Source organism: Mustela nivalis (genome assembly GCF_964662115.1).
Source record: "Mustela nivalis genome assembly, chromosome: 2".
Lineage (NCBI taxonomy): Eukaryota > Metazoa > Chordata > Mammalia > Carnivora > Mustelidae > Mustela > Mustela nivalis.
This window is the reverse complement of record NC_139021.1, coordinates 12624940-12697028: the sequence shown is the minus strand read 5'-3', so window position 1 is coordinate 12697028 and position 72089 is coordinate 12624940. Positions and strand designations below refer to the sequence as shown.

General features: G+C 41.4%; 2 long non-coding RNA genes and 1 pseudogene across 3 annotated transcripts; 2 read left to right on the top strand and 1 right to left on the bottom strand.

Moving 5' to 3' along the window:
- Positions 1-22852: 22852 nt before the first annotated feature.
- On the top strand, positions 22853-24270 carry LOC309859110. Its single transcript, XR_014308549.1, has 2 exons — positions 22853-23125; positions 23603-24270. It is a non-coding gene; the product is annotated as an uncharacterized lncRNA (long non-coding RNA).
- Positions 24271-33059: 8789 nt separating this feature from the next.
- Positions 33060-45717, top strand: LOC309859108. The gene is made up of 4 exons (XR_014308547.1): positions 33060-33228; positions 33702-33778; positions 35908-35982; positions 45679-45717. It is a non-coding gene; the product is annotated as an uncharacterized lncRNA (long non-coding RNA).
- A 7278-nt stretch (positions 45718-52995) lies between these two features.
- LOC309858780 (general transcription factor 3C polypeptide 6 pseudogene) lies at positions 52996-54954 on the bottom strand (annotated as a pseudogene). The gene is made up of 2 exons: positions 54934-54954; positions 52996-53624 (listed from the first exon to the last, which is right to left on the bottom strand). The product of its transcript is annotated as a general transcription factor 3C polypeptide 6 pseudogene (transcript).
- Positions 54955-72089: the final 17135 nt, after the last annotated feature.

Here is a 72089-nt window from a genome sequence, read left to right as displayed (position 1 = left end):
CTACTGCTACTACTGTTATTACTATCACTACCACTACTATTCCTTCTAGTGCTACTATTACTACACCTTTACTACTTTTGCTATTACTCTTGCTGCTAGTGCTACTACTGCTATTACTAACACCAGTCAACAATGGATACTTTCTGGGAAAGGCAATACTGTCTGCAATTTACATTTGTTACCTCACTTAATAAGCATAGTAGCCAATGAAGGAGGAAGTGCCCAGAGTAGTCAGAAACACAGGATGGAAGTCTTTGAATGTGAGCTCCAATAAAATTGCTAGTTATATGATTCTGGAGAAGTTACTTAACCACTCATGTCTCAATTATCTCAAAATAGAGATATATTATAAACATATATTTTTATCCCCAGGGGTACAGGTCTGTGAATCACCAGGTTTACACACTTCACAGCACTCACCAAAGCACATACCCTCCCCAATGTCCATAATCCCACCCCCTTCTCCCAAACCCCCTTCCCCCAGCAACCCTCAGTTTGTTTTGTGAGATTAAGAGTCACTTATGGTTTGTCTCCCTCCCAATCCCATCTTGTTTCATTTATTCTTCTCCTACCCACTTAAGCCTCCATGTTGCATCACCACTTCCTCATATCAGGGAGATCATATGATAGTTGTCTTTCTCTGCTTGACTTATTTCGCTAAGCATGATACGCTCTAGTTCCATCCATGTTGTCGCAAATGGCAAGATTTCATTTCTTTTGATGGCTGCATAGTATTCCATTGTGTATATATACCACATCTTCTTGATCCATTCATCTGTGGATGGACATCTAGGTTCTTTCCATAGTTTGGCTATTATCACCACTGCTATTCAACATAGTACTAGAGGTCCTAGCCTCAGCAATCAGACAACAAAAGGAAATTAAAGGCATCCAAATCGGCAAAGAAGAAGTCAAATTATCACTCTTCGCAGATGATATGATACTATATGTGGAAAACCCAAAAGACTCCACTCCAAAACTGCTAGAACTTATACAGGAATTCAGTAACATGTCAGGATATAAAATCAATGCACAGAAATCAGTTGCATTTCTCTACACCAACAGCAAGACAGAAGAAAGAGATATTAAGGAGTCAATCCCATTTACAATTGCATCCAAAACCATAAGATACCTAGGAATAAACCTAACCAAAGAGACACAGAATCTATACTCAGAAAACTATAAAGTACTCATGAAAGAAATTGAGGAAGACACAAATAAATGGAAAAATGTTCCATGCTCCTGGATTGGAAGAATAAATATTGTGAAAATGTCCATGCTACCTAAAGCAATCTACACATTTAATGCAATTCCTATCAAAGTACCATCCATCTTTTTCAAAGAAATGGAACAAATAATGCTAAAATTTATATGGAACCAGAAAAGACCTCGAATAGCCAAAGGGATATTGAAAAAGAAAGCCAACGTTGGTGGCATCACAATTCCGGACTTCAAGCTCTATTACAAAGCTGTCATCAACAAGACAGCATGGTACTGGCACAAAAACAGACACATAGATCAATGGAACAGAATAGAGAGCCCAGAAATAGACCCTCAAATCTATGGTCAACTCATCTTCGACAAAGCAGGAAAGAATGTCCAATGGAAAAAAGACAGCCTCTTCAATAAATGGTGCTGGGAAAATTGGACAGCCACATGCAGAAAAATGAAATTGGACCATTTCCTTACACCACACACAAAAATAGACTCAAAATGGATGAAGGACCTCAATGTGCAAAAGGAATCCATCAAAATCCTTGAGGAGAACACAGGCAGCAACCTCTTCGACCTCTGCCGCAGCAACATCTTCCTAGGAACAACGCAAAAGGCAAGGGAAGCAAGGGAAAAAATGAACTATTGGGATCTCATCAAGATCAAAAGCTTTTGCACAGCAAAGGAAACAGTTAACAAAATCAAAAGACAACTGACAGAATGGGAGAAGATATTTGCAAACGACATATCAGATAAAGGACTAGTGTCCAGAATCTATAAAGAACTTAGCAAACTCAACACCCAAAGAACAAATAATCCAATCAAGAAATGGGCAGAGGACATGAACAGACATTTCTGCAAAGAAGACATCCAGATGGCCAACAGACACATGAAAAAGTGCTCCATATCACTCGGCATCAGGGAAATACAAATCAAAACCACAATGAGATATCACCTCACACCAGTCAGAATGGCTAAAATCAACAAGTCAGGAAATGACAGATGCTGGCGAGGATGTGGAGAAAGGGGAACCCTCCTACACTGTTGGTGGGAATGCAAGCTGGTGCAGCCACTCTGGAAAACAGCATGGAGGTTCCTCAGAATGTTGAAAATAGAACTGCCCTATGACCCAGCAATTGCACTATTGGGTATTTACCCTAAAGATACAAACGTAGTGATCCAAAGGGGCACATGCACCCGAATGTTTATAGCAGCAATGTCCACAATAGTCAAAATAGAGATATATTAATAATACTATGGAATCAGTGAGATAATGGAGATGGAAAGTTTTTATAATAATCTGAGTAGTGTCTGGCATTTAACAAGCACTCAAGTTATTGTTGATATTAAAAACACTTTTTGGTGTATTTAGGGATATTTGTCCCCCTAATGTCCAGTCCTCTCTGAGCCCCCAAAGCATCATGCTTTCTGCACATCTAGTTGCATATCCTTTAGGACTGAAATAATCTTTTACTTCTTTGAGTCTCCTACTAGTTTAGACACTACTTTAGAGGACAGGAATGAGCCTTGTTCAGTGTTGTGTCCATATTACCTAGCATAGACCTGTTACATGGCTAAGTTTTCAATAGACACTTGTGGAACAGAGAAAGGACTGAATTTTTGAGCCAAATCTTATGACAACTTGCTATAATACTTAACACACATTAACAACCTTGTAAGACATTCCTTCCATGGTTCCTTTCTTGCTTCCCTTCTTCCACAGCAGCCAGCTTCTTGTTTTCCCCATTTTATGGAAGAGAAGATAGAGACCTATGATGGCATGTAAACTGGTTAATCAGACAGCTTTTTATTTTCATCATTTAAACAATGACCTTATTTTATTTAAATTCAATTAATTGAAGTCTATTATTAGTTTCAGAGGAAGAATTCAATGATTCATCAGTTGCTTATAACACCCGGCGCTCATCACATCACATGGCCTCCTTTACGTTCATTGTCCAGTTATCCCATGCCCCACCCACCACCCCTCCAGCAACACAATGGAATATTATTCAGTCATCAAAAAATTCCAATAATGTGGAAGGAACTAGAGAGTATTATGCTAAGCAAAATAACTTAATCAGAGAAAGGCAATTATCATATGATTTCAGCCATAAGTGGAGTTTAAGAATCAAACAAATTTTTATGGAACACTCTGGATCCGTAACTTATCTACATACATAGATCCGTAATATAGACTTAATAAATACTGGGCAGATTGAATTGCAATTTGGCAAACTCAATGAATATTCTTGAATGATCAGGCTTATTCTATCCCTTGACTTGAGAATAGCATTTTGGCATTATCAGGAAGAGAAAAAAATATAGAACCTCTCCAAGTGCCACTGGAAAATCCAGCCATTTGAATCAATGAGTACACCACTAACCATGTCTGTGTGATAAGAAAATACCTGAGTGCCTGTGTTCGGGCTCTTGGCTGCTAACTGTGTTGACCGCATGACTGATTCACATCAATGTAGGGAAATTGCCTGTTAATCTTTTATTACCATGTTCTTGTTCAAAGAACTACTGTTCCTAATTTGCCTGTAGTGTACGGATCCAATAATTGAAAGAACATAAAGTATTATTTCTAGCTAGAAAGCAATCTCCTGGTTTAAAATTTTAAAATATTACACACACACACACACACACACACACACACACACACACACTCATGTCTTCATTATAAAGATAGCAAAATAAGACATACACTAGAAAATTCAAAAAAGAAAGAAAAGGGGAAAAATAACCCTTAATTCTGTGACTTTTACACCATTCCTCTTGGGATGTTGATGATTTTTCTTCCACAAATATTTCTGTTTATTTTTATGTTTTTATTTGTACTATAATAGTATTCATACAAACCTATCTTTCTATTCTCCCTTAACATTTTCTTAAAAGATTTTATGTATTTATTCGACAGACAGAGAGATCACAAGTAGGCAGAGATGCAGGCAGAGAGAGAGGGGAAAGCAGGCTCCCTGCTCAGCAGAGAGCCTGATGCAGGGCTCGATCCCAGGACCCTAGGATCATGACCTGAGCTGATGGAAGAGGCTTTAATCCATTGAGCGACCCAGTTACCCCTACCTTAACATTTAACAGAATAATTTTCCTTATAATACAGTCCCTATGGGCATAACATTTAAATGGTTAAATATCCACAGACCATCATTAATTTTCTGGTTCTCACTACAGTGGCTTATTACAACTAGTTCTGATTTTCAGACAAGTAGCAAAAGATATGGAAATGCAGGTTTTTCTTTGCCATTGATCAGAGCTCATAATATTGTGTCATTGTTGAGCTTGGATTGTATGATCATCACTGCAGGTGAAAATAGTTACAAAATCATAACATCTTTGTGGAGGAACCCGAGAGGTCATTTGATCCAATTACTTCATTTTGCAGAAGAGATTGAGACCCATTCATCTATGGGATGATGGACCTAGGTGAGAAGATGTGTGTTATTTTTAAGAATAGCAAGGAGAGCAGTATCACCAGATTGTACCTGACAAGGAAGAGACAGCAAAGATGTAAGGACAGAGGGAAAGTAGTTGTGTGGGGGTAGGCTGCGGGGCAGCTCATGTAGGGCTTCATGGTTTCTAGTATGGACTTAGGCAGTTACTCTGATAAGGTGGAGAGCCAATGGCACCCCTCTGGCTACTGTGTTAAGGTAGAGGGAAAGAATGGAAACAAGAAGATCACTGGAGGCAAGGCAGAAACACAGTCAAGAGATGATGGTGGGCTCAGGCCAGGTGGGTAGCATGGAAGTGACCCAAAGTGGTCAGTTTCTACCTACATTTTATTTTATTTTGACTTTTTTCCTACATGCATTTTAAAGGTTGAGGTAAGAGTAGTTCGTTGATAGTAGATGGGATGATAGTGTAGGGGGATGGGTTTCAGGTGGAGTATGGGAGATAGAGAGGAATTGAGGGTTGACTCCAGGTTCCTTTGACTGCAACAACTGAACACACGGTGTTCCTATCGCTTGAGACTGGGGAAACTTCAGAAGGAGCAGATCAGGGGTTCTAAGGGGAAGCAGGGGGAGGGCAAAAGCAGTAATTCAATAATAAATCAAGTGAGAATGTGTGGAGTTTGAGGCATTTATCAGACATTGAAGTGGAGATGTCAAGCCAGCTGTCCATCTGGCCGGCTAGATAGTCCAGTCTAGGATGCAGGAGAGAGGTATAGAGATATGAATTTGGAAGTTTCCTGTGTTGGATGATGTTAAAAGCCACGAGAGGAGGTGAAATCACCTCGTGGTTGAGAGAAGATTAGTCAGAGGGAGGACCAAAGACTTTTTTTCAGAGAGATGAAAAGGAGCCCGTGCAAAAGACCAAGGAGCAGCATCGGTGAGGTGCGTGCTGCCCTGCTACATGGAGGCACTGTAATATACTGAGCCATTCTACTGGGGAACAACATTAAGCAGTCTAAGTTTTCTACTCCCTACAGTCTCACCATGCTCCCTTGTGTTTCTCTGGCCTTTCATATAGAAATTAGCTACGTGTTAGTACTTGGTGGGTTGGTGCTCTAATACCGAGCCTTGAGAATACCTCATGAGATTTCTGGCTAATCAGTATTTTATATAATTTATTGCAATTAGGCTTGAGCGGCCAAAGTTAACCTTTACGCTGTCTCTGATGAGAGAGAAATCCATTCAATTCAATCCAATAATCCTTATTAATTGTGTAAATTAGCTATAAGTTAGCTGCAAATTAGTTATCTATACAGGGTAATGAATAGTATAAGCAGTATTGGCAGTGAGCATAATCTACTTACAGGAATGAACTGCTTACAAAGGCTTTCGTGTCTTCATTGTTCAGTTACAATGATGGACACTCGAGTGCGATGGTTTTAACCTCATCTCCCAGATAGCTGACCTCATACATGCTTTAAAGGAGCTCCTGGACAGAAGAGGAGGTGAAATCACAGCCTCTGGGATCATTCAGGCCCATATTAGCATCCAAGCTCCTTCTCTTTGGTGGTGTGCCCTTAGGAAAAGTGCCTTTCTAGCTTGACAATAAGCATATAGTACTAATACTCTGGAGAGTTTTAAAGAATTAAATAAAATATAGCATGTAAAATATATGTCACAGAATATGTTTTCAACAAGGATGAATTCCTCAACTTATCCTGTGAGATTAGTCTTCAAAACTCAGCCACAATAGTCCCTGCTCTAGAAAAGGAAAGTAGTCAACCCCAATGGCAAGGATTGCCCCTTTCTGGAATCTCATACAGCTTGCAAAGTTTGCCTCCATTTTGTGCTGCTTCACTCTGTCTTAAAATGAAGTTAGGTATTGGCATATTTCTCTCACCCAGAAAGGAACATCAGTCTCACTCGTGTGTGCATTCATCCCAGGTCCCCTGGAGTGGTGTATGGTATATGCTATGTGCTCAATATTCTAATCTATTATATTCACTCTATCCAGAGAATTCCAATGTGGATCTGTTTAATTAGTAATGAGGTAGCTGAGGTTCCCATGTGCATTTGAAGGTAATACAATGGCATTTTTTTGTAAATCCTTCAAATTCATGATCTGCCTCTTTCTATTTGCCTGAATTAAGAGGTTGACTTGAGACTATTTAATGGGATTTCCTTTATTAGATGGGTGTTCCTCTATCTTGGGTAATTAAAAACCACCACCATCTAAACTGAGTACCAACCACAAAAGCTGCTTAGAAGGAATGATATGATTTTAACTTTTCATGAAGTTTGGATTATTTTCACTTTCTTTGACTGAAAGTTTCTCCCACCACCTCGTACACACACACAAACACACACACACACACATGTGCACACATGCAGGACAACAATGAATCACTTCCTAAGCTCATTTGTATAGAAACTGACAAACTCTGGAAAAAGGGCAATATGATTAAGCACTAGTTTTTCAACCTCAGTTTCCACCTCTTTATGAACTTTGGACAAGAGAAAAAATCTGCCTTGCCAAAAGAATATCTGTGATACGGTCTTAATATGATCATGTTTATGTGCACATATCCTGGCTAGAATAAGATACTTCAAGTTAGTGAGTATTCACATGGGATCATTTTTGTGTGCTGTGCTAAGAGGTATGTAAAATAAAAAATAAATCTTGGACTGTGCATCAGAAATACAAAGCTACCACTTACTGATTTTTTACTGTATAGCAGGTACAATGCTAAACATTATATAAACATTTTTGTAATTATTTGGTGTTCTCCTAACAACTCTGTAAGATAGAATTTTTCTCTTGCTTAGTTGGCATGTGAAAATGGGGTCTTAAAACAGTAATTTAGTCCAATCAAGGTCACATGGCTTGTAAATGGTACAGCTGGATCTCAAATCCACATTTGCCCATTCCAAAGTCTGTCTGTGTTCATATCTACCACTGAATACTTATTTTATAAAAAAGACAAAAAACCAAACCAAACCAAACAAAACAAAAAGACAAAGATGAAATGGTCACAAATAATGTTCTTCAAGAGCTCTCAGTTTAGTAGGGATGAAAAAAGTAACCATAATATAAAGGAGAAAGTGGGATCTTGGGAAAGATGGAAAGAATGCTGACTGTGGATGTTCAGAGTGAGAAGAGATTGTTTTCCTCTTACTAACTCCTTCAATTTCAACCAAGCCATCACCTCCCTCAGAAAGGCCCTCTTGATTGGCTAGTGCTGCTCCTCTGTGCCCCTCCCCTATGCCTATCTTGTGGCACAGTCACACCCATAGGTGCTGAGCGCACAGGAGGTCAAACTGCTTGACATGCAGTAGACACCAGATGCATCACTGAAGGTGAGAACAGGGTGCATGCTTCAGGGAGAGTGCAGTGTGTAACATGAGCCCTGGGGAACAGAGAGGATGTGTTTGAAGGTTTGACATTGAGAGTGGCAGCCTCAAGAGCATTCTCAATAGAGTCTCGTTTAAACACGCAAAGACTGGCTAAAGCTGAGCTTTCATGAAGAATAGTGGAGAATGGTTTTGTTTGCCAGCCCAAGGTCATGAAGCAATACAGTGGGATAAAACTTGGGCTGTAGGCTGAGGTCAGATATAGAGAATCTTCCATATTAGGCCAAGAGATACCCGTTTTTTCTTCATAAATAAGAAGGAGGCCTGGAATGTTTTTGAGCAGTTCTGTGACTTAATAAGACTCATTGGCTAGAGGCCTTAAAATACGTAGGGAGGGAGCAAGGCACGCTGGAGAGCACTTTGGAGCAGACATAGATTTGGGTTTGAGCCCCATTTACTGAGTAGACTCAGGCACGTAATAGCTGTTCTCAAACTTACTCAATTGCTTAATCTGCAAAATGGAATATTAAGAAACACCTCTGGAGTCCTAGCAGAGATTAGGAAAGGGGCGTGTCTTGTGCTTCTCTTTGTTCCTGGTAGGTAGCAGGAGCTCAAGAACGCATAACTGTTAACAATATAACAGGTTAGAAAAGAAGGAGATGGAACAGGAGGGCTCTCTGGTGGGGAGATTTGTGCCAAGAGTCTGGAGGAGTTTCTAGGAGGTCCTTGACAGAGAAGTGGCAGTGGACATGGAGGAAAGAGAGAAACCTGCATATGACCAGAAGTCAGAGTTGGCAGGAGGTGACTGAGATAACCATGAACACAAGTTGGACTCCTTCTGTCAAAGATCTCAGGGTCTTATTTCAGAGACAAATTTCATGCATGGGGAGAATGGGGCACAGGGCCCAAAATGGGACAGCATGGAGTAGAGTGCTGGATACACAGAAAAATTCAATAATGAATCACAGCTTAAACAGCTGCTTCATGCCAGGAAGTGTGCTGGAAGCCAGCATATATTTTCCTATTTAATACTCATATTGGAGATAGGAAACTAAGATACGAGGGAATCAGTAATTCAGAGGTCAGAAATCTGATAGGTGGCTGAGGTAGATTCCAATGTGTGTGTTTGCAGTCACTCAACTAGTGTATCAACATGACTGTGAATTCTCTAAAAAGGAATTAAATTAGGTCTTAATGTGTGGGGAGGGTTGCCATTGAGAGGAGGGATCCTCTGAAGTAGAAGAAAGAATGTGAATGATACACTGGGAATCAGCTCTTTCTATCTTTGGGGCAAAAAGGAAACTTGTATAAGAGACAGGATTATATTTCATATTTTTGTTTACCCTGGAGAAGAAGAAAAGTAATGCAATTCTTGGTTTTCCAAAATGAAGTTAACTACAAGGCAAATGTATTTCCTGAACAACTTCCAGAAAATAGTATATGTTTATATAAAACAAAATGAGCAATTAACTGAATTCAAAATTTTGCAGAAGTGGTCATGTTTGTAGCAAGATTTAGGAGTGTTGTATTGCTCCGAGATTTAGCATTAGTCTCTATTCTCTGCCATCTTCTCTATGTTATTACCATTTCTTTGCCACTCCCTGGTTCATAGGAATTTATTCCAGTCTTGAAATTCCTTAGAAACTTTTCTTATGGGTTCTCCTTGCCTTGCTAGTGCTTCCCATCACTGATCTTGTATACACACCATTACCACCAACCCAGGTACAGTTGAGTCTCATTATTCTCATTTTCAGTAGTTATGTTCTCTAAAGACGTCATGAACACTGAATTAGTGAATAGTGAACAATTGTTCTTAGAGGAAATATGCAGTTAGGTTCCTATAAGCTTCTGGTCACATTTTCATCAATGGATCAGTACATAAATTTGCTTTATGTGTGTTTCTACTTAAAAACACCTTATTTAATGTATATTATTCATTTACTGACATTGATCTCATGGCCAGCAGGATGACAACTCATGCTTGAACAAAGCTTATCTAACAGTAGTGTTTTCTCTGTAAGGTACACCAGTCTTCTTATGATTAGGAATGCTAGATAGCACTTCAGCACCACCATTGGGGGCCACTTTAAACAGTAAACCAACAAAAAAGCATAAAAATGAGAAAGATGTGGTGCTCAATAGGTCATGAAAAGGATAAGTAAATAGATCGTGAAAATGATACTTGTTTGCAGTAAGAAAGCTGAAACCAGAAGACAGAGCACCTCCTTGTCACAGCTAGGAATATGCACAGTGGGTGATGCAAATTTTTCATCACTCTGTACCTGTCAATGAGTGACCTTGAAAGTGCTATATTGATTTTGGGGTTACAAATAAATATTAGCAGGTAAGAAAATTCAAAAATATGGAGTTCACAAATAATGATGATTGACTTTATTTACTAGGTTTCATAGGGCTGAGTTATCACATCACACTTGGCTATAAGGGGCTACCATGTAACAAATAACTACTTCAATGTTCATTTAGCTTCAAGTGCTTTCAAATGAACCAGGGCTCCATTTGATCAAACCTTTGTGTTCTTTGTGTTCTTAGGTTTGCAAGACAAGCTTCCTAAATAAGTGAACTTTTTTTTTTTTTTTTTTTTTTCCAAGCAGGGTGAGTATACTAAGAAGATATTGGGCAGAAAAACACTTTATTTTATTTACTACTGAAGATAGAGGTATCATAAGTATGGTTGTCTTCATGGTAAATGCTTACCTCACTGTCAACAGTCTGCCAAGTATGCATGTAAATTCAATTTGGAGAAGCAGTGAAAATGGAAAGTTTAAGTGTAGGGGAGAAAAGTTTAAGAAATTTGCCTTCCAGAAGACTTAATTTATCAAGAGTTTTAAAAAGAAAAAAAAAAATCAAAGATTAAATGGTCACAAATACTGTTCTTGAGCACCAGGAATGACTTTGTCATTTGGCTGCAAGGGACATGCAGCAGAGGGCCTGTGGGTTGTATGTGAAGACAGCCCCCAAGGGTTTGGAAAGTCCAGATTCATCCTGAAAGAGGACTTATTTGTTCAGTTATTTGCTTGCTGAGTAAAAGTGACCTCCACAGAACTGTTTTTAACTGTTTCTCACGGAGGGTCAGTTAAGCTGTTTGATGGTTCCAGTGTGTTGGGTTAGTAGTAGAACTGACGTCTCCACACGCCCGGTCTGATCTTCTTGCTCCACAGTTCAGTAGTCTTCCGTGGGTCACTGAGGTTCACAGTCAAATTCCTTGGAGAGACCAATGCAATAAGACTTTGGCATATTTTTCACGTTATCCATGCCCATTTCCACTGTAGCTATAGCTCACCTTTCCTATATATCCACTAAACAAAATGTCATGTGCCTGCCTCTGCATTTCTGTATCCCACAATCAACATTTACGCACTTGCTTCCATTTTCTTACCATCTGACTGGGAAAACCCATCCTCAAAGCCACAGAATAGCCTTTTTTGGACTCTGACTCTCTCCTTCCCTATATGACTAGATGTACTCAGCCTCCTTCCAGCTTTGAAATCCTAAGCTTGTGGAGTGTTATCTGTATCACTCCTCTGCCATTCATTTTTATCCTTGTAGGCAGTCATCTTACAGATATTTATGTAGCATCAATTTTGGTTGTAGTTCATCCATATAACTAGATTACAGTTTCCTTTGCAGGGCAGACTAATTTCTGATTTCTCTGACCCTTAGCCTTCTTAGCAGTAACATGGGGATAATAGCAGAACTACATTGCCGAGTTGTGAAATTAAATGTAGAAGTGTGAGGCAATACTTAGAAGAGAGCCCTGATTAGAGAATATGCTTAATTCACTATTGCCAGTCATTTTATGCTTCTTTGCATCTTCTGCTTCCAGGACAGTAACATCATAAATGTTCAGCTTCTATTTAGAGTGGGGTTTTCTCATATGTCTATTTAATTCATGCAAATTCAACTATATACTCTTGTTTAGAATTGGAATACTATAAAATTTATTTCTGCATATATACTATTATTTATATTGTTTATTTATATGTATATATTACTAAGGCAGATTTTATATTTTATATATAATATATTTTAAAATATGATATTATATATTATATTTTGTAATATATTTAATATGTATCAAATATTATGTATCATATAAAATCTGACATATATGCCAAAGAACACATATATTATCTTTTTTGGACAATTTAAGGGATTCCCAGGGGTAATTTTAGTTATATGTCACTTTTACATGTCATATGAAATTCAACTCCATTACTATGTGTTAAGTGCTTTCCATACATCGTCTCTTTTAAACTTGGTGTCCATTCATTTTACAGAAGAGCAATTTAAGACTCAAGGAGTTTCATCAATCTATCCAAGGTCACAGAGCTAGAAAAATCAAGATTTTAAAATTTTAAAGCCTGAAACCCAATCCTTTGTCCATTCGTTCCCATCCTTATTGACTGCTTTGGGCTATGAGTTATGAGCATGCTCCCATGTGAACAGTGGTCAGTGGTAACAAGGGAGATGGGAAACTGGTCATCTCTGAAAATGTGGCATGTCATTCACCCTCATGGGAGCTTTGTTCAGCCTCCAAGACCAAGGGCATCTACTGGAGATTGGGGACACTAATCTGACCCTCTGGTTCTCTTAGGGACATCTAGTGTGTCCTGCATGTAAATGCAAGCTGTGGCTGGAAGCCAGTGCTTGACTTGGTATCCAGTGGCTGATCTCAGCCACGCTCTGATTTCATCAGCCTGATATCACCCAGTGCTCCTTTTATTGCTCTCAAGGAGACATATCCTGAAAGTACCAGATGACATTGTTCTAGATGAAAGTTTACAAGGACCCAGTTCAGGAATATTTTCAGCCCAAATCTGAGCTCTTGATTTGATTTGACTTGAGAGAGCAACTAATTGGAAGAGAGTTGGCTCATGATTTAGGACTTGCCCCAAACTTTGTTATCCAAATAGAACAGTAACTGCTAGTTGATGAATTCAACAAACGTTCTCTCTGTGCTGAGTCCCAGGCATAACAAGGTTAACAGGACATTATCTTTGCACTCAATGGATTATACACCATCCATATCCCATAATAAATTCCACATTTCCTTTGTACAAAAGAAAACTACTGTATGGTTTGCTTATTGTATATAAGTTCTGTTTGTCCATGTTGGCAATGCCTGTGTTGACTAGAAAGGAAGAGAAACCAAAGCCGTGAGGCAGGACAGGTGACAGAATGCTCACTGCATGAGGGGTTAGAAGTCTCAGCTCAAATTTTAGTCTGTTCCTTATTTGACGTGTGACCTGGAACACATAATTAAATCTCTCCAAGCCCTTCTATTTTTAATGCAGATAGGCCTATTATTTTCCTCATGGAGTTCTTGTGTCATATTTGGAAATATTCTTCAGAGTGCTCTATGAACTGTAAGACATTTTTTATTTCACATGAGGTTAAATGTACTGTATTCTATTATAGCTTATATTTTGGAAATCTAGAAATCCATCTTTTATTAGCTATGGTCTTTTCTAATTCACCAGACTGTTAAATTAATGAGACCATTCCATCCCTGACTCTTGGGTAAATGATAGCTAAGGGTCATATTTTCTGTCTTTTAAAAGCTGGCAATTAGTTAAGCCCATAGTGATTAATTTCCCTGGAATAGATCAGGCACCCAATATAATTATTCTTGCCAAAGCAAGACTTTGAGAACATTTGAGAAAGGATTTCAGTTCTACCTTTGGATAAAGAGGGTTAACATGCAGAACTGATGGGATCTATATATGATAATCCAGTGGTTCACAAGAAGTATGATATGCACTATTGGAAATTTGGATTCATTCCAGCACATCTGAACTCACCTTCTATCTTCTGAAATCAGCTTCTAGATGTTATGTAATAGTCTTTCATTTTAGAATATGCAGTTGAGTTAATATGGATAGTAGTGTTTTGGTCTATTGAGTTAGTGTAGATTGTCATGAATGCTTTGACTTACTTTCAGGGAACTAAGTTTGGTATGAAGTTTATTTTTCTTGGCAATGACTCTGACTCTGTTATTCAGGATACAGGGCCTATTAGCATGAAGATGTCAATATCCCAAGTAAGAAAATATTAATCCATAAGAGAAACTGGATAACAGAATAGCCATGCTTAGCTGCATGTGTTTTGGAACCAGACTCAGGTTTAAGTCCTGGCTCTGCTGTATGAGCTGTGTGATCCTCAGTAAATTCTTTAACCTTTCAGAGTTTTATTTTCTTCATTTATAGAATAACATGAAAATAGATAATAATATCCTCCTTGTAGAGCTGCTGTAAGGAGTAAATATGATAATAATGTAGAATGCTCAAAATGTTCACAATTTTCACTGTCATCACCACCAGCACTATCATCATCATCATCATCATCAGCATCATCACTAATTTCCCCATCATCACCACTATCTGCCTTGACTTCCCTACTATTATGTACTTGGTTCAGTGGAGACCATCCCAGTACTTTCATTTCATGCCAGCCCAGATCTTGCCATTTCACAGCAGAGAATGAATCATTCCTTTTGTGTCTTCTAGAACTTATCCTGGCTCCACCATCTGAAGCTAACTGTTGAAGATAGGAGTAGATTATGCTTTTTGTATCTATATAGAAAAATGGCCCCAAACTCACCTGGATCTTCAAGATTCTAGCAGTGGGAAGTAAAATATGGTCTCAGTGACAGTTGTAATGCAGTACTTCTCTCGCTGGGACTTCCTTGTTCCTCCTTCACACTCATACATAATGGTGCCTGGAATGCCAGAGAGAGTGTCATTCAAGCTCTGTGACATTAGCCTCCTGGACTACTCTGTGGCAATTGCCATTTGCTCACTATCTTCCATCTTGCATTCTCTCTTTTACTCATTCATCTGTTCACTTATTCATATTCATCAGTTACTTTTCCCATGTTATGTAACAGGCTGCAGCTATAAAGGAGAGAGATGATGGCTGTCCTAATGAGACATTATGAAGGATGTCATCAAGGAAATAGATGATTACAATTCAATATGATAAAGGAAACCATGAAACAGTGGATCATAGAAGATCTGTCTGATCTGACATGGTGGATAAGGGAAGGAATGTGGAAATAGTTCATATTGGAGTTAAAGAGAGACACTGCAAGTGGTCCCGTCTAAAAGAACAGAATGAGGCTCAGGGGAATTCCAACTTCAGGCTCTCCGCAAGCACCAGCAATCAGTTGCTCTCAGCTGTCTAGTCCTTTCTATTTTTACTTCCTCTTTTCTTGAGAACTTGACCAGATACCTGAGACATGCGACAATGTGAATGACAGCCACTGGCTAATCTTGTAATCCTTTCTCTGAAGGCTTTGAGTTAAACCTGTGTTTTCATGCAAAGATGAAAAAAGAACAGCAGGACCCTCTGTGACATGAAATAGTGAATCCCATCTTACTGAAACTGAGGCAGGTCTCTGTCTCTGGCTCTGTCGTTCTCCCTCTGCTTCTATAGCCTAGATGAGTTGAACTTGAGACTTCAAATCAAAGATAAAGTGAGATGCCTAGAATTATATAGAAAGTTGATAGCAGGCACAAGAATTAGAGACAGATTCCAACCAAATGAGCAACACCCTTGTATGCATAATGAATATCAGAGCTTCCAAAAATTTGATCATGTTCTTCTTGTACCTGGAATGTCCTCCTCCATGTCTTACGAGATTCATCTCAAAGGATACCTCATCTGCATCACACCAATCCTAGGAAGGATTAACTCCTTGCCCTTCTGTGCTCTTCAACTTTTGTTCAGACCTCTCTTTCAGTGTTATACTTGTGTTATGTTGAAATGGTAAAGATTATAGAGACCGGAACCATGTGTTAGTCATCTTGGTATCTTCAACATGTACCAGGTCCTCATGAATCTTGCTGAATGATTCAACAAACAAATCCCAGAGAACAAAGCCCTCATCTTATTTAAGTCAAGTTGCCTTTTAGTTTAAAGCCATCTGCAAGGTTCTTTTTGGAAACTCCAGAGAAGGTCATATTCCTTCCAAACAAGATTTTTATCTTGACAGTATTCATGGAGCTTGGGAATGGAGTGGGCCTGGCTATTGGGTCACGTGCAAAGATGGTCATCAAGCACATAGAACTTGATAAACCAGTATTTTTACAGAAGAATTCACAAACCATGATTACCCTAGTAGATAAATCAATCCTAGGAATCCTCTTTCTGTATTCAACAAGATCTCCTTGTTTAATCCTTCTATCTTCTTGCAACTACCACAGTGATTTCTGTTGCTTTCAATTATAGTTTCAAACAGACCAGGGGGCTGAGTCTGGATCCACATAGCTGGGTCTATGATGAATTATTTCAGAGTCTGTGAAGGAGTCTTTCCCTAGTTTGATGTAGCCTAAAATCAGTGTAGCAGAGATCTTGGAGTCAGAAGAACTGGGTTCTAATCCTGACACCATAGAAACTTTGGGCAAATTACATTGCTCCTCTGACTTTAGTGGGGTGTTTTCCTAGAAGGGTTTGGAGAAAATTCAATGTGCTAAAAAAACAGAAATATTGAAATGACAGATGCTGGTGAGGATGCGGAGAAAGGGGAACCCTCCTACACTGTTGGTGGGAATGTAAGCTGGCTGGTGCAGCCACTCTGGAAAACAGCATGGAGGTTCCTCAAAATGTTGAAAATAGAACTGCCCTATGACCCAGCAAATGCACTACTGGGTATTTACCCTAAAGATACAAACGTAGTGATCCAAAGGGGCACGTGCACCCGAATGTTTATAGCAGCAATGTCCACAATAGCCAAACTATGGAAAGAACCTAGATGTCCATCAACAGATGAATGGATCAAGAAGATGTGGTATATATACACAATGGAATACTATGCAGCCATCAAAAGAAATGAAATCTTGCCATTTGCGACAACATGGATGAACTAGAGCGTATCATGCTTAGTGAAATAAGTCAAGCGGAGATAGACAACTATCATATGATCTCCCTGATATGAGGAAGTGGTGATGCAACATGGGGGCATAAGTGGGTAGAAGAAGAATCAATGAAACAACATGGAATTGGGAGGGAGACAAACCATAAGTGACTCTTAATCTCACAAAACAAACTGAAGGTTGCTGGGGGGAGGGGTTTTGGGAGAAGGGGGTGGGATTATGGACATTGGGGAGGGTATGTGCTTTGGTGAGTGCTGTGAAGTGTGTAAACCCTGTGATTCACAGACCTGTACCCCTGGGGATAAAAATATATGTTTATAAAAAATAAAAAATAAAAAAAAATCAGAAATATTGGGCATATATTGGGTGTATATTGGGCACTTCATCACAGTGAGGTCTCCTACCTCCTTGGAAAGTGGGGAAGGTAAGCTGGACAAGAGATGGTGAGATAATCTTTTTTGAGACTGCTGAAAGCTGCTGAAGGAAGAAGCAGTTTGCGCTAAAGCCTACTTCTTCTGTACCTACTTGTTTCCTTTTTTGGCTAGAGGCAAGGGTCAGTGTTGTCCCGTCTGATAGGCTAAGCCACCTCATTTCCCTTCTGCCCTTACTTCAGCTGCCTGAAACCAACAATTGTTCTTTTTCTGAATGGAGCCCCTGTGGCCCCCCCTTCCCACCACTGTGGTGGTTTGGGCCCTCCCCCAACTCTCCCACCCTTGCTGGTGCTGTGAGGTGACCATTTCCCAAATACCAGGAACTCAGAGGGAGTACCGCAAACAGCAACTCTTCTCTGACTTTGGCCCGGGGCCTTGACCCCAACAGCACATCCTGTTAAAACAAAATAGGTACTGAAAACAATAATTATAACACTGAGCACCCCTCCCTGTCACATCCCCCACCCTGTGAATTTCCCCAAAAGGTGTTATGTGAGGATGAGGAGGGGAAAACCTTCTTGAGGGCCAGGAAGGCATTCAGAGCAGATGTCTTCTCCCTCCCCACTCCTTGTTGTTGCATTAAGAAAGGGGCATCTATTTCTTTGAATTGGTAATCTATGCACATAGAATGAAATTTAAAAGGTACAAAGTGGCATCTAGTGAAGACCTACTTCCCATCCTTTTCTTCCACCTTAAATTCTCCACCCAAGAGCCAATTTCCTGTTCCCACTTTCTTGTGTATCTCTGCAGCACACATATTTACATTTGTTCACCCCAAAAGTTGCATGATGTACACATGATGGGGTACCTTGCCTTTTGCACTTAGTACTATATTCTGAAGTTCCTCTCTAAAACTCTCTCCTGATAAACAGAAGGATAGTATTCATTTACATGTATGACTCAGAGTTTACTCAAGAAGTCATCAGCTGGTCACTTAAATTGTTTGCAAAAATGCAATGAATAACTTTGTGCATACATCATTTCCCCCAGTTTTGTTCTAACTCTGTTAAGAAAATGTGAGGGTGGAGGTACTGTAAGCTAGCTCAGGGAGCACAAACACCTGGAATTCCTGGAATGTTCCCCTCCAGCTTTGCTTGTCCTTCTGGGGAACTCTCACTCTCCTTAAGCCTCTTTAGACCAGCACCACCAGGGAAATTTGCTCCCACGTGTTTTGGGTTTCTAGGCAGTGGCTCCCAAACTGTAGCTATGGAAGTCCGACCCTGAGGATTTGTTAAAACCCATATCGTTGGGCTCTTCTTAGTCCCCATTTCTCATTTAGGAGGTTTCAGGAGGGCTCTAACAAATTACTGCTTTGGTGAGGGTTGCATATGAAGAAGTACGGGTTCAGTGACTTTCCTGTCCACTGCTTAGCACATTGCTTACAGACAGTCTATGCCAAATGTCCCAGGCTGGTTTAGATCCTCTGAAATATTCACCTAGCATTCCTTTGGGGGCTGAAAGTTCATGAGGACAGGAAGTGGCCAAAAGTTTATTACACATTTGGTCTTCAGGGCTTGACAGAATAGAATGGGTGAGCAATCTTAGAACACAGTGGGTGGACAGCCCATGTGTGTCAAGTGAATCAATGCACTGGAATTATGAGTTTGTTGCACTTTTTCTTACAATGCTAAATTCTCTAAGGCTATGGCCTCTAGGTCCCTAAATATCTCTCTTTTCCATCTTCACTGACACCAGCTAGTCTCAGTCACTGCTCTATTGTTCTAACTGGTCTTTCCATTTTGACTCTTACTCTCCTTCTAATCCCAGAGACAGACAGACTGATATTTTAATAACATAGGCTGTAAAGATTAGCAACTACCTTTATTCCCATCAATAGGGGTCTGGTTAAATAAATTATCATATATCCACATGGGTGTGTAAACAATTCCCTAATTTTTTCTTACAGTTACATGCACACACTCTCTCTTTTTTAAATATTTTGTTTATTTTATTTTTTAAAATTTAATTTAAGTTAATTTTTTCTCATACGCTCTCTTACCATTGTCATTCAGTTACTTATGGCATTGGAGCAGCAGGAGAATTTGTTAAGACTTCCAAATCGCTGTTGCATGAATCATATTCCTACTAAAGTTTTTTTTTTTTAATTAATAGCTTTTTATTGACATAAATTGTGCCTGGAAATTCAGTAAAATATTTGAGGATTTTAGGGTACTCATTGGTGAGGTATTTCTTGTGGAAACTGATAAAGAGTCTGCAGAAACAGCTCAGGGAGGATTTTGCTGGCTGTGCTTGAGAGGGTGGACTTTTTCTACAGGCAAGAGGAGATGTGAGATATACAAAGTGAGAGTAATGTGGTTGCCTTGCATTTTAGAGAAATTCCTCTGGCTAGAATGGGAGCTTGGATTTAAAGGAAGGGAAAGAACCATCAGGAAACTATTGACTAGGTGAGCAATGACTAGGGACTTAGCTCCAAAACAATGGTAGCAGGGTTGGAAAGGAGGGGAGGACATGGCAAAATTCGCAGTGTTTGGTCTTTGCCTATGGTATATGTGTGTGCATGTAAAATGTGTAAGAGAGAAAGCAGGTATGCAGTTGTGCATCTTTGTGCACTCACATGTGCGTAAGAGAGAAAGCATGTGTGTGCTGTGTGTTTGTGGTACGTGTGTATGTTATGGAGGTGATGCTTCTGAGATTTGGCATTGTGCAAAACACCTCCTTAGTTCCTGGTGTGTGTAACCGGATAATGCAGTGTGGTATGTCTATTCTAAAACTACTGAAAAAGCAGCTTTTGGAGAGGTGAAGGTGCATTCAGTTTGGGCCATGTGGCGTTTGCAATACTTGTAAGAGAAATTCTGCAAAGAGTTGGATATTCCAGTCTGAGGCTCAAAAAGAACTCAGAGCAGGACTGATACACACTTGAGATAATGGGATGCTCCGATGGGTCATCCCGAAGAGCACGGGCTGAGATCCAAAGGGTTGGGAGATCACCAATGTTCAGGAGCCAGACAAAGGGCATGGACTCCACAAGGAGACAGGGAAGGAATCATGAGAAAGGAAAACACAAGAGCGAAGGACAGAGGAGGACTACAATCCAGGGGACTGTGGATGAGGCAGTTTTTGGTAATCGCTGGAGAGAAACCACAGTGAAATGGAGCAAAGACTGAACAGAGTGTAGGCAGGAAGGTGAAGCCAGGGAGGAGGTCAACCCTATCAGTAAATTCAGACTCAGAAAGACAGAGAGCAATGGGGCTACATACCCACACTGGGTTAATTGAACATCACTCAATCTTTGCTCCGAAAACTGAAGGATTATGTAAGTATTTTTATAATACCATTTTATCACTTTACTGCTGAAAAAAAATCTTGAGATCATTTTTTAAAAATACAGTGGACTTTGGGGCCCCTGGGTGGCTCAGTCTGTTAAGCGATCTCAGCTCAGCTCTCGATCTCGTGGTCATGAGTTCAAACTTCGTGTTGGGCTCCATGTGGGCATGGAGCCTACTTGAAAGAATTAACAGAAAATAAAAAATGTAACAAACGCCAGACTTTAAAAATTAGAAAGAAATATTTGAAGGTTGTCCTTTGATTTTTGTGGGATTTTCTTCTGAGCTGCTTGGCAATCATCGTGGGGAAACAAGACCAGTGATCAGTTTTAAATACTGTTTTAAGCGTCTGCTAAAACCACCTGGCAGTCAGATTCATTAAGGGTTCGTGCTGAAAGGGGTTGCATAGATTCCCTCCCTCAACCTCACTCTGCAGCTGGGTGACCTTACACAGTCATTTTACCTCTGAGGAAGCTGGTGTGGTTTTTCTTTGGTACTAAGAGGTTCTAGTATGAGGGCACCTCTCACAAGGTTTATTATGCTTTGACAGCTGGGAAGGACTCCATTAGCTTGGCCCCAGTGAGGCACAGCTCAAGAAGGAAGTGATGAGAACACGGGAAAATCCTCTCCCGTCCACAACTTTGCACCTAATGCAGCAACCTGCTGTTCTGTGCCAAGCTCCAACTGCCAGCGTATCACAAGCTACACGGCTGATTAGATTTCTAAAAGTCTTCTGGCATCTTACTTTTGCAATGGATTTCTTCAAGGTCAAAATAAAATTGCTTTCAAAACCATCCATAATGTAAGGCAGCAAAAATTCTAAAGATATGGATTCATAACTGGATTTTGTTCTCAACGATGAGCTATAAACGTTGGTAAAGCAGTAGTTCTCAATCTTCAGCTGCCTCAGAATCACAAAGAGAGCTTGTTAAAACCCAGAAGGTGGGGGCCCCAACACCAGAGTTTCTGATTCAGTGAGTCTGGGGTGCAACCTGAAAAATTTGCATTTCGTATGCATTCACAGGTAGCTGATGCTGGTGCTGCTGGTCCTGGGACCACACTTTGAAAAATGCTGGTGTGGAGGAAAGAACCCCTGCTCTTCAGATCCCAGGTGACTCATTATCCCTGAGCCTCAGTTTCCTGGCCTTGGAAATGAAGACAAAGTGGCCTGGCTAACCCAGAGCTTAGGTTTTTTGTTTGTTTGTTTGTTTGTTTTTTTTAAACAAAACCAGAAAGAGAGAGATTAAAAAAAAAAAAAAGGAAAAAGGAAAAAGAAAACCAAGGTCATGCATTTTCCCCCTTTTCCCTTTGGCATTTTCTTCCAGGCTGTGCATAGGGGTCAGGGAGATCATTGTAAGCACAGGCCCAAGTGTTTGCTAAATGATCTGGTAGTCACAATTCATTCAATCTCTGTGTTAGTAGGAGCTACAGGAATCACTTCCTCCACCCTCCAAGTACAGCCAGGTAGCCTTGGGCAAGTCCTTCACTCCCCTGGAAATCTCTCCTTCCTGATCTCATTGTAGGTTTCTACCCCTACAACCAGCTCCACTTAAGGTCTGTCTTCTTCCTTAAGACTTCAAGGATGGCAGCGCTGGACAAATGAATTCGTTGGGACCCAGTGTATCACTGATAAGGAAGTAGGACTAATAAAATGGCTGTAGGGATTCAGTGAAATCAAGGAAGCCGAAGCTTGGTATGCTTTTAAACACATAATAAAGAATCAATAAATGGCATATTGAATACTCAGAAAAGCTTGAAACAGTGAAGCAGCTGCACAGTGAGTCCTGAACTGAATCGTGACCAAGTGGACCTCTGAAGGTATGACAGGGATAACCTAGACCACCGAGAAAAAGAACAAAAAGGAATCACTCCACATTTCCCTAGACAAAATCCCCTGATTGTTCTTTTGTGGGCAGCACTAGGTGGGTACACGCTGCCCCAGGGAGATGAGGAGAAACAGCTGGTACACGATAGAGAGGCACCTGCAAAGCCGCCCCTCCACCTGCAGCACAGCTCCCCTTTGCCAGATCCTAGAGGCGGAGAAGAGTCAGAGGGGCCAAGGAGGGAGGGGGAGCAAGGAACGAGGGAAGGAGACTTCGAAATTATCTCCCTGAGACTGTTTAGAATGTAATGTTCCTCTCCGCCCCCTTTCCTTTCCAAGTTGTAATTTTCTTCACAGAAAGAACACAATGGAGGACGCATTCGAGATTGCAGAGAGTCTGCTACCAACTCCAACAATCCCAGACACGGGAACAGATAAGGAGAAGAGAAGAAAAACAGAGGCAATTTATTTATTTTTTTCAGAGATTTCGGAGATTGAAGCTAAGAAATCCAGTTCCATTTGAACATCGCATTACCCGCCCACCTAATGGTTTCGGTATGATCTGTCCTCTCTGCTCAGTGCTCAGCGAGTTTCAATCCTTGTTTTCTCTGCCAGAGGGTCAGAGCTCTACCCCGGGCTTTGTGCTCTAACCCCGATCCACTTGAGAGAATGGGGCTAGCAGTCTGGGTTACATGGTTTGCTCTCCCTGCACTCCCACGTAAGTGTTTAATTGTCCAATTTTCTTTTGCTTCTCTCCAGAAAGTGGGGAGGGACTCGTGGCTCAGTCCCAGGGCACCAAGTGTCCTCAGACTGCAGAACAGAGGTATAGGGACTCTCACTTCTTTGTCTTCCTCACTGCCTATTCCCTCCATCCCTGCTCCTCCACCCCGCCTCACCCCACCCCCCTCTATCCTTTTATTCCCTCCCCTGCCGCTCTGTGCCGAGCCTAATTTTTCCCAACCTTTTAATCTTAAACCCAAATGAGCAGCCAGGCTGCATTTGGACACATATCACTGAGTCACTCTCTAGGAAGCTGGTGTATTTCCTCCAGTAGAACACAAAAGCCTATAGAATCAGAACATCTGTTTTCTTATCTTCTTCTTTGTACCTGTCTGATGGAGTGGCTTTCTTAGGATATCTCTTGGTGCCATTAAATAAGTTCAATGCTGTCCTCCTAAACCATTGTTTTCCACAGGGTCCCATCACCTCCAAGAGGCTGCATGAAAAAAAACATAGTCGCTTCAACTGAGGGTTTCATAGACCAGCCAGACCCCAGCAGACCCACCAGCTCACCAGCAATGCGTGTGAATCCTGTCTTGTCCAGATGAGCTGAGACAAGCCCACTTCAGACCATCCAACTTGCTGGCTTCAGAGAAAAAAGAGATGCTTGTTGTTGAAGTCATTGACATTTATTGACCATATACGATGTGCCAGAAATTGCTAAATGCAGAGAACACAAAGATGAACTAAATAGGATCCCTGCCCTTGAATGTGTTGGAAGCGTTCACAATGAGATTAAGGTGGGAAAATACTGTAGAATCTAGTTCATGGAGGGGGAAAAACTGCAACACTGTGGCTGTACTAAAGGCAGATTCCCAGACCTTGGTCATCCCTGATCCAATCATTTCTTCAGAGGAAAATTGGTAATCAGTGGAAAAACAGAAACAAAACAAAACAAAACAAAACAAAGCCAATTCCTTTCTGATCTCCACTTTTCCCTTCAAATTCTTTTGTTAAAGAAGCATTTGCATGTGTTTGGCAATGTGGAAGTTTTGGAGGCAGGATAGAAATGCACAGGGCATCAATAACATTGCAGAGGTTCAAGGTCAGTGTTCACCAATTAAAATGCAATTATAATTTCAAGTTATAGTATCCCTCCTCAGATGATAATCTGATCCACTGGACTTTAAACTCCTGAGCTTTGAGACTGTTCTAATCAAGACTGTATTGCAGTACCTAGCACGTAAATGAGTAGCCTAGACAATTAGGTATATAATTTGCTTTTGCTTTAAGAGAACCATTTCTAAAAGGTAATTCTTTGACATTTTCTTTTGTTTTATTTGTTTGTCTTGTTTTAACTTTATTTTATTTCTTAAAATATTTTATTTATTTATTTGAGAGAGAAAGAGAGAGAGAACAAGCATGAGTGGAGTGGGGAGCAGAGGGAGAAGCAAACTCCTCGCTGAGTAGGGAGCCTGACATAGGGCTGGATCCTGGTACTCCAAGATCATGACCTGAGCCAAAGGCAGATGTTTCACCTACTGAGCCACTCAGGTGCCCCTTGTTTTGACTTTAATAAGTAGGGTCATCAATTCATGTCTGTAAAGGGGAGAAGAACTGACATTTGTCAAACGCTTGCTATCTTATAGGCACCATACAGGGTCTATTCTGTTCCTAGTGGTACGTAAGCCTCACAGTGATCATAGGAGGCAGATTTTATTACTAACATTTATGGATGTAGATACTGGGGCTCAGAGGGGTTAAGTAACCTGCCAAAAATCACACAGTGAGTAAGTGGAATAGAGTTTTCCTATATAAAACTTATTCTTCCCCCAAATCCCAATGCTAATATTCACCTAGATCAAGCCCTCCCTCAACAACTTGTAAATCTTAAATTTGGTAGCGATTTGAAAAGGCTTTCAGTTCCGGGAGAGAGGAAGAACATCATAGTCCAGAAGAGGACTCACATTTTCAGCTAGAGAACAGTTAGATTCACAGAGTTTGCAGAGTCCCAGTGGGACAGATTGCCATGTGGGGAATGTAATGATAGGGTCCGCAAACATTCCTAGATTGAAGAGTTTATGCATGTCTTCCTGCTCTCACCAGCTGTACTTGCCTCTGACTTAATTATACGCTCAGGGTACAAATGCCTCTAGAATTGCAGGCCAGATCTTGCTTCCCAGGAAGGCTTATTGGTTAGATGACACTCAGCTCATGGAATGCAGGGGAAAAAAATGTTGGCTTGCCCCTTAGCAGTGGAGATATAGTTGAGTCATTGTGAGTCAAGATTTATTCATTCACTCATTCAGAAATATTTATTGATTGCATATAGTGGGCATTATCTTTGTTCATCTTAACAGAAAGATGGCCAGTCAGAGTACTCCATTCTCCTAGAAAATGTAATTAGTCCACGGTTTGGCAGATAACATAAGACAGCAAGAGTCCAATGTCTGGAATTAGCATGGATATTCAGAGAAAGTGTCTCTCAGATCTTAAACTGAAAGGATCTTGAGAGTCCAAGATTGTCAGTGTTTGTTTTACCCACTGTGCTGAAACAGTCTGCCCGAGAAGGAAGCCCACATGGAGGAAAGCAGAATTCAGACATGGAAAGAAAGGAAATAGTTGATCACCTGGATCCTACCATGTCTGAATCCTTAGATTGGAGCTTCATTGGGCAGATACCCTTACTGCATTCAGCATTAGAGTTGGGAGCTGGCAATATGAAGAATATGAATTCCTTTTCTTTATCTGACTTCGAACTTGTGTAGGGAAGATTCAGAGTAGTCTATGGGAGGCATAGTTGATATAATAGAGCAGGCAGAGTGCTTGGAATCAGAGCTGTGAGTTTGAATCTTATTCGTGGTATTTGTGCTTTATAATCTAGTTATATGATCTCTTAATCTGGTCCCAGGAGTTGGGACAAGAGGCCATCATCGCACAATGAGCTCCCAGTCTAGTGGGACATGAGGGTTTACTAACTGGTTGCACAATTTTGGAAAATTAATTGCCCTTTCTGACTTCAATTTCCTTATTTGTAAATGGAAGCTACTGAGAATGTCTTCCTCCAGGAGCTGGAGTTGGAAGAATCAAATGAACCAGTGGATATGAAAGCACTTTGTAGATTGTGAAGGGACCACAACCCAAAGCTCTGCAGGGGCAGAATTGGCTTAGGTCCCCACTGACCAAGCACTCATGCAGTGAAGTAAGTACCAAGGGCCTAATGACCACATGCTTGTGGAAAGACTAAAGTAATATATTATTTAGCAAATTCTTTTCAGCTGGATACACAAAAATTCTTTTTCTTTATATTCTTTTTCTATATAATTTTTTTTCCTTTTTCTTCGAATTCTCTTTTCTAAATGAATCATTGGACAGGGTCCAACTTCCTTGGCCATGAGGAATGCTGATCTTGAATCCCCCATTTCAGGTAACAGTCTAACAAACCAGCACAACAGTTAAACTGAAAGCAAACCAAACCAAACCAAACCAACTATTTATTGATTGACTGATCCCGAGTCTATGGGCTGGACAGTTCTGCTCATCTGGGCTGGTCTTGTCCAGTCTCATCCCTTCTCATCCAGCAAAGACCAGCTAGTGGGCCAGCTGGGGAATAGCTGGTATAGGATGCCATCAGATGGGAGGTCTCCCATTCTTCAACAGGCTAGCCTGGGCTTCTGTTCAAGGAGGTGACATTTTTCCTTAAGACTACAGAATTGTTCAAGGTCTATTGAAGTCTAGGCTCAGAACTGACCCAGTTCTTCCACATTCTGTTTTCCAAAGGAAGGTATAAGTCTAGCCCAGATTCAATGGGCACCTTTGCCTCTTCATGGGAGGAGCTGTAGAGTCAGTTTGCCGGTGGTGCAGAAACAGGGAAGATAGAAATCAGAGTATGTTTGCTATCAGTCTGTCAGATAGCCTTTGCACTAGGTTGGGAAAGTCATTTAATGCTATAAACTCAGAAAAGGAAAATGTGGCTTCTCTCATCTCTTTATGTGGCCCCTGACCATGTTCATTCTGTCCCCTGACCATGCCCTGGGTGTGTGGGGGGGTGGCTTTCTTGATCTCTGCTGCCTAGACAGTTGTGGTAACTGCCAAGTGATGTACCTGCCTCCAAACCAATCTGACAAAGAAGACACAGGTGTTCTAAGGATATAGTCCTTCTCTCCTGGACCTCAGCCCAGAAGAAAGTACAGACATATTCTACCTGTAAGGCATACCAACAAATGCATCTGTGCCTTCTCACAGCAAATCACCTTCTACTCTATCACTGAGGTTATTTTAATAAAGTTCTTCATGTTACCTATGAAATAACAACCCCACTTCCTAGTCTGGCATTCTAGGCTTTCAGAGGTTGTTCCCAATCTCTCTTTCTCGGCTCTTGTCTTGCTATGTCTGGAAGAGGATCCACAACTTCCATTTCATCAGTGTTCAGTATTTCTCCCAGCTGTGTTTCTTTACTATGTAACATTTCCTCTGTCTGTACATGCTCACTTGCACCTCTGCCTCTTGCAATCCCACTCTTACTATTAAGATCCTGCTTGGATGGGGAGATGGTGAGGAGAAGGGAGTTGAGGGAAATTGGAGGGGGAAATGAACCATGAGAGATGATGGACTCTGAAAAACAATCTGAAGGTTTTTGAAGGGGTGGGGGGTGGGAGGTTGGGGGAGCCAGGTGATGGGTATTGCGGAGGGCACGTATTGCATGGAACACTGGGTGTGGTGCATAAACAATGAATTCTGTTACTCTGAAAAGAAATTTAAAAAATTAAAAATTAAAAAAAAAAAAAAAGATCCTACTTGGTTGCCAACCTCCTCCACTGAGTCCCCTTTCAATTACTTAGAATCAATCTCTTCTTTTTCTTTGCTTCCCTAATCAGTATTTTCCCCCTCTCCTCTCTCTCTCTCTTTCTCTCTTTCTCTTTTTGACTTTACTTGTTTGCCACAGGAAGTGAAAGAGGAGGGGATAGGGCAACTCCCAATCCTGGGCAGCTCCAAAAACTCACTCCCTTGTCATCCTCCAAAGGTACATCGTACCACATTCTTGTGCCACATATCACACTAGAGGATAGCTCCCTGAGACAGGCCTTGGTTCTCTCACCTGTGTATCCATCATGTTACCTGGACTGTCTGCTTCATGGTACATGTGGAGTCCATGTCATTCACCTGACTTGAATCTCTTCCTACCACCCTCTGCCTGCTGTGGAACACGGCCTCAAATCCTGGAGCTGGCCAGAGTCACGGTCACTTTCCAGGACTCTGAAAGCTGCACTTAAATTGGGATATGCTCTAGGCCACTGAATTGGCAAGAGTTACAGGCCTAAAAAAAGTCCTGCTCTGTAGCAGGGGGTCAGTTACTAATTCCTCCTTTGGCCGCTTTTTGGAGGCTTGAACTCACATTGCCTTGCTGATTTTATTTTTAGGTGTCTGGCAGTTTCAAAGGGTGCTACAACTATCTTGGGTTTATTATTATACTGTGAACAGTCCTTGGAAACCCAGTTCCCTGATTACGTCACATGGCCTGTTCAGATGAGGACTCCTCTTTCCTCCAAGTTTGAAACCCCTTGGTTTCAATGAGTGGCTTTCAAACAGCCGTGTGAGTAAGAATCTTCTGGGCCTTTGGAAGCATGTGGATTTCTGGGTGTTATCTGCAGAGTTCCTGGATTCCTAGATCTGGGCAGGTCCAAGGACTATATAATTTTCTTGGGCTCCCAGGGGATTCTGCTGCAGTCTAACCCTACTTGGAGAAAAACTGCTATAGAATTATAAGCATCCAACAATGAAGAAAAATATTGGCTGCAGCTTGTTAGCTGATGTGATGCCAAAATTTACCATCACATCCTGGAGACCAGGGAGGCCTCGAGACACCTCTCCTTTCACCATGCCACTCCTCTGCTCAAGAACATGCAGTGGCTCCATCTTTCCTCATCCACATCCAGTCCAAACTTGTCCCTGGGTCATTCCAACCCCTGCTCAGCTACTCCTTGATGTTCTCTCCTTCTGCTTGCATTCTGTTTGCTTTGTACCCCCATCTCTTCTTCATTAAGAATCCCCAACAGTTCGTTGAATACCTTCCATGTGTCAGGCACTGTCCCATAGTTCCTTCAGGCTTCAGACCAGTCCTGGGAGGAGGGCATTAGCATCATCCCCATTCCTGCTGAAGGGGAGTTTCTGTGACTTGCCCAAAGTTACCTGCTGTTAAGTGAACTTCAAACCCAGAGTGACTGATCTAAGTGCCATTGACCACTTATGACATATTGTGAAGCCTACTTAAATCCCACCACGCACCCTTTTCTGAACTCAGACATAAACCCCCTTTCCCTCATTTGTGAATTGGGTGTGTGTGTTTCACTCAAGGTCACTGTAAGAATCAAGGTGACCGTCTCTGCGTGGCAAAATCTAGGTGATTAAGTGGTACTGCTAGAAACCCATGCCATGTCTCGTCAAGTAGGAGAGATGATCATGTGGTTTTTGAAAAATGATGAGATTTAATTATTAGAGTAAAGTTTGTGGCATCAAACACAATTTACCCCTTTTCCTACATGTCACGCATCCTTCAAAGATAAAGATATTAAGAACCATCCTTTCTGCTGGAACAATTTTTATTTCCTCTTCAAAGTATAATCTCAAGGCAGCCACAGCCATGGAAACAGAATGTGGCAGGTGTAGCTGTGCTCTGAATTAAGGCCCAGTTTTCCCCTGGCAGGGAGGAGAAAGGCTGCGGTCAGGGAAGATGAATGGATCTGGGTGGTTTTGTCACGGTCTGCAAAGAGCACATTCTCCCGGTGCCTCCATCAATCAGGCTCTGGTATTGAAGGCCCTCTGCTATCACTTTTGAGTGACTTGCAGCCCTTTTGTGTCACCAGCAAGGGACTTCTCATCTGCTTGGGTGACCCAGAAGTGTGATGCGGCTGGCAGTGGGGTCCGACCCACAATTAAGAGTACATTTCTTTGTTTCTTTGTTCCTGCCCAGTGGCTGGAAACAGAGGATATGTGCAGATCGCTCTAAGAAGACACAATGTCGCTGGTTTGGATGAAGCTGTTGCTACCCTCTCTCATGGGGAAGGGACGGATGTGACACTGGAGGACGTCATGGCATTTCATTAGCTATTGCCTAGGTGGGAAGTGAGAAGGTGGGTTCCAGATTTTAGTATATGTGCTGCCGAAGTGAGCACGGAGGTGGGTTCCAGAAAAAGCAAATGCTTTTTGCCTCAGTTTTTGCCTCCCTGCCTCAGTTTCCCCAAACCATCAAATGAGAGTGACTGTGCCTACCTCATACAGATGTGGGAAGGATTAAAAATTGGACCTCTGGGTGTGGTGTATAAACAATGAATCTTAGAACACTGAAAAAAATAAAATTAAATTTTATAAAAAATAGTCACATAAGGTGTCTGACATGTAGCGAGATGACAGTGAGTAACAGCAAAGAATACAAACCAGATTCAAATTCTATCAGCCTTCACAGTGTAAGGTGGCTGTCCCTTTACTTCCGATGAGCAGTGTTTATTTACTGAGAACCTGTGTGCATTAGGACCCTAGGTTAGCCTCTGAGGACAAAAATATAATGGAGATCTGGTTCGCAGGAGAGCATCATAGTGAATCTACAGCCAGTGTTTGTAGAACACCTGTATGGCTGCAGGACACCTGAGTCCAGACAATTTAAGGAACTCACATGAAGTCCCAGAGCTGTTATTTCCAGAATCCATAATAAGGCTTTCTAATATTACATCCAGGGCTTTTCCCATGGACTAATAGGTCTTGTTTTTTAATTTTTAAAAATTTTAATTTTTAAAATTTTTTTTTAGAGTTTATTAATTTATTTGACACAGACACAGCGAGAGTGGGAACACAAGCAGGGGGAGTGGAAGAGGGAGAAGCAGGCTTCCCATGGAGCAATGAGCCTCGTGTGGGCCACGATCCCAGGACCCTGAGATCATGACCTGAGTTGAAGGTAGACACTTAACGGCGGCTAAGCCACCCAGGCACTCCTAATAGCTCTTGTTTTAAGAAAACAGGGCCAATGACATCATTCAGAACAAAGGCCCTGAGGGACTGAGCTACCCAGAGACCAGACCAGATTAGTGAATATAACTAACCAAATAAAAGCGAGCTGGAGGACTAAATGTGATCACACTGGAGAATGGAGTCATCATATGCCAGAACTGAATTTCTCATCTGCTGGCTTAGGGAGCCTTCAGCTGCCTCCTCCTCTCCAGGTTGGGCAAACAGGTCATTCTGATAATCTAAGAGATGAGCCTCTGGTGATGTCAGCCTCCCCTTGGGCACCTGAGCCCATTGTCACGTGTACTTGACTTTCATTCTCTAGCACCCCTGGATCTCAGCTCAGGAATGACTCAGCAACGGTGAGACTTTGCTCCTCCTTCAGAGAAGACTCCGGTTTTTATTCCTGATGACCCAGATGTATGTGCTTTTCAGCCATTTCAGACCCAAACTTAAACAATGCTGGCACTTTAGCAATAGGAGAAGAGCTCACTGCATTTATTTCCTTGAGATAACTTGGATGAGAATTTGTTATGTATGCTTTTGTGGATTTACTATCCACCCCCTCCACTTAATTTCATTGTGAAATTGTTCAAATGTATAGAAAAGTTGAACACAGTCACATACTGATCACCAAGGGTCTACTGTAATCATTTCACTATAACTGACTTGCATTACTACATATTTATCTGTGGATCTATCCACTCATCAATCTACTTTTTTTTTTTTTTTTTTTTTTTTTTAGTTCAAAGTAAGCTGCAGATATCAGAACACTCTCCCATCAGTATTTCAGCATTTTTATCCTTATCTAGAATTAAATATTTGTTTCTGTTTTGGGGAACCTATGCTAGGATGTACAAATCTTAGCTCCACCATTGTTAATTTCAACAGATTCATGAACTTGCAAAACAAGAACCTCTTATAAGATATAGAACATTACCAGGTCCCCCAAAAGTTCTTTCAAGTCTGTCAATCCTTGCTCCCACCCTGATCCGTATCCCAAACAAGCACTGGTTTTATGTTCTTACTATATCAATTAATTTGTCCTAATCCAGAACTTTATAGAAAGTGAATCATTTTTCGTATAAGCTTCTTTTACTCAGAAGAGTGTTTTGAGATTCCATTCCTGTGTGTTTAAACAGAGCCCGTGAAGATTACTGTGGGGCTTAAAAGCTATGGTAGTCCAAATAATTAAATGCAATGCCTAGCACATGATGGGCCTGCCATAGGTGTTAACTACTGTGACTGTGATTATTTATTATTTTTATTATCATTATTTTCTTTCCGTCATGTTTGCTTATGTTAGCTGTAGGATGTACTAGTCATCAAAGCAAGGTATTTATCTTAATTTCTTCACCTGGAAAGTTGACCTCAGAGAATATTCTAGATCTTATCCTTCTATGGTTCAGAGTTCCTTGGGGTTGTTGCCTAGCTTAAGTATACATATTCTCTATGTACATAATTTCCCAGTTAGATCCTAAGCTGTACAGTAGCAGGACACTTTGTGCTTGCCACATCTTTTTATCCATTCTGATGCGTTGCAGTGTGCTAAGCATGTAGGAGATAATTAATGCATATATTCAATATGAGGTCAAAATCAAGGTTCCACCACACAGGAGTTGCTTGCCTAGGACATGACAATGAGGTTCCTGAATTATTCCATCAGTCCTATGGTAGTTAACCTGCTCAAGTTCACATAACTGCTTTGTGGGGGGCTAGAGTTCTGGTTGGAACCTTGGTTCTGCTGGGAGCCCATCTTTAGTGGGATGGCTCACACTCCGTAAGATAGATGTTACAATCTTCATTGTACAGACAGGGAAGACTCAGGGGAGTAGCCAATAAGTGATGGAACTTAGATTTGAACCCAGCTTGTCTGATCCATAGACCCCCCCTTCTATTCTTGTTCTATGGTCTTTCTGACTGATTTTAGGTGCATATGGAGGAGAGAAGTAAAGGTGGAGGAGGTGAGCACTTGATGAAATTGCTGGTATGAGTAGGAAATACGGATCGTGATAAATGGCTCCAACATGTGTACCCAGGACAACATGTGTCTAGGATTACCACACTGAGGATTTGGGGTCCTAATGAAGTCCTGTGAGGTAGGTGAGCAAACATTATTGTTTCCACTTTACAGGAAAGAAACTGAGGGTCAGAGGGTAAGTGACTTATACAAGATCCAAGCAAGCATAAAACAAGGGTAGTGTGTGTGTGGGGGGTGTGGAATGGAAATTTGTAAGCAGGTGTCATGATTTTAAAGTAAGAGCTTTCTGGGCTGTCCTCTGACCATTTGGGGAAAAGATATGTTAATAAAGATATCTGTGGGCAAATACATTTGAAATAAGAGTATGATTAATCCTTATTATTTCAAATGAGGTTGTCAACCAAAGTTCAAAGTCAACATATTTAAGGATGTTCTTCTTGAGCTTTTTCTGTGTGCGAGGCTCTGGGCCTCGTGGCCATCCATTTTTAGCAGGATGGATGACATGAATTCTACCCATGAGTGATGCTGTACAACCACCCATCTTTCTTGGGAGCAACTTGAAAGGCCGACTGGTTTATTGTTTTTATTCTCTCAGCTCAAGGCCTGAGTCATTCCATTAAGTGAGCATTCTCCCAGCCAACAGCTGCAAAATACCAGATTGGCATGAAGCAGGTGAGTGAAGTCAGCTTAAATTTAGCATCACAGAAATCTGTTTCTGGGGACACCTGGGGACCACTCAGCAGTCACTCGTCCTGGGAGGAGAACTTTTCAGGTTTAAGCAAGGGCAGTGTGGGTTTCCTTTAGCTATCATCTGCCCGGTTGAACAGCATGTTTAGAAAACAGCACTGTGATCAATGGGTAGACCGGGGGGAGGTGTAGTGAACAGAAGCAAATGAGAACATGCACTTTATGTGCATTTTCACAGAATCCCGTGGCCATCCTGTAAGGAAGAAGCACTTATTATCCCACTTTATTGTGTGGTAGATGACTGGGGCAACCAACTCCTGCTGGTTTGTCTTGAAATTTCCCAGGCTTCTCACTCAAAGTCTCACATCCTGGACATCTCTCAGTCCTGGACAAGCTGAGGCAGTGGGTCACCTGAGGTGGATCTGAAGTTCTACCTTTACTGCAAAGAGCATTTCTTAAACTTTGTACTCTCCTACCTCTCATTCGTGAAGTCATCTGACAGTCTGAGCAGTCCGTAATTCAGAGATGTTATACCCATTTTACTGATGGGGATGTGGAGGCTCATTGAGATTAATGTCTTGTCCAAGATCTACTGACTAAGCAGTGACAGAGGCAGTTTGGAATCCAGCTCTCTTTGTCTCAGAGGCTTCTCTACACAGCTCTCCTAGCAGAGAGGCAGGAGAGGCAAAACCTGACAGGTGTGAGGAAGAGGCAGCCATGCATTTGGGGATGCCACCATCTGCTCTTGGGAGCTCCCTGGGCAAATCCATATTCAGCTCTTTGACCTTTTATTCCAAAAGGTCTTATGGCTTTCTGACCACAGGCAGGATGCAGAGCAGCTGGGAAGGGGCACTGGGAGGGATGGCTGTATGGGCAGCTGGACACCAGGAAGCACTGAGAAGAACCAAGAGCCGCGGCCATTATCATCGGGTGCCACAGACAGCCTGGGCTTGGAGTCAGGGCCTTGTGACAGTCTTCTAGCTCTGACAGGTAGGGGAAGGGAGTGAGGGACCCCAGGGGGGCAGCGTTGACCTCTCTTCATGTGGCTCTGATGTGACAGCCTGGAACAGCTGTCAGGAATTACATGCCCTGAGAGTGTCCTCTGTCCTAAGATTCTCCTTCACAAGCTTGTCCACTCTGACTTTTTCCTCCCAGTGCATTTTAACACATCACGTTCAAAATGGGCTGCTAATGCCCTGGGTTTATTCATTCTCTTATCTAGCATTTACTGCAGGCCCATTGTGCACCAGGGCACCAGTGCCAGGAGTGGGAGAGGAATAATGCATCTTGTCTCTGAAGCAGGGACACTTCCTTTAGAGGACAGATAAGGAAGCAGCTCAGTGCTATGCATAAGAGCAAGGGGCTTGGACGTTTTTCAGACCTGAGCTCCCATCCTGGCTCTGTGACCTTGGTCAAGTTAACTTGGAATTTCTCCTGAGCCTGAGCCTTCTTACCTGTAAAATGGGTTAAAAATGCTACCTCACAATTGGTGTGAAGATTACGTGTGATGATAGTGTCCAGGGCTAAGTCCAGTGACTGTCACAGGGTAATTACTCAATTAAGGAGAGTTATTTTTCCAGTTCTACCACTTACCAGTCCTGTAAGCTTGGGTGAGTCCAAGAATCCTGTTAGGCATCAGTTTCCCTTCTATGAAAAGGGTATAAAAATAGTAACTTCGTTGTAAGAATGTTGCAGTAATTAAATCAGATGATACATGTAAAGCACTTAGAATAATGCCTGGCATACAATATGACTTGAATATGTAATAGTAATTGTAACGAATACTAAGAATGATACATACCACAGGGATGTGGACAAAAAATAAGATGTTCTAGGAGATAATTCTAGGAAAATGGGTGGGAGGGTATGTCAGGGAGTGAGCAGCATGTGTAACATATGGGGGTGTGAAGCTGCCCAGTGTTCCAGAGACGTGGGTCAAATTGGGAGCTCAGGGTCACACCATGGGCAGAGCAGGAGATGACTTTTCAAATGAACCCAAATCCAGGTTCTCCCACTTACTAGCAAGGTGACCTTTGGAAAGTGACTGAATCTGTCCTAATGCCATCCTCCTCCCCAGTCGCTGAGAGCTCATGCTTTCTGTTTTTTCATGTCAGTGTGAGGATGCAAGGACATAATGTCTGTAATCACTCAGCCAGTGCCTGGCACAAAGGACGCCCCCAAAGGTGTTGGTGAGTAACCATGATATTTTACTAGAGGGCATGGTGAAGGGTGTGAGGGAACCGACAGAGTGAAATAGTGATTAGATCGGGAAAATCTCAACAAAGGAATCTTCCTTTTCTAGAAGCAAAATGGGAAGTGTAGTGCTCAGGACCCCTGAGGCTCTCTCTGGTGTTACAGTAGCTCCTCTGCTCTTGGAGCCCAGCTTCAGAGCCCACATCCCTCAGCCTCGTCAGAATCTAAATTTACCCTCGTCGTAATTATTCACACTGTGCCTCATCAGCTTGTGAGCAGAACAAGCGGAAGCCAAAACTCAGAGGGGGAGGTGGGAGGGAAGAAAACAGAAAAGAAGGAAACGTCAGGCAGCAGGGCTGCCCAGCTTTGCCTGCAAGCTGCGGTATTGGCCAGTCCCCCTGAAATAACTCCTAAGGGCAGAGTTGGCTCATGTGTCTTCCAACGTTAACATTAGAGCGAACCGAGATTAAATGCTCCCGAGAAACTGACCAGCCTAACATTTTTCTCCTCCCTCTCTCTTTTTATAACTATGACCACAGTAGTAATTCAATTGGAAACATATTCTGTCCCTGATTGCTCCAGCACTGGCACTAGATCATTCCCAGGGCTTGATATTTTTATTAAATGCACACTGCTGTTATTTTCTGCTGGGGCTAAAAATACATCTGACTGCAGCAAAGGCTCAGTTGGGGCCTCCTCCCTGTTCTCTGGGAGGCCAGGACCAGGCAGGACCAACAGATTGATGGCCTCCCAATTAATTTCGGCAGCACCCTATTTCCAAGGAAAACGGCCCCAGATACTAATATAACTGTAAAAATAAAGATGGAGTTCTGGTCTAAAAGGACACATAATGGGAACCCACATTCCTAACCTCACATACTGCCTGTCTCCCTTCCCTTGAAGCTATCACACATCACCATGTCAAAACACTTTATGTACTTTCAAGCCATGTCTTTGTGGATTCCAATCCTTTGCCCAGAATGCTGCTCCTCCATCTCCTTCTGTGAGTTTGTGATTGTCCCATAGTCTCAGCTCAAGCACTCAGCCCCTTTTCTGTGCCTGTGCTTTGACGGAGACCCTCTTTGCCTGATTTCCCCGTGCTCCTTCTGCTTGTACCTTCAGAACTCACCTTCTGCATTGTAATAATTGCAATCACTTATGTCTGTCTATGATTATCTTGCATTTCTTGAGGCCAGGGACTCTGTTTTACTGACAGTTAGAGGCCTAGCACCTAGTCCAGTGCTAAGCTCAATGAACTGGGATGAATGAGTCACGGAGGATGCAGAATTTGAGGAAGTGCTGCTTTCAGGAGCTGACCCTACACTGGAAAGACCCTGATAGTGCTTCCTCAGAGTTCATGCCGGAGGCTCCAGGCTTGTCCCATCTAAGTCCTGGTCCTGGGGCCCAAGGGGGTTCATCAAAATGATCTTGGAGAAAGACGAGTCTATCACTTCTTCCTTTTGGAAGCTCTCCCCTCCATTGGCTCTTACAATGATGCATTCTTCTCATTTTCTTCCTACCTGGTCCTTCTTTCTTCTTTCTTGGATTCTTCTTCCTCTTTGTGCTCCTGAGATGTTGCTGACAAGATGCTGCTTCTCTGTGATCCCACAGCATTGTCGATGTACTACCCACCTGCTCATTCAGTCAGGCATTCAGTGTTTATGAAAGCACCGGGTACTAGGTGCTGTTCTAGGTGTTTCAAATATGGCAGAGAGAAAGAGAATGATCCTGTCTTCAGAGAACTGACATTTTAATGGAACACACAGAGATTAGAACAAGACATCTAGAATAAAATGTTAGTTGTTACACTGATCTATGATTAAGTTCAAGGGCCTTGCTTTTTTCATCCCTGTATCTGGAGCTTATTATCACAGTGCCTAGTCACAAATCATGGGCTCATACCTGGATAAATGATCACTTGAAATGAATGAATAAAGGCCCAGAGTCAATGTAAATCTTCTATAAAGCTTTCCTTAAACAACTCAGGCAAAGTCTAATTAATTAGTCCATTCATTCATTCAACAAATATTTATTTTATGCCTCCTCTCTGCCTATCTGAAAATATTTGAGGCACGTTATAAACATCTGTCATTGTGCCTACCACAGTAGATTAGAGATTACTTGTTTGCCTATCTTCAGCACTTCTCAAGCACAGAGACCTTGCCTAATTCATTGCTGGATCCCTCGACCTAACATGGCACTTGGCATCTTATAGGTGCTCAGTAGAAGTTACTTGAATAAGAGAAATATTTTTAATAATTTGTAAGGGAGTGAAATTACCATACCATACTGTGGGGGATGGGGGTCTCCACTTCTCTTCCGCTTTCTGTGACTTTTGAACATATTTTATTTTTTTTTCTGGAATTACGGTGATTTTAGATGGAAACTTTGTAAAAAGCAGGATATAGCCCTGTCAATGTACAATGTCCCCAGTGCAAAAGCTCAGTGAGAAATTTTCTCTGATATCATAGAAAGACATTTTCAAATGGACTATTTCCAACTCTTTGTCTAGATTCCTCACCTATCCCATAGTTGAGACTTAGGCTCCGGGCTTAGGGCTATCACTAACTCATTGTGTGACCTTGGACCAACCCTTGTCTTTCTTTGGACTTAATTTTCCTTTTAGAATAGGGACTGTGTTGGTCAATTATGTCAAAGTCATCTACAATTCTGACCCTCAGAATTGCAAGCCCATGAATCGCTTCCACTCTGGGAGTTGGTTCCTGAGAATCCTTCTTTTGCCTCTTACTTGATTAATGGACACAGAAGAGATATTCAGAGCTATTACTACTTCTGGATTTCACAAGATGGCCAGTTCACAGACATTTACTGAGCATTTACTATGTACCAAGATCTGCTGAAAGACAGTGTTATTGCAGAGATTGTCTTCCTACCCAATAAAGCTATTGTTGAAGTACTTCAGTATTCCTGAGAATATCCTGAGATGCAGTTGGTGTCAAGTGGATGGGGAAAAGAAGACAGGGCAGTAAGCTTTAATCACATCACTGCGTAATTGAGGACCAAATACCACATAGTGCAAGGACTCAAAAAAAAAAAAAAAAAAGGTGTAAAGAGACTCTATTTTATAAACCTTTCTGAAGGACATCTAAGTCCATTATTTAAGAATTAGGAAAGAAGAAATCCCCAAGGACTTGAGTAATGGGAGAAGGGCTCAGGGACAAGGTGACACTTGACCTGGACTTGGTAAGGGGAGGGGAAGCCTCTGAAGGAATCAGGGACTTTAGGGCCCTTCTTTCCAGTCTCCAGTTCTGTGTGCTGATTTATTTGTTCGTTAAACCTGCTGATCAAAAGCACAGATCTTGGGCGCCTGGGTGGCTCTGTGGGTTAAAAAGCCTCTGCTTTCAGCTCAGGTGATGATCCCAGGGTCCTGGGATCGAGCCCCACATCGGGCTCTCTGCTCAGCAGGGAGTCTGCTTCCCCCACTCTCTCTCTCTGCCTGCCTCTCTCTCTGGCTACTTGTGATCTCTGTCTGTCAAACAAATAAATAAAATCTTTAAAAAAAAAAAAAAAAGCACAGATCTTCTCTGAATTCTTGGGTAGATCTGAACCGAGGATCTGGGCCCTGTATCCAGGATTGTCTGGGGGCAGAGCCAGATATCTAATTGTGATATATGCAACGTCCATCAAGATTCTGTGTGGGCAGGTGAGCTGTAAGAGGTTTCTCTACCTTCCCTTTGCTTGTGAGTGAGTTTTACTGAAGGAGAGTCTATTATAAGAGAGGAAGAGAAACTTCTCTTTTCTCTCAGAGACCAGAATACTTCACAGAAAGTCTTATTTCTGCTCTGAGTCCACGATTCTCAAAGGATGTGGAAGGGGCTGAAGGAGTGAGTCCTTTGCAATGGAGAGGGACTAGAGCCTGCCTGCTCGTTTGGAAGCTAACTCCTTGAGAGGACTTGGAGGTATGTCATTCTAGCTTCTATTACTAGAGTCAGCAATCTGGCTTACAAAAAAAGCCTTGCTATAAAATACTGTTGTTTGTGTTTGTGGTTGAGGTGTTTGTGTATGTGGTTGTATGTTTTTTGGTGCTCCTTAGTCATTTTTTTTCTAAAATTGATAAAAAGAGAGATATCTAAAATGGTAAACCTCTAGGAAGTTAGCGATTAATCAATTTTTTAAAATCTTACCTGCTGGTAGGTATTAAGGAGGGCACAAATTACATGGAGCTCTGGGTGTGGTGCATAAACAATAACTCTTGGAACACTGAAAAAGTAAAATTAAAAAAAAATAAAGGTCTAAATAATTTGTTAAAAAAATAAAGTCTTGCTAATGGGTTATATATATTTATTATGGTAAAAGCACATCACATAAAATTACCATTTTAGGTATTTTTAAGTGTGTAGTTCAAGGGCATTAAGTACATTAACATTGTTGTACAAGCATCACCATCATCCATCTCTGGAACTTTCGTCATCTTCTGAAACTGAAAGTCTGTACCATTAAACAATAGCTCATTATTCTTTACTGTTTTCACCCCCTGACAACCTGCTTTCTGTCTCTAGGAATTTGAACACTTTGGGTACCTCAAATAAGTAGACTCATATAATACTTGTCCTTTAGTGACTTCTTTAACTTAATGTAAGATCTATAAGGTTCATCCATGTTGTAGCATGTGTCAGAATTTCTTTCCTTTTTAGGGCTGAATAATATCCCATTGTATGTTCGCCTCATTTTGTTTATGCATTTATCTGTTGACCGACACTTGGGTTACTATTTCCACCCTTTGGTTATCACAAATAATGCTGCTATGAACATGTGTGCACAAATATCTCTTCCAGTACTTGTTTTAAATTCTTTTGGGTATATACCCAGGAGTGGAATTGCTGGTTCCTACGGTAATTCTATTTTGAACTTTTTGAGAAATTACCATATTGTTTTCCACAGCAGCTATGCCATTTTATGTTCCCATTGGTAACATACAGAGTTCTAATTTTTCTGCATCCCCACTGACACTTGTTATTTTTTGGATTTTTTTTTCTTTATGGTCTTTGTTTTTGTCTCTCTTTATAATATTCATGTTAATGATGTGAAGTCTCATTGTGATTTTTATTTGCATTTCCCTAATGACTAGTGATGTTGAGTATCATTTCATGTGCTTATTCATTTTTTATGTCTCTATTTTTATCCTTCATCTAAAAATAAACTCTTTTTTGGGGGGGGCCACTAAACCAATTTGTGTTGAAAAGCAATTCATCTAAATTTGGTATTATTCCATGCAACCTCACAGGTATTTAAGGAGTGCTTACCCTGTGCAGGATAGTCTGATTTTTTCTAGGACTTTGTGACCGTTCCTTTGGGGTAATCATTGATTGGGAGGGACTCATAGATACATAACTTGCAAACAAGTCAGCCTACGAAAAATGTTAAAAGAGAGGATGGCCAAATTACTCTTTGAGACACAGATTATTGGAATATGTAGATCAACTCTTACAAGACTCTATGATTCATTCATTTGTTTATTTCGTAAACAGTTAACAGCAACTGCTTTGTTTCGGGCAGTGTGTCGAAAGCAAGAGATGTAGAAAGGGGCTGTCTTCAGTCCAGCCTCTCCTTTACATTGGCCCCTAAGCCATTACAAGAGAGCTTACAGTCCCTGGAAATATTCTCGTGTTCTTCTACCCATCCTGCCTCTGTCCTAGCTTTTCTACCTCATTCCGCTTCATACTTCACTTCCTTACCTTCCATATCACTTATCTTCTATATCTAGTCCTATCTTTTTCCCTCCGGATTTGCACTCCTTTTTAGAACTAACACTGATGCTGTTTGGACCTTAGTACTGTTGTGGTGACCCTCTTTAAGTCTGAGGTGCATTCATCCACTTATCCTTTGTGCAGTGTCTGCTATGTCTGACTGCCTCATCTGCTCCAACACCCAAAGAGTGGGGACTTCCCCAAAGCTGGATGCTCCTTGGCCTCCAGAAAAGAGAATCTGACAATTCCTACCTCCACATGAACTACAGCTTTGGGTGGTAGCAATGTGTTAACACATCAACATTCAGTAAAACACGCAAACTATTAGAATGGAGGAGCACTTGCAGAGCAGTTTGGGAAGAAAGGGGCTAGGCAGGGAAGGTCTTACCAAGAGGACATTTAAGTTGAGTTTTGAAGTAGGAGGTGCACTTTGAACTAGCTTCAGTGTTTAGTGTCAGTAACAGCATCATGAGGCCTTCATAAAATGGCATTCTATTTATGGAATAATTCCTTATTTTTATGGGCACTTGCAAAGTCATGAGGCCAGACGTAACTTCTGACTCCAAACCAAGACCAACTCATTGAGTGTTACTTTGGGCCCGTGTTTGATGATTTCAGCTAATAGGGATCGAGAGGGGTGCCTATATGATCTATATTTAGGCATGTACTCTGCAACGTGGGGCTGTCCTTTCAGAGCAGAGTCTTCAGTGTCAGCTGGGGAAGTACTGATTTCAGGATGAGATCCCCTGACGAGGTGGCACACAGCTTGGAAATTTCTGATACAAAATTACAAAAGCTTTCTATGCTGTTTCCACACCGATTCCGGTTGTTTGATTAGAAGGTTCAGGGAAGATGTTGCGAGCTGAAAAGCACCATTTCAAATATTTGCATGTGGGTTGCTGAAAAGATTTTTTGTATTTCATGCAAAAATGGAATGAAGCCATAAGAATGTGTATCTGACTCATTTGGAAAGTGAACACTACATATTTGCCACATGCCAGGAAGCACCTATGCGTTCCTGTACCTCTTCAAGTGGCTGCTTCAGTACCTGTTCTCATATTATATCACTGCTTGGTTGGCACACTTTAGTAGGCGTGAAAAAAGCCCATTTTGTGGATGTGAGTGGACACCAGTCTGGGAAAGGGAGAACCTACATTCTAGGACCTGCTTCTCCATTGGCTGGTGGCTGTGTGTCTTTGGACGAATCTCTAAAGCAGGACATTGAGAATGAGTTGGCATTGTCTTTCTCTAACTTCCGTCACACGGAAATGGAAACTGAGTTAAGATACCAAGAAGTAGGCTGGGCACAAATAGGCCTTTGATGTCACAAAAATTTAAATCCCTGCGGCATGCAATTATGCATGCTCAAATACAGCAAAAATATTAATGGAAGAAACCAAATATTAATTCTGACTTTCAACATTCCCTCAACACATGTTCTATAATCTCACAGGAAGGGAGACTGAGGGAGTAACATCTTCAAAGCTGATTCACTAATCCATTATCTTCTTACAAGAGCCATTTGAGAGGATGAGATGTCAATTGAGATTTCAAGTTTTATGTTAATAGATCAAGTTTTGACTATTTACTATGAATCAGGTACTTTGTAAGACAGTTGACATTCATCATCTATTTTAATCTTGACCATCAACCTTATTCCCATTTTGCAGTGGAGGAAACTGAAGTTTGGCAAGGTTAAGTAACTTGCCCTAAACCTCACAGCTCTTCAGTGGTAGAGACTGAAAAATCAGTCTGTCTTATGTCAGGGTTGCTTCTCTCCAGCATTGTCTACTCAATTCCTTGCCTGTACAGAATCCTGAAGCATTGACATGTACCTATATTCCCAAGGACTTCTGATTTGAGAGGGGTCCTTTCATTCAATATTTAACAAATGGATATTTCCATCCTTGTGATCTATGACAAGGCAACTGTCTTCCAAAAAACAAACCTACATCTATCACTCCTTAGGTCAAAGCTTCTTTCTGTGCTTCCTTTTACCTTCAGGATAAAATTTTGGGTCCATAACATGGCATTTAATGTTCTTCTAAATCTTTTCCCAGTATAACTGTCCAACATGAAAGCTGTGTCCCAACCCAAACTCCATGCTCCTGTCAGACATGTCCAGTCTTTGCCCTTAAAAGCTCTCTCCTTCTGCTATCCTACTCACTTAAGCTTTTCACCTATTCTCCCCATGCCTCTAGAACATGTCCATTTGAGGGATCCCATTTGCAAGGTCCCTCTTCATTCTCAGTTCTTCGTGTAGCCCTATCCTGCTATGTCCAGACATGCATTCAAATGCTGTCCATGTTAGTTCATTGTGCATTCATTTGCTAATTCACTCAACATTTATTGAGCATCTACCATATACCAGGCTTTTTAAACTGCAAGACATTCCTTGGTAGCTGTTTTTCTTTTAAATTATGATTTGTCTTTGCAGAAGAACAGTAATCTCCTTGATAGATTTTTTTTTTTCAGCTTCTAGAACTGGACTATTGTACCTTCAACAACCAGCACATAGGAAATGATCAGTAAATGGTTTGGGGATTAATTTCTGAATCACATTGCCTTTTTACCTTATTCATTCATATAATACCTAGGAGATTCACAACAAGCATAAATAAAATCATTGGCAAGAATATTATCCCTACAAAAATATCATTTGTGGGAAAATTATCAGTTTCAAAAGTTTTTATCAGTTTTTCTGCTCCTTATCCATACTATACTGCATGATATGTCACACAATGTAATGGTGAGAAGCTATTTCTGGCACCTGTTACTTACCTAGAGATGAAAAAAATAAAAGCTAGGCAACTTGGCATGGCCATTTACTTAATTATTTTTAAGGAAAATATGCAAGATGTCTCTGGGTCAGAAGTCCAAGTAGGTTTTGCAGAACTTCAGAAGTTTTTCATTGTGGGAGTTTTGACCTCAACGTTGACTAGAGGTTCATATCTTCTGCCCATTTTTTGAACAGACACTTCTTCAATCAAGACATACAAATGGCTATCAGACACATGAAAAAAATGTTTATCATCACTAGCCCTCAGGGAGATTCAAATTAAAAACACATTGAGATATCATCTTATACCAGTTAGAATGGTCAAAATGAACAAAACAGGAAACAACATGTGTTGGAGAGGATGTGGAGAAAGGGAAACCCTCTTACACTGTTGGTGGGAATGCAAGTTGGTGCAGCCTCTTTGGAGAACAGTGTGAAGATTCCTCAAGAAATTAAAAATAGAACTTCCTTATGACCCTGCAATTGCACTCCTGGGTATTTACCCCAAAGATACAGATGTCGTGAAAAGAAGGGCCATCTGTACCCCAATGTTTATAGCAGCAATGGCCATGGTCGCCAAACTATGGAAAGAACCCAGATGATCTTCAACGGACGAATGGCTAAGGAAGATGTGGTCCATATACACTATGGAGTATTATGCCTCCAACAGAAAGGATGAATACCCAACTTTTGTAGCAACATGGACGGGACTGGAAGAGATTATGCTGAGTGAAATCAGTCAAGCAGAGAGAGTCAATTATCATATGGTTTCACTTATTTGTGGAGCATAACAAATAGCAAGGTTTGACATGGGGAGTAAGAAAGGAGAAGGGAGTTGGGGGAAATTGGAAGGGGAGGTGAATCATGAGAGACTATGGACTCTGAAAAACCATCTGAGGGGTTTGAAGTGATGGGGGGGTGGGAGGTTGGGGTACCAGGTGGTGGGTATTATAGAGGGCACGGATTGCATGGAGCACTGGGTGGTGAAAAAATAATGAATACTCTTTTTCTGAAAATAAATAAATCAATATATATATATATATATATATATATTGATTTATTTATTTTATATATATTTATTTATATATATATATATATAGACTAGAGGTACCTTAAGTCTAATTCAACTTAACCACTCATGGTTGCACTCATAGCCCTGAACATGGGATCTATGACTTAGCCATTGATTAACAACATAATTTCAGGTAATGGTTTCACCCTTAAGGAAATGGTCCAGTTGAAGAAGTCCTAAAGCTGCATCTCCTGAGCAGAATTTCTGAGGTTGGTAACAGAAGCATCACACGTACGTACACGTGCACACACACACACACACACACACACGCAGCGTTCCATGGACAAATAAGTTAGGAAGTCTATCTTTATTAGGTACTTAGTGAAAGACACCCCCTTGGATATTTACTAAGCAGATTTGCACATCGAAGACTCCAACAAATTTATTTATAAAGAAACCTGGCTCACTTTTTCCCCAAAAATGATTGGGCAGAATATATAATGTCATTGCCCACTCTTATCCTACTTGAACCTGGTTTTTCCCATAACTTTACTGCATCATCCATTCATTTGGCAAACTTGCACTGCCTGCTACTGTGCTAGACACTGGTGTAGGACCTAGTCCCTGTCTTAAGTAACCTGTGGTGTCTCAGAACTGAGATACGAGCACTGATGAGACACTTGCTGGAAGCTGTGAAATAGCGCTGTTTGCAGGAGAAGTAATTGAAATGCATTCTTCCGAATTGCAAGTTGACCAGGGAAATGGTCAAGAGGAGATTCCAGGCCTCAGGAGGTGTGTGAGAACCATTAAATTAGGTAATGGGGCAATCAAGAAGCTTGGTCTGATTAGGATACAGGGTTTATGCAGGGCACTAAAGAAACATGACATGAAAGAAGCAGCAAAACAAGAGCATGAAGAACATGGTTCTTATTTCCAATCTGGTTTTGTCTCTTGCTTTTCAAGAAATGCCCATGGCAGTCCTACTTGGGGTTTTTATAACTTCTTCATGGCAACAGGGAAAGGAGACACACTGGGATGATTCAGAATATGAAAAACAAGGTTCCAGAGTTGTAGGCGTTGGTCAGAACAGCAGGCATCTGTAGATGTCCCTGGAAACTCCCCGAAGAATGATGAGTACTCTTGATAACACCTGTTTTCTTTCTATCAATGGTTTGTGATATAACAAAACAATTCATGCATTTATTCCTACAACCTCCTGTTCTCCTTCAGACGTGGGCATTATGCTCACCATGACACTGCTTGGAAATTACTGTGAAAGTGATTTCCATGTCATGAACTGTCACTATTGACAAGTGACAAAATTGTACCCAAGGTCCTTTCTCTCTTTAGATCCTGGCTGTATAACAACACTTCTTCCAAATAATTGTAAATTTTCCCCACAGCTATGTATGTATGTTTGTAAGACTATAAATGTAAGATTACAAGTGAAATAAAATATTACCTGTAAATTATATTATGTCATCAATTCCAGGAAAAATGCACCATAGCAAAATGATCTGGAAAAAAGAACTCTGCATGTTATTTTCCCCTCGTCTATAAAATGATGGGGTGGACTATTTGGTCTCTGAGGTCCTTTCTAGCATTAATGTGATGTTCTTGGATTCTATGGGAGTTGTAGACAATTATGGACCGCAGATGTGCAATATAATTGTCTCAGTAGGGTATTTGTCTCTCACTGACTCTTTGGGAAATGGTGGGCATGTATTTTGTTTGTTGTTATGACTGGAAAATCTGAGCAATAATTATAGTAACATCCACAGAATTTCCCCTGTGGTGTAAAATACAGATAAGACTCTTATAATATTATCCCTTGGTAACTGGAACTCATGATGGCTGGAAATCTCTATGTGGCTCACTGAGGTTGGTACTGTGCTTCTTGTTATCTGGCTCTACTTGTCTGTGGGATGCCTAGGCCTTGGGGTTAGTTCCAGCAATCAATTCATTCATCCATGCGACAAATATTGATTGAGCACTAGCCAAGTGTTGAGTACTATGCTAAGGGCTGGGGAGATAGGATGAGTAAGAGCTTGCAGTCAAAAGGGAACATATATATGTAGTCCATTCTGCATTGGGTGCATAGAGTGTGCTTGGCTCTTGACCAACACAGACAGATAGGAATGGGAAAAATAAGAATAGACACATGTGTTCAAGTTCTGAGGTTAGTAATCTATGATACAGAGGGCCGAGAGGCTTCCTATAGGAGACGGCATTTATTTGAAGATCAGAGTAAGAGATTACCAAGTGGCTAAGAAGATAGCCATCCCAGGTAGTTAGAACAGTATTCCCCAAATTTCAGGGGCATGAAGAACATGGTGTGGTGAGGGAGTTCCAAGTTGCCAGGAGCCTCAGTGTGGCTCAAGGTACAACTTAGAGGATTGAATGAGCCTCCCTTACCCACTTAAGAAATCTGAAGGAACACAGAGAGCCACTGAAAGATTGTGGCAGGAGAATGATGAAGCTGCTGCTCTGTGACCCAACATGAATACAACTGGTATGAGCATCAATAAGAGTAACAGCAAATATTGACTGAAGGCTGCCCATAGACCAGGTACTGCTTTAAACACTACATATTTGATCTCCTTTCAACATTGCAATACTCACAGAAGAGGTAGTATTATTGTCCCCAGGTTGTAGATGAGGAGATGGAGACACAGAGAAGTCAAGCAGACAGATATCACAGGGTAATTAAGCGGAAGGGTCAGGAATTGAATCTAGGCAGTTTGAATCCAGAATCCTGTCCTCCATTATAGTTTGTTTATTACATTTTAAACTTTAAAAAATTGTGCAATGAGACACATGTGGAGAAGTGCACAGATCATAAATATATAGTTCAATACACTATCATAGGGGTCATCGAACTGTGACTCACGGGCCAATTCCAGTCTACCATCTGTTATTGTAAACAAGGTTTTATTAGAATACAGCAATACCCATCATTTACGACCTGTCAGTAGCTGCTTTTGGACTTCAGTGGCAGAGCTGAGTGGTTAAGACAGATGCATATGGCTTCCAAATCTTAAATATTTCCTAGATGACCCTTTACAGAAAAAAAAAATCTGTGAATCCTTGTGTTATCCCATTGAGAGCCTGGTTATCACCAGGTCCAGAAATAGAATGTACCCAATGCCCAGAAGACCCCCACATGTTCCTTCCCGACCACTGCTCCTTCTACCTAGTGAAAACCTCCCTCTACTTTCACACTGTTCATTGGTTTTGCCTGTTTTTAACTTCATGTGAATGCAATTATACTGTATGTGAATTCTGCCATCTTAATTTCTGTGCTATGCTGAGGTACTTAGTATAAGACCACAAAAAATGGGAAGCCAGTCTTATTTTCCCTGAGCATAGAGGAGACAAGGCACACTGACCCATGTCTTGCTTCTTCGGAGAAGAGGACATTTAGGGGTCACCATTTTTTGTCCCAAGTTGAATTGTGGTTCTTTCTGACTACCTCTACTAGTTTTCTATTGCTGCTCTAACAAATCACCACAATCTTAGTATTTCAAACAATACAGAATTTATTTTCTTATAGTTCTCAAGGCCAGAAGTTCAAAAGGATCTCACTGGGCTAAAATTAATGTCAGTAGGAACATCTTTTGAATGTCCCCACACACCTTGAACCCACACACCTGCACTGACAGTCCTTCCAGGGTCTACCCATCTCATGGAATGGCACCACTTTCTACCTAATTGCTGAAAGCTGATTTCCTAAAACTTTTTCTGGATTTGTATCTCTTATTTAACCTCTAAATTCAGTCATTTATCACATTCTGTCCATTCTGTATCCTTAAGAGCTTTCCGGGTGTATCTATGTCTCAACATCTCCACTGTGATGGCTCCAGGTCAGGCTTTCTGATTTTTATCTAGTTCACTGTGCCTATATCCCAGCGATGGCCTTACCCCTTCCACATGGAAGGCAAAATGGTTTATCTAAAGCAAAATCTAACTTTCTCTTTTCCCCAAGGCTTTTGCCTTGTTCACTATCATACTCCTGACACCTAAAAGAGAACATGCAACAGGAAACTCTCAATAAGTACATATTAGTTAATTGGAACTCTGACCTATCCATCTGCTACAAGCTCTTCTTTCACTTCCTCCGACCTCCTTGGGCTTTCTCCGATTCTAAAATCCTCCATCCTGACCTGGGTTTCCCTTCTCTCCTCTCTCATTTCAATAATTGAAGAGCATCTTCTTTCCAAGAGAGATCACTACCTTAATCACGGTGCCTGATCTATAGCAGATTTCTAATGTATGTTTGATGAATTAATGAATCCTTACATGAAAAAAGAAATGGAGTCATGAGGTTGTCAGAGATCATTTCCCAGAGTCTGCAAACATGCTCAACCTATTGGTAGCATCCAGTTGAATATTCTAGAGCAGGAAATGAACAGCTAATCTGGGACAGGAGGGACTGGGAAAGGTTATCTGGTCCTGTCCCCTGAGTTAAGGCAATGTTTCTCAAAGTATGGCAAATCCTTTAAGATGCTCTAGGAATCCAGTGAATTAGGCCACAGTCCACCCTCTGTTGGAGACTGACATTGCCTCATAACACACTGAAGAAGAAACAACTCAACAGTTAACAGAACTCCTCAACTTTCACCCTTTAAAAGTTTTTACTTTTATGCTATTGTTTCTCAAACAGAGGTGCTATGGAGCCCTTTCTTGCTGGTAATAGTTACTGACATCCTGCAGATCCAGTGTTCCAGCTGACATACTTTGGGCAATATTAGTCTAAGCAAACCTTGACTTTTTGTGTGACTCAACTTTTACAAAGTGAAGAGAATTGATTTCAATGAATAGTCTCTCTACTGCATGAGATGATTGTGTTCAGAGGAACCTGAAAATGACATATTTTTTTTAATCTGCCAGAGCAGAAGCAGGTTATAGTGTTCCCTTTGTCAAAGTAAGCTTTGCCTTTAGTTAGAGGGGAGGAGGAAAACCCCGGTAATTATATAGTGACGGGGACTGTTCTTTTTTCTCCCATTGAGTATCAATGTCTCTCTTCTCGAACAAAGGTGCTATTGAGATTGTGAATCATAAAATTGATTTCTCCAACTTCTGGGCACCATCTGGGCTCTGAAGTAAAGGGTCTTTCGTATAGAGGAAGGCATTTTTAGCCAGAGGTACCTTATTGTGTTCTTCAAGGACTTCTTATAGCTATTCTGCATGCCATTTCTTCATTCCACAAACACTACATACAGCCTCCATTCTGCTAGGTGGTGGCAATATCCAGATTGAGAAACTGACTTATGGCTACCCTGAGTGCATAAAGATGGAATAAACTCGCATGCCATTCTTCTCCTCCATTTTTAGGGCACTCAATGTGTACCAAGGATTCTGCTAATTCTAATTCTGCTAGATGCTTTCATTGTCTTTTTTTTTTTTTTTCAGAATATAAGACTTTAAGTAACATAACATAATAAAAAATTAAAAATAAAGTTAAAAAAAGAATATAAGACTTTATTATCATATTAAATTGGAGGTAGAACTATACTAGTGTAGATCAATATCATTAGCAAGATTACAAATCTCAAGAATTTTCCATTCTAGTTCCTTATACTTTTCTGTTTTTCAAAATGCATAATATATTAAATAGGATTAAGTGTGGCTATTACAGAGTGACTTAAACAAGAGACAAGTTATTTCTTTTACATAAAGGCCAGAGGCAGGTAGTGGCAGTGCCTTCCCTGCCTCAACAGTGGCAGTCACAGATTTGGAAAGAGGTTCACACTTACAGGACCTATTAGGCTTTATTGGCCTATAGGACTGAACCCAGCACCAGACTCACTTAACTTCACAGGAAACAGAACAATGGTGTGAGCCTTATTTCAACAGGAGGTTTTAGTCCTGTGCCCAAGTGTCAGTTCAGGTGCAAGAACAAGATTATTTGGGTGGATGCAGAAACTGGGCTAGCTTAGAACCTTCAGACTTTGCAAGAGTCATCATCTCTTGAAACAGTCATGAGTGTAGCTTTCAGGAATCTTCATAATAAGTAACACAGTGCTTGGGGCACCTGGCTGGCTCAGTCAGTAGGCTCTTGGTCTCAGGTCTGTGAGTCCAAGCCCATCACTGGTCACAGAGCCTACCCCAAAACACAAATGAACAAACAAATAAACAATACACAGTGCTTAAGTAAGTTCGAAGTCCATATTTGCCAAAGGACATTTATAGCTATTGTAGTCTTCCTGGTCTAGACACAATTTACCAATAAGGGGTCTTGTTTTTTTTTTTTTTTTAAAGTAGGCTCCACATGGAGCCCAATGCAGGGCTTGAACTCATAACCCTGAAATCAAGACCTGAGCTGAGATCAAGAGCAGACACTTAACCAACTAAGCCACCCAGGGGCCCCAATAAAGGGTCATTTTTAATCACAATATTGCCTGACTTCATAGCTGACATTTTATTATTATGTTCTCTAGCAGATTTCCAGAGAAACAGTGCCAAAAGGTAAACTTGAAGTCATTTCGCCAGGGAGAAAAAGAAAGGGTTTTATTATTAACCTTCTTTATTCTTGGCAGTCCAGGGAAGCATCATATCAGGATCCAATCTTCTATCTTGTTGCTCTGCAACTCACAGATTCTATTTCCACAGTTTCTTTATAGTCCGAAAGCCTGCTGAAGCTCTAGCCACCACATCCATGTTCCAGGAGGAAAAAAAAAGCGGCTCATCTCCCTTTATGCTTTAAAGTTTCAGGAAATTTTCCAGAAGCATCCACCACTCAACACCTAGAATTCCATGTCACCGACCAGAACTTAGTCATATGACCATGTACATACATATATACACCTATAGGGGCCCATGGCTAATCTGAATAATTCTGCGATTGTTACAAAGTAAAAAGGAAAACAGATACTGGGTCAGGTAATCAGCAAAATGGGTCAGAAATAGGATGGTGGGAGGAAAAAGAGATTTACTGGCTTTGAGGAGAAAAAGACCATAAGCCAAGGAATGTAGGCAGTCTCTAGAAGCTGGAAATGGCCCTCAGAGGACAGGAAGAAAATGGGACACTGATGCTTCAGTGGCAAAGAATTGAAATCTTCCAACAAATAGATGAACAAGGAAACAGAGTGTCCCCCACCCCCAACCTCCAGAAAAGAATGAAGTCCTTCAACACCTTGATTTTGGCCCAGCCCATGTCAGATATATGACTTACAAAACTATAAGATATTGCACTTGTATCATTTTAAGCCACTAAGGTTGCAGTAATTTATAATGGCTACAATAAAAAAAAAAAAACTCATACACTTACCTTAATAAAACTCTCAATTTAAAGGATTTACCAGAGAAGAGTCCCAATAGTCATTTATACCAGATTTTTAAAAATTTAATTCATATTAAGTCCTTAATGACTCTGGCATTAAACTGTGCTCTAATTATAAATGCATGTATAATCAACAAATCTAGTAAAAGAGTAAACAACTGAAATCTACATGGTCAATGATTTTATATAAAAACTCCAAAAAATTTGTTACTAGTTATGAGAAATATTTCACCTAAGAGTGATTTTCAAGGCAGTATCTTGAGTTTCCATAAAAAAAATAATAACCTTCCGTCTCAAAAGAAGGGATATCAGTAAGAGGGCCAGAATTCTTTTCTTCCAAGTTCAGTGATTTCCTGTGTTCATAACTCAGGCTTGAATTATCTTTCCTTTGAATCTCTTGCTCTTCCAACACCAAAGATTTATCTGAAGCTAGAGCTACAACGTCGTCATCTTCATTTTCATGCAGAAAGCTACAAATCATGTTGGGTCTACAGCAGAAATCATCGTCCTTGATTTGTGGCCATTTCATACCACCTAGGCTTTCTTCTTCTTCCTTCTTTTCTGTCAAAAGAGTGCTTGTCATGCTGAACTTCTTCATTGTACGACGTTTATATTTTAGCATTATTGTATTACTGCCTTCTGCATCACCATGTTCATTTGCTTCAAATGTAACACAGGTTCTAAGAGTGTCTTCATACTCTCCAGCAAGGACACAGCTGCCCACTTGTATAAGTGGGACTGTCTGTGTCAATTCCCCAAATCTTGCATTTATTTTCACATTTTGATAGAAAGACTGAATCAATAATTCCGGACAATTCCACCAGCAACAACTTCCCTATTTCCTCTTCCCCATTCTCCTGGATTCACTCTCTGTCATGGCCATGATTCCACAACACATTCATTGTCTTGATAAATCCTTAAAGTTACCTGGAAGATAATTATCACAACCATATTACAATTCCAGAAACTGAGGCTAAGAGTCACATACCACAGTTATTAGGGGATAGTGTCACAGTTTGAACAGGGCATGTTCCCTCCATGGCTCATTGTTCTCACAGTTGGACAATGTGATGTCACTGGTGGAAAGTTTAAAGGTTAAACTTTTGCTAAGGATCAAAGGTGAGCTGGTATAGAAGAAACAGCCACCAAGTATGGCGTGCCTGTTTTTTAGGAGCTATCACTCAGCTGCAACAACAGCAGAGAAACTTTTACATCCTATCTTGGACCTCATGCAAATTCTCTCACAGCAACATTGGCTTTGCGAAGAATTACATTTCCTGCTGCAGTGATTAGATAGACAGGCTCCTTTGAGTCCTATCAGCCAGAACTTAGCCCTGTGTTTTGCTGGAAAGTCTTTGAATACTCTCTTCATGCCAACTTTCGCCCTCTTTGCAGAGGAATAATAATGCAAGTCTCTGTGTCTTTCATTCACTTCTATCTACATCATTTCCTTTGAAATGTGCCTATTGCCCTGTTGGCAAGACAAGTGGTACTATGACAATTTGTGTGATAGAAATGAGGACCAGAAGAGCCCAAGGCCATGGTTAGCACCCTATAACACCTCCATCCATCCTAGCACTGACAAATGGTATAATATAATTTTCTGTGTATCTGCCTTTTCCTCAGGACATTGAGAGTATCTTGAGGGCAGAAGCTATGTCTTTCACCTGTACTTTTCTAAAGTTGGCCAAGAGTCTGAAGGATATCAATGTGTAACACATTTAAGAAGTATGTCCTTGGGTGGAATCTGGGATTCCAATTATTCCTGAATGTTTACCTCCAGCCCTCAACACACCCTGCAACTCAAGACAAGACATATCTAAATGCCAACTTGACATCTCTACGTGCATACTGCTGGCATCACAAGAATAATGTGGCTAAAGTATAACTCTATTTCTCATTACAATCTTGCTTTTTCTGGGTTTTGCCATCCATAAGTACCTTCATAGTAGTGTACACCAGAAACGGAGTTATGCTTGATCTTTTTAGTTTTTTTTCTTGTGTCTACTTTTTAGGAATAACTGGTTATCAAGTCCACTGGACTTTATATTCAGAACATATCCAGAATTGTCCACTTTTTCCAGCTCCCTGGTCTTTACCCCAGTCCACGCCACCATCTTTTCTTATCTGAACCATCGTAAATACTGTCCTCATTGGTTCCTTTACCCTTGTCCTCTTGTAATCCATTCCCCCGGAAGCACTCAGGGTGATATTTTAAAAAGGAAAATAAGACCAAATCACTCTTCCACTTAAGACTATTACCTGGCCTTTCTTGTCATTGAAACAAAGAAATAAACAGACAAATTCAAACTTCTTTCCTTGGTTGGCAAAACCCTCTTTGATCTGACTGTACCACTCCTTTGACTCTATTCATTACCTCTCTCCTTGAGTCTCACATGCACCAGCTGTGCTAGCTTGCTTGGTATTCCTTGGACTTTCCAAGTTTCACTCAGGCAGACAGGCATTTGTACACGGTCTGGAATGACTTGTCTCTTTATCCTGTTTACATGGCTGGTTTCTTCTCGTTATTCAAACCTCAGCCTACATGGGACCTCTTCAGAGAGGCCAGTTCCAACCACCCAGTTTTAGGTAGCCACATATCTACTCTATTCCATATTATGTTAAGTCTCTTTTTGGACAACACCTTCAGATCAGAATAGGTGTTGTCCAAAGAGAGATTTAAGATAATTTTCTGATATGAAATTCTTCTTGCTATTTTTTTTTTGTCTGTTTCTCCCTCTACCTTTCCACCCTCTGGATTATAAACTTCAGCAGAACAGGAGTCCTCTTGTCATTTTCAATGCTATGTCCTATATAGAATGCCTGCAATGTAGCCTGAGTCCCATGAATATTTATGCAATGGCTCTCAGAGGTGTCACTTCACACTGTAGAGAGATTGTTGGTGCTTTCTACAGGGTGGATGGTCAAGGATTAGAAGGCTGTCTAAATTAATTCTTGAAAGCCTGAAATAAGATGCATTATTATACCCCGTCTTTCAGAGGAAGGAACTGATGCTCAAAGAGGTTAAGCAAGTTGCTTAAAGGCAAGAGTTTATCATGACTAATTAGACCTGGAAGGTGAGGGAAAGAAAGGAATCAAGGGTAATTCAGATTTCTGGTGTGAGAAAACATGCCACTCTCTCCTAAGATGGGAAAATTTGGGTGAAAACAGATTTTCAAAGGGAAATCAAGAATTCTCTTTTGGCCATGTTATTCTTATAGTGCCAAAGACCTCTTCTTCTTCCTAATGAGAGGGTCAGGATTTGGGCTCCTACTCTGAATCCCAAATGTCATGCTGCCTTCCCCAACAGTGTTTGGAACATTCACAGTCTCTTTCCTTCCCTGCGACTGGCGTGTTCCATCTAAGTGATTTTTCCATCCAACTTAGAGAGGTGGTAGACCATGCATTTCTGCAGTCTGGAGATAAGGAAGATAATATTCCAACAGGGAAGTGTAAGTGATACCTCTTAAAAGGAGACCAAGGAGGCAGTTTGCTTCGTATGTTGATGACTGATAAGTGAGGCCTTTGAAGGTTTGGGGGAAGAAGTGAAATTTCATGGTAAGAATAGGGAAGAGGGAAAGCACAGGAAAGGCAACTTTTGCCTACACCCAGGTCTCTGATAATAATGTTACCCCCTAATGTGGACAGGACTTTACAATTTCCAAGGTATTTCACGTTGCTTATCATTTGTGAACCTGACAACAACCTGCAACATGGGATGTTTATCCCTGATAAACAAAAGAGGAAACTGAGCATCAATAGTATTAAGTAGTTGTCCAAGGTTATTGAGTTACAAGTGAGATGAGGCGGACCTCGAAAGCTGGTCTTCCAAGTAACACCAAGGCTTCACATGCCTTGCTTCTCACAGAACCCTGTAGCCCTTCTTCTCTGCCCCCGTGCAGAAGACATTTTCCCTCTCTCCCCTCTACTTGCCTCTATATTTTGTCCACTTCAGTTCTGAAGTTCACTGTCTTGCCAAACTAGCTGAAAAGCTGAGTTTATAACCATCTGGGGTCTCTGTTGAAGAGTTAGCTATGAGTCAATTTCAGGAAAGGTTATTGAGAAAGAACAAAGCAGTGAAGATAGTCAGGAGGATGTGTGTTGCTTGGTGACACTGATAGATCTGTTTCTTATGCTTGAGGTCATTGGTTCTCAAACTTTAATGAGCAAAAGAATCGTGGAGAGTTTATTAAAATCCAGATTACTTAGTCCCACGTATCAGGGATGTTGATTGAGTAGATCTCAGGGGTAGAACCCGAGAATCTGAATTTCTACAAAATGCAGATGATGCTGGTCCGAAGACCACTTTGAGTAGCACTGCTCTAAAGCAGCTGTACCTGCTCACCCTCCTTGGTGAAGTCCAGGTGATGGAGATATTCTCAGATGGTGTTGATAGAAATATCCACTGATATAAACTCTCTTCAATCAAATTCTGAAAAGTGTGTTTTGACCGAAAGTTCCACTTTGGGGAAATAGATCTTAAGGGAGTAATTAAGAATATGAGTAAAAATTTTGGTATTATGTGCCAGGCTTTTTTTTTTTTTTTTTAGAAGTCCAGTAACTCCTTATAGAATGAGTTGAGGTATAGAATGCTTGTTGCTGAAGTGTTTATAATGGGGAAAAATTGGAGGCAATCTAAATGTACAAACATCAGAAAGGATTGATTGATGACCTTAACATACCTACTCTCAATTGGAAACCAGGTTATTTTATAATTTTTAATTTTTAATAAACGTCTATTTTTTATCCCCAGGGGTACAGGTCTGTGAATCGCCAAGTTTACACACTTCACAGCACTCACATACCCTCCCCAATGTCCATAACACCACCCCGCTTCTCCCAACCCCCCTCCCCCCAGCAACCCTCAGTTTGTTTTGTGAGATTATGAGTCACTTATGGTTTGTCTCCCTCCCAATCCCATCTTGTTTCATTTATTCTTCTCCTACCCCTTTAACCCCCCATGTTGCATCTCCACTTCCTCATATCAGGGAGATCATATGATAGTTGTCTTTCTCCGCTTGACTTACTTTGCTAAGCATGATACCCTCTAATTCCATCCACGTCGTTGCAAATGGCAAGATTTCATTTCTTTTGATGGCTGCATAGTATTCCATTGTGTATATATACCACATCTTCTTTATCCATTCATCTGTTGATGGACATCTAGGTTCTTTCCATAGTTTGGCTATTGTGGACATTGCTGCTATAAACATTCGGGTGCATGTGCCCCTTCAGATCACTACGGAAAACCAGGTTATTTTAAAAATTTAGAAAGGATGGCGACAATACATCAATATGTGAAAACAATTAGCATGACTTCATTTTGTTACATATTTTCAAAAACAATAGTGATGAGATATCAGTTAATTCTTACTGTGATGAATGGTGTTTTCTGTTTTTAGTTCATGATAAACATGTATCAATTGCATCACAAAATAAAACTTGTGTAAAATCAGCCTAAAAGGGTAACTGTTTAGGAGTTCAGTTCTCTGATTCAGGACTTTTTCCTGGATCTGCCATCTTGGAGGAAGTAGGAATTTTTAGGTTGGGGAGAGGAATGATCTTTGCCTTTGAAGGGGTAAACCCAGTTGCAAACCCAGTTAATAGAAACCAAATGTGTTTGAACCTCAGCTTTCCGGCTGGGTTGCTCTTTATCTTGGAGCCCACCCTTAACTCTGGCATGAGCTGTCCTTTCCTGTGGGGCTGATGTGCAAGGCTGGTTTTTAGTGGAGGTAAGCACCTTAGGGATGTAAACATTAACTGGATTGGGCATTATTTTGAAGTCACCTTGGGCAAATTGTATACATCTCCTTTGAAACTTTTAAATTAGTTGGTCAATATTAACCAGCAATGATTGTTAGATCAACATTTCAGGGGACGTGATTGACTGCTGTTTGACAATTTAAAAAGTAATAAGAACACTGGTATCTGCTTTCTGCATGAAAAGAAATGCTACCACTAATAATCTCTATAGAAGATATGATGTTATAAGCATGAAACTTTACTCATCTGGACTGTTAAAATGAATGGCATTGCCTCTGCTTGGATAAATTGTGGGTTAATACCTCTTTCCATTTTGTAAGTATTTTCATGGAATAGGTATTGAATTTCTAATCACTCACTAAAAATGTAATAATATAGGAACTAGTTAAGAAAAGATGTTACTAGAGGGGAAGAGGCGATTCAATAGATGGGAAACAGAATTTAGAGATGGGCATGTAGAACCTGACAATAATCTGTGTGACTGTTGACAAATTGCTTCAGGGAGATGCCTTCATTTCTAAATGTTTGCCTTGTGTGGATTTTGAAGTTGGACACTTAAGTTAGTGTTATGTTCATCAGCTGTGTAACCTGGGGGGGGGTGGGGAAGGGAGGAAATCCTCCATCTTTTTGATTGAGTTGTGTTGTTGCAAAAAGGACAACCTAGATCCTCACATTAAATAGGTCCTCCTCAGTACGTACTTGTTTGTGGTAATGGTGTTGAGGGCTAATACTGAATCCCAGCAATCTTCCACCTATGCACCGATTTGACCTTACTGGCTTAGCCAGAGAGTAAAAATGCATTTATACTCATTAGTTTCATTACGAGAGTGATGACATAAAAATCTATTGGAAAAGAGTTAAAAAGAAAAGGCCCTGTAATCCCACCACTTCAACACAGTCATTGATGGATACTTTTTATAGGGAAGGTCAGCTGGGTTAGAAAAATGAAAACTTTGAGTTTCAGGTTTGAGGTTGGATAAGAAGGTTCTTAATTTCTCTGACCCTAAATCCCTTGATTCCCAGGACATAGAAAGAGATATCCTCTTTTCAATCTAGTTTTGAGGTTTAACTGAAAAAAAGTAAAATAAAATACTGTGTAAGATATTTAGCCTCAGCACTAATTTTTATGGGAAAACATTAGAGATACAATAACTTCATTCATTCAACAATTCAGCAAATGTTTAATGACTTATATATATTTGGAACTATGTACTGGGAGATACAGTGGTAACCAATAGCAGTAAAAAACGCAATCTCTGTCCTGGTAGACATTGCAGGCTGATTCAGAAGACAGACTTAAAACAAGTAATCACATATATAAATACAGAGTTCCAAATTGTCATAGAGTTGCACAAGGACAAGTAGAGAGTTCTAAAAGGCAGCATCACTGGGAGCCTAATTTCACTGGGGAGCCATCACTATCTTTTGAGGGATGCTTGCAATGGTGGATGGGTAGAAATCAATCAGTTTAAGGGGCGGGATGGGTGAGGCTTGCGGAGTACGGGAGTGAGGAGTCCAAAGTGAGAACCAACTTGGTCTTATTTGAGAATATGAAAGAATAACTTTGTAGTTAGAGCACATGGAGGGAGAGGGAACATGGTACAAGATGAAGCTGAGGAAGTCAGCTGGGCCACACAAGGAGGGATTTGCTGCTTATGGCAAACTATTTGGATTATCCAAAGTATAAAAGGGGACACTGAAGAGTTTGGAGTGGGCAAGTGGTCTAATCTCTCCCTGCTGTGTAGAGATTGGGTTAAAGCAAAGGGTGGTAGGAAATGGAGAAGGAGGGAGGACAAATAGAGGTCACTAGAGTGATCTAGAAAAAAAGATGATGATGTCATGACTTAGCATAAGGTCTATAAAGGGTTGAACAGTGGGTGATTTGAGTATTTTCAAAGTTAACTTCATAGGACTTGTGAAAAACTACTCAGGAGGGTCTGAAATGGCTCTCAGATTTCTCATTTAAGAAGCTTGACAGAGGGCATTCCCTGTTCCTGAGAGAGGGGAGACAGAGGGGATAATTTAGGTTTGAAACAGGATGATTTTGAGATAGGTACCTGGGAGACATTCAAATGAAGATAGCAAGTAAGCCACTGAATATACAAATTTGGCAATTGCATCAGGCTCATTTCTTTTGATGATGATAAGAACCAAGGAGGTTTTCTACTACTTTAGTAGTTGTTAGCACTTGACTATCTCTGAGGCATCTAAGAGGTAATAGGCAATTTCTGTCTTACCTTACTTAGCCTTGTTATGTAGTGAACTGTTGTTCTGTTCTAGCCAGCTATCTCTATCATCATCTTTATTACCTTTTATGGACTGTCTACTGAATTTAGTTTTCTGCTATCCATCCATCCATCCATCCATCCATCCATCCATCCATCCATCCATCCATCTATCCATCCATTTCCCCGAAATAGACTATGCCCAAGATCAGAAGTGCACATATGAGATCATTAAATCTATTCATTGTATAGATGAGAAATTTGAGGTCCAGTGGAGAGAAATTTCTAGTCCAGAGGCACTCACTGCTGGTTAAAATTCCACTTCTGCTTGTTACATCTACCCTAGTTCCCGAACCAGTATTTTTCATCACTGTGGCTCTTTGGACAATGGCCCTGCCAGAAGGTGAGAGAGAATACTGCCAGGCCTCACTAGGTAGAGTGTGCACCTCTTTCCAGCATTTCTCCCCCATGGTGGTTAAATGTGTTGGGCTCCCCTTTGAAGTCCTGCAGAGTGAAAGCACCAGCAGGCGGTCTCTTCCAAGGAATCTGCAGTCAGTCTGCTAACAGGCAGCTTGTCTCCCCTGCTGCTGGGACAGGACAGAGAACGGGTTTATAGCAGGGGACAAGATAATGATCAAAGGAAAACTTAGACTGATGGTTTCAGAAAATCTTGTGTGATTGATTTAGAGGTGGAGATGGAGGGACCTGCTGGCCTCTGAAGGTTGCAGATTTGGAACCTGCCAGGAGTTAACTCTTTGGGAACTGCTGTACTTCACACCCTCAAAACAGACAGAATGAGGCATCAGCAGGGTGGCATCAACCAGCTCTGCCTGTCCCACTTCACCCCAAACTTCAATAATAGAGTGAAATTAAAAAAAAAAAAAAAAAAAGAGGAAAGGCAAAGAGGATAAATCCACTGTTTATTTCTATTCTAAATACATTAACCCAGGAGTCAAACTGATCCTAATAAGCCCAATGGTTATGTTTCTTAGCTGATCACTGTAGTGCATATTTCTTAAGTGCTGGCCAAATGCTAGGCACCACTGGGATGCTAGAGGTTCACAAGTAAGAAGATGGGTTTCTCTGTGTTGTGGCTCTTAGCTCCACATTCAGTCCTGTTATCCCTCCATTCTTGCCATTGCTAGTCTCCCTGTGACCACAGGCCCTGGTTTCCCTTGCCAAGAAGGTCCTACTGCCCCCTGGTCTGCCATTTGAACATCTTTATTTTCCAAGTCTCATCTCAAGGGATGAGCCCTCGGGTTTCAGAGTACGACTTCTGGGGGGTGAGGTCTGACCCTGTGGAAGCCACTTGAAGACATCCCCTTGGAAAGTGACAAGAGCTATCTAGCGTTAGAAACTGTTGCTCATTGACTCAGCAGAAGTGGTGGTCCATGGCGGGAGGTGTAGAGGGGTGGAAACTGATGTGTGAGCTGGAAGAAGGCATGGCACCAACAGAATGTAGCCCCATTGTGACCAGCCTCGGACTGTGGGGCAAGCTGCTCATCTCTATCATGCTTAGTTTCTTCCTCTGTACAGTGGGAAGAAAGCTGCCTCCTCTCCAGATTGCTAGGATAATAGAAATAGGTGATGATTATGAAGCAAAGAGCACCCAGTGGATGCCCCACTCGGCACACCTCTGTCAGTTTTGGTTTTCTGGAAAGCAGCTGCCCAGACAGAATTAAATGGGCAAGAGGCTTGTTGGGGGAAAATGCTGGTGCAGGACCAAAAGGAAAGTGAGTCGGGGAAGGGGAGAGAGGCTCCTCCCGTGGGGTGGGCCTGGCCTCTGGGAAACAGAGGAGAAGTAGGAGGAAGCAGGAAGAACCTGAGACCCCTCTCCAGCACTGAGGAAGTCTCAGCCAATGTAAAGAAACCAGAGCCTCCTGCACTGAGGGGTGAAATGGCCTGGTCCTAGTCTCCCTGCTGTGCTCAGTCATCAGCTGGGAGCTGCCCTGAGAAGGAGGCCCTGGGACCTCAGCCTGAGCATCTGCTGCATCCCCACGACTGGCACTGGAGGCTTCCTGAGCTCCTTCCAGCGGGTTCTCTGTGGAGGGACATCTGAGCAGCAAACCGCCACAGCAGCCACACACCCCTCTTTCTTCTTCCCTTGTCTGTGCAATTGGGCTGAGCATTTCTATCCTTTATTATATGAATGTGCCAGGACTGACACAACCAGATACCACAGATTCAGGGGATCAAACAACAGAAGTTAGCCTTCTCACAGTTCTGGAGTCTGCTGGCAGAGTTGGTATCTCCTGAGTGCTCTCTCCATGGCTTGTAGATGGCTGTCTCCTCCCTGTGTCCTCATGTGGTCTTTGCTGTGTGTGTGCACCACTGGTGTCTCTGCTTATAGGGACCCAGTCATCTTGGAGTAGGGCTCCTCCTTAGGACCTCATTTAATTTTAATTTCCTCCACAAAGGCCCTGTCTCAGTAGAGTTGTCTTGGGAGTTAGGCCTCCAAAATATGAAATTTGGAGGACACAATTCAGTTCATAATATTCCTGTACTTCTCCCTTTTTTCCCTTCTATCTCTCTCCCTCTTCTTTTCCCTCTCTTCAATCAGTTAATGTGTTTTCCCTCTCTTCTTCTCTCTCTCTCTCTCCTGCTCTCCTTCCCTATCTCATTCTTCAAATTAAGAGCCTATCATATTCTACCCAATGTGCTAGGGATGGAGAGATAAAGATGCAGTTCTCTTCCTCTGAAGATGACCACTTACCAGGAAGAGTTAGTTGGGACTGCCAGGTGGTATGATGAGAGTGAGCTTGCTGGTTTGAAAAAACACAAAGGAGAAATCTCCGACCCAAACTAGGCTTGCTGGGTGTGATCCAATAACGCTTCCTGGAGGAGGTGGCATCCAAATGTTAAAGAATGGGTAGAATTTATTCTGGCAAAGGATGATGCACAAATACAAAGGGTCCTATGAGATTATAATCCGTTCAGCCAAGCATTGTCAGTCCAGCATGCCTGGGGCATAGGGCAAGTGCTGGGGAAGTGCGGGAGCCAAGAGTAGAGGGGAATCTGGTACCGGTGCTGGCACTGAGGGAGGGAAGATCACACAAATTCTGATGCCCAGCTTGTAGCTTAAGTTTATCCTGAAAGCTGTGACAATGTCTCCTTCCCTCTTTCCTTCCTTCCTTCTGGTGGTTAAATACATTAACAAACCAGCTCCCCAACATTTCAAGGTATCTGGACTCGATCTAAGGTTCACAGTGTTTTTTTCTCCTGTCTTTGCGTTTACATGGAAAGGCACCTTTCCCTTCCCTTCTGCACCTTCCTTGCCTCCACCTGCCCACTGCGAAGCAGAACCTGCAGCGCACAGAGGTGCAGCTGCCCCTGTGCTATAAACAGTGACATGCCACCATCGTCTTGTTATTAGTGTAGCTGCTGTGCACATCAAGCAAATGCCTTCCTCTTAGGAGCAGCATGTGAAACGGCCCAGAAACATCATATTGAGACCTGGAAGATGTAATTTAAATTTTCTGTGGCTGTGGAGACACCCCCGACACGGTGATTACATATGTCGACCAAGGGCAATGCAGCAGGATGCCCTGTAATTGGAGGTCCCAGACTGTGGGCCGGAGTTGGGGGTGACGACCTGGTGAAAGGGGCATGCACTGCCGGAGAGTGCTCCTGTGTGGCAGGGGTGCTGCACCCGTCCTCCGGGTTATGCATATCCGACACAGAACTGGAGAGCAAGCCCTGAGTCCAGAGACCTTGTTGTTGCCGAGGAGGAAGATCAGGCTGGGGAGAAGGGCTGGTGTAAGATTTCTGTCACACAGCTAGCTCGTGGCAGAGTCAGAACTAGGATTCAGGATACTGAAATGAGAGTCCAGACCCTACTCGCTTGTTCATGAAGCCTGTTTTCAATGCTTACAAAGTTCTAGGCTCTGTAAAAGGGAACTGGGACACACTGGGAATAAGGACAAGGAATCTTCCAGCCGAGAATTTATAGTCTGATTACATCCCAGAAGCATCCTGGTATTTAACAGAAAATACGAAGGCCTGGCCCTAACCCCAGAAATTTTGACCTAATGGGACCTTGGAGGGACACAGTTATCAGCATTTTCTAAAGCTCTCCATGACGTAGAACTGTTGGTCCAGGGTCACACTGTCCAGCGTGTGGCTACTGAGCACACACAATGTGCTATGAGACTGAGTACAAGCAAAAGAATTAAAAATATCTCCAGAATAACTTATGTTGATGCTATATTGCAATGATAATACTTTGGATATGTTGGGTTCAAGAAAATATATCATTAAAAACTGGTTTCACCTGTTTCTTTTTACTGTTTTAAAAATATGGCTGCTAGGGGAGCCTGGGTGGTACAGTCAATCCAGTGCCCGACTCTTGGTTTCAGCTCAGGTCATGATCTCAGGGTGGTGGGATCGAGTCCCCCATTGGGATCTGTTCTCAACTCACAGTCTGCTTGAGACTCTCTTTCTCTCTGCCCCTCCCTGCCACCACCCCTAAAATAAATAAATCTTTTCAAAAAATGTGGCTGCTAGAAAGTTGGAAATACATATGTGGCTCATATTATGATTCCATTGGCAAGCCCTGGTCTAGAGACATTAACATTTTTCTTTAGTAACTGTACAATGTCTCTCTCTGGTTCCTGCACACAAGGACATGCACTAATATAAATAGAGGGGCCTCTGATCATATCTTGGTCAGAAGTAGAAAGAAACTTTGCCCTCGAGTCACACTGCCTGAGTTCTAATCTCAGCTTCAGTGATTATTTTTGTTGAATGATCTTGGAAAAGTCAACTCTCTATGCCTTTATTTCGACATCTGTAAAATGAGGAGAATGGGGCTATTTAAGTTTTCATTGAAATAATATTAGCTATGATTATTACTCTCTCTCTGGGTCTTTTCTTTTGAAATTTGTTTCTCAAACCTCATTCTGTGACCATCTGACACTGAAATGAAACCTTAGTTACTTGCAGAATGAATAAATACTTCTAGCTAATTGCAGTCTGCAAGCATCAATTTAATTTCATACTATGTTACATTGTCATAACAAAAAATGTAGCCCCTTCTGGGGCACCTGGGTGGTTCAGTCGGTTAAGCGTCTTGATTTTGGCTCAGGTCAAGATCTCAGGATTCAGATGGAGCCCTATGTCCAGCTCCATGCTCAGTGTGGAGTCTGCTTGAGGATTTTCTTTCTCTCTCTCTCTTTCTTCCCCTCCCCCTGCTTGTACTCTCTCTCTCTTTGTAAAGTAAATAGACAAATATTTTTTTAAAAATGTAGCCTTTTCGCCTTCTCACTATCTTTTTGTTAACTTCCAAGGAAAAGAAAAGTTAGGTGAAAATAAGGTGAGTCAATGTCCCCCGTTCCCTCCTCCCAGTTCCTTTACCAGCTTCACATGGCACTTTGAGCTGGGGGGCTTAACAGTGGAAGCCAAGTTAAAATATTCAGGCAGTTTTCTTTCTGAATAAGTTTCATTGAGACTTAGGAGTTTATCTTTGGTGGTAGGGATGTCTGGATGAGGACTAAACACAGGGCTGACTAGATAAATATTTGTCCAACCTGTGGGGACATTTCTTCCATCTTCAGGCTGTTGGGCTCAAAGTAGAGATAGTCCTGTCCCTTTAGGATTCTGTACTGCATGCTTTGCTTCACATTAATGGAAGTCTTGACATAGTCCTGTGCTGCGAATATCCCAGTTCCTTCAGAAGATCAAAGCATAGCAAACATTTTTGGGGGTGCAGTAGGAATGAAAACGAGTTATTATTTCATCAGAATCTTCAGAAGTTCTGGTCTGGGACTCATCCTGGGATGAAGGGGATAGACAGCCACATACCCAGGGAATGAGTTTGGAGAGAATTTTCTTGGAGTGGTTTCACTAGTAGAGAGCACATTCTGTATCATGAATGTTTTCAGCATATTCAGAGCTAGCTAGTGCCTGACACCTGAAAACAAGTAATGCATATTTGAGAATCAGGGAACCACTGAGGAAAGTCTTGTGGTCACCCACTGACTGGGCAACAGCCAGAGGAATCCAAAAGAGACACCTCTGAGACTAGAGTCTTGCACTAAACATGTGGACATAGGAAAAGCTACCTACCTCTCTCAGCCTCCTTTTCCTTATCTGTAAAATGGGAGCAATCACCTCAGTTTATAGGGTTGTGAAAAAGGTTAGATGAAAGGATGGGCATAAAAGTGTCCAGTGAAAAGGCTAAAGTGAAGGCTGCAAAGACAAAAGGGTGCTGATAATTCTGAACAGACAGAGGTTAATGTGATGGGGAGCCACCAGAGATCCTGGCAGGGGAGCTGTGTTAAACACAATGGATTTATTAGGTTTTTGATGATTTTAAAATTTTTATCTTATCACAATAGTAATACTTGCTTATTGCAAAAACTATGGGGGGGGGACATAAAAAAATTAAAATAATTTTCGATCTTATCTTAACCTACCACACAGAATGAACAGTCTGTTAACATTTTTGGGAACTCTTCATCACATAAAACTTAATTTGGTGAAATAAAAGAGGAAGAAAATTCCAGTCATTTATTTGAACACAGAGGCACGGCTTGAGCGAGGAGGACGTCTGGGTGGGGTGGGGAAATGTAGCAGAAGGCGAGGCAGGAGACAAATCAGACGGATTTTGTATGCAAAAGCACTAATGAGCTTCCCTTTTTACTTTCTTTTTTCAAGGTAAGTCATAAGCCCTTAACTTTCTTTTCTTTTTAATATTTATTTATTTATTTATTTATTTGTTTGTTTGTTTGTTTCAGAGACCGAGAGAGCCCATGCAAGAAGGGGAAAGGCTGAAGGGAGGGAATCTTCAAGCAGAACTCCCCATTGAACACAGACCCCAACTTGAGGCTCGGTCTCATGGCCCTGAGATTATGACCTGAGCCAAAATCATGAGTCGGACACTTAACTGACTGAGCCACCCAGGAACCTCATTAAACCTTAACATTCTCTTCCTCCTCTTCCTGCTCCTGTACCTTCCGATTTTCATCAACTCTTTCAAATACGTTGGCATGATTTCCCATGGGAAATGTGTACTCTTGCCTAACCAAGAGATCAGAGGGCAGTAGGGCTCTTCTCTGGCAGAGCTGCTGTGCCACAGTGGGTAGTCGTGTAACATGAATCATGTGACTGGGCTGGGTTCCCATGTGGTCTTCCCATTGGGTTACTAATGATTGGAACATGGTGGAACCTTCAGGCTCTCAACACTGCTGTACATATAAACCATCTAGAGGGCAATTTCCAGGTTTTGGCTTCCTAGCCCAGGTGTCCTCCACCTCTTCTTCAGCCTTTATAAGGAGCTCTGTCCTTTGTGGCATGTGGCTGAGAAGTCAATGGATTTAGATTCTTTCCTGATTCCAAAGGTGAGATGAGGTAATGGAACAGGAGAGAAAGTGTGTGAGTGTGTGTGTGTATGTGTGTGTGTGTGAAAAAGAAAGAGAAGGAAACTGAGCAAAGAAGCATGAAAGATAAAGAAAGGAAGAGAGAGCAAAAGAAATAGAAAATTGAAGGCGTGTTGAAGAACAGACAGGGAAGACAGAAGAGAGAGAGGAGGAGGAAGGGAGACAGAAAAGGATGCTTGAGTGACAGAGACAGAGTGAGTGCAGGGAGACAGAGAAGTCATTACCACTTAATGATTAATACAGGATTTAAATGAAATATTCATGAAAGAAAATTAGAGCTATAGACAAATCCAAAGGCCACCCCCCTTGATCCCACCTCCCCCTTCCTACATGTGTTCTCTCCTGGAGATTCATGCTTTCTGCTGTTTTTGCACAGAAACAATGGATGGCTGTAACTGGGAGGGAAATCTTGGTTCTTTGATGGCATTTGGCTCTGTTAAAAACGTGTCTGCTCATCTGTGTGGGCAGTACCTGAGATTCTGTGAGGGTATGGCCCTTTAGAGAAGCCTCTCGGCAACTTGCAGGTGATGCAAACTGCTTTCCATTTCTCTGAGCTCCATCTGTGGTCAAGCTCCAAGGGTTCCCTGAGTCAAGGTCATCCTCTCCTGCAGGAGATAGCTGGAAACATCCTTGAGGGTAGTGGTAGCACACCTCCCTGCAGAGCTCTGGGCTGGTAAGTAACAGAAACTCAATAAATCCATGTACACTGCAATTAGCCCTCTCCCCAGCCCAGTAAATAAGAAAATCACATGATCTCTTCAAGCCTCCATGTTCTCATCTCTGTGCATACAAATTCCTGTTCTACTGATGGCCTTACCCATAGATATCATCAGAGAGGAGGTTAGAGTTCTCTCCTAGGGCTTGGTACAGGACGAAAGGCTTGATGATTTCCCCTTCACTTTCTCCTTCCCTCCCTTGTTTCTCATCAGCAGGGAAAGAAACTCAGACCCCTACGGAGTCTTGTTTGATTAGACGCCATACCAAAGCCAGTGGTTAGGACCTGGGATTCTTCTCTGCTCCCCCCTCAGAGCCGGGGATGCACCAGAAAGCTTTTGCCTTGAGGAAGTGGTGTAGATGCTCTGTTTTTTCAACCCCCCCATACTTACGTTACTTGCTTGGGGAACTTACTGTTTCCATGCTAAGTTATGTACGGGTTAAATTTCTTCTTTTGCCTGGTGGTTCCCACCGCCCCCTCCCCCCCCAAGTACTGTATTTCCTCAGCTCTAGAGGAGCTGGGAGGTCAATCCTTTGATTATAAAAATAACTTGAGCTGTCAATTTCCTATTATAATGTTGTATCAGATGGTCTCCTTTCCTTCTGACTTTCCTTATTTAGTCTTGGGATGTCAGTTTCTTCATTTAAGATGGAGATGGTAATGTTTATTTCCATGGGGCCATGTGAGGCTCAAGGAGGGCTTTCTAAAGTGTTGAACCTATTCGGGTAGGTGACAGTGTGTGTGCAATCTTGCCTCTGTTGAAAGCTCTGGGAAGATAGGAAGCCCCTTCATCCTTTCCAATACCACAGAACCAGTGCCCTTGCAAAATGCCAGGTGCATACAAGGTGCTCAGTAAATGTTTCCTGAACAAACGATTGACCTCAGGTCTTCAGAGGTTAACTTTATTGTATTCTACCTATTTTCATCACCATTTAGAAATATTTTATTAGCGTTCATGGCTGCCAACATCCCTGCTATACCCACATCCCCTCGACCCACAATCCCCAGCCCCTATCCTGCACTCTGGGGTAGAATTGATGGATAGCTCAGTAGTCCAGAGCATACATTGGGCCAACCAATGACATGGATTTCAAGAGGCAAACACAAGGAAACTGGATCACTGCAGGCTGATTCAGAAGAGATTAAATTCCTGTGCTGGCCTCAGAAATAGTTTTTGTTGTTGTTGTTAATTACATATAATGTATTATTTGTTTTATACAGGTTTGTGATACATTAGTCTTACAACACAATCACAGCACTCACCAAAGCACATACCCTCCCCAATGTCCATCACCTGGCTACCCCATCCCTCCCATCCACCTCCCCACCAGTAACCCTCAGTTTTTTCCTGAAATTAAGAGCCTCTTATGTTTTATCTCCCTATCTGGCTTTATCTTGTTTCATTTTTCCCTCCCTTCCTGTATGATCCTCTGTCTTGTTTCTCAACTTCCTCATACCAGTGAGATCATATGAAAATTGTCTTTCTTTGATTGACTTATTTTGCTTAGCAGAATACCCTCTACTCCCATCCACGTCATTGCAAATGGCAAGATTTTGTTTTTTTGATGGCTGCATAGTATTCCATTGTATATATGTACCAAACCTCCTTTTCCATTCATCTGTGTGGATATTGCTGCTATAAACTTTGGGGTCCCCATGCCCCTTCAGATCACTACATTTATACCTTTAGGGTAAATATCTAGTCGTGTGATTCCTGGGTCATGGGGTAACTCTATTTTCAACTTTTTGAGGAATCTCCATACTATTTTCCAGAGTGGCTGCACCAGCTTGCATTGTTACCAACAGTGTGGGGGGGGGTGGTTAGGAATAGGGGAGTTTTTTTCTAGCTTCAGGGAACACAAAATAAGAATGAGTCCCAGACAACACAGTGGTCTAAATGTAGCAACTGTATCTACCAATGATGGCTGGCCATAGTTTCACCTTTCTGTGCACAATCTCAGGTGATTCAAACAGTGTTGGGCTCATTTTACAAATAGGAGTTGTAGGCATTTCCCATATTGTTAAGCAGGACATATATTTCTGTTTAAGACAGCAGACCAGGCCTGATTCCCTGTGGGTATTCAGTAGAGCTGACGGATTAGATGAGGACATGCAGGAGATATCTTGCATCTTCTTTTCTCTGTAGCCCTTAATACTCTCTAATATGCTACCCGTGTTCCTAATTTATCTTGTGTATTGCATGTACCCCTCCCCCCTAATTCTGTAAGCTCCATGAGAGCGAGGTTTTATCTTTTTATTTTTTCAGGTTTTTTTTTTTTTTTTTTTTTTTTCCCCCAGCTATACACCCAGACTCAGAGCACTGCCTGGTACATATTAGGCATGCACTAATTATTATTTGTTTATTTACTTAACTAATTTCCTACATAAGCAGTGCTTATTCCTTTACATAACATAAAACCAAAACACAAATATTTAAATGCATCTTTTCTTTCCTGATGGAAATGCCTTAGAATATATTACTCGATCCCCTGACTTCCTAAATAGAGCTGAGATAATGATAGGTGACGTTTTTAGCATTTTAGTTAGTTACATGTGCTTTATTTGATTGACGCATTTAATCCTTATGATATGGTTTTCCTGTAGATGAGGGAAATGAAGCACAGAGAGGGCAAGTAATTTACTTAAAAATCACACAGTGATTAAATTACAGACCCAGCATTTGAACCCAGGCAGTCATGGTCTGAGAGCCAGAGGGCTTAAATATCACACTATACATTCTGTCTGGATATGAATTAGGTGGTCTGCAGAGAGTCAGTGTCTCCACTCTGAACCCCAAATCTCCTATCACAGTGAGTCCTTAAAGGTATCCTTATTTGGGAGTGCCTTCTTGCCACACAGACCACAGAATAAAATCTAGATTTCTGATGTTCCTTCTCCTTCATCGTTAGCTGTTACTAGGTGATGTTGTCAGGAATTTTCTGAAAAGTCCTGCCGTGATGATGCTTCTGCTATATCCTAGAGGAAACCAGATGGGGAGGATCTTGTTTCATGCCCCAAGGGGATTAACTTCCTAAATCCTACTAGCAAACTTCTGGAGAACTCCAGAAATAGAAAACCCAACATCTTTTGAAGTACAACCTCTCTGCGGAATGTCCTCTCCATAGCCTTTGGGGACAGAGGTGTCCTGGCATTGGGAGAAAAGAAACCCACCGAGCATGATGTCTTGTTGCAGCCCTTTGTCCTGCAGCCATAACTGTGTTGGTGCATACTTGGTTAATATTC